The sequence below is a fragment of the Tasmannia lanceolata genome, unplaced genomic scaffold (genome assembly GCF_043159265.1).
Source record: "Tasmannia lanceolata isolate RefF3 unplaced genomic scaffold, GAP_Taslan_0.1 ptg000007l, whole genome shotgun sequence".
NCBI classification, from domain to species: domain Eukaryota; kingdom Viridiplantae; phylum Streptophyta; class Magnoliopsida; order Canellales; family Winteraceae; genus Tasmannia; species Tasmannia lanceolata.
The window spans coordinates 23,530,733-23,602,821 of record NW_027518684.1 but is presented as its reverse complement, the minus strand read 5'-3'; the positions used below and the strand labels follow the sequence as shown (position 1 = coordinate 23,602,821).

The window sequence follows — 72,089 nt, the reverse complement described above, 5'->3', positions numbered from 1 at the left end:
CCAACGTAGTTTGAAAATCGAACTCTCCTAATACGCTATAAAACTCAACGCTTTAGCTGATTTAAGGTTTTTTAATGTTTTTTCAACTGTTTTTGATATTTTTAAAGTTTTCAAATGTTTTTGAGTTTCAAATTTCTAATGTTTTTGGATTTTAAGGCTTTTCCAATGCTCTGGACCTTTAAAATGCTTTCAATCTTAAAGAGAACACGCAAGTACAACCACAAACTAGGGCAAAACCCTAAATCCAAAGGGGAAACCCCGAACAAGCAACTAACGCCTCAAAGAAACGAACCACAACAAGAAAGGTGTCCCAAGAACAATGAAAATGATCTAAGATCCCTAGCAGGTAAAAGCATCTTAAAGGATAAACTCCTATTTAACAGACGAACCAAAAGGCTACGGAGCAAACTCCTAACATATAGGATAAACAACTCTAAATGGGAAGCCAATGAGTCCAAGACTCTCTACTACTCTATAAGGGAGGGCAAATGAGTCAAAGACTTACTAATGACACTAGCAAGTCAAAGACTCGCTCTAAAAGAGGAGGCCACTCTAACATGAGGCTAGGTAAGCCTCCTAAAGGGGAAACTCTCTATACGAGACAAAGCTTGTCTCTGAGACACAAATGACGTAAACAATGGTTCTGATGAGACTGGGCAAGTCTCCTATATACAAAGGAGGGCTCAAAGTATCCCTATCATCGCCCTTGCGATGATGGAAGGATTAAGCGACTAATAGACTGAGCTGGTCTTCAACTAGTAGGAGGTGCAACTTGAGAGACTCAGATTATCTTTTAATGCGACTCTCTAATGAGACCACAATGGTCTCCTAAATGGAAAACTCTTCTATTGAGACAGAGCATGTTTCCTAAAAAGGAAAACATCCTAATGAGGCAAAGTGTGTCCCCTAAAATGAGACTCATGGAATTTGAAAGGTCTAGACATGATTTAACAATTACAGCTTGCCTAATTTCACCACCTCCATTAGTTACGATTGTTGCAATTTCTGGAGTGAATTTAAGTAAAAGAAACAGATAGCATTCGAAGAAGCAAATTGAGTAGGTATGAAGACAAACATGATGGCACCCATGTCAGAAGACCAACATCGGCATCACCCTGTTCAAACAATTATATTTTACCTCATCTCATCTCTCTTGACAGAGTAGAAACATTCCTAAAAGAAGTCAGAAAAAACAATCCAGGCAGCAAAGACAAGGCAAATTCATGCAATTATTAAGAATCAGATGATCTCACAAGACTAAAATGGTAAACAATAGACCCTTGATTAGCATGGTAAACTTGATTTTCATCCGGATAAAAATTGAAAGAGAGGTAGGGAGGTTACCAAAACTGATAGCGATAATAACACAGGGTCATCGCGACGTTGATGTATTGGGGGGCTGATATTCCTTGGCCAGAGTTGGGATGCGGCTTTGGTGGGCGAAAGCCGGAGTCCAAGATCCAGCCCCTATTCCTTGCTCATCTCTTGTTATTGCATGTTGATCTGCACACAGTTCAGCACATGAACCCCTGGCATAATCATTATAAACATCCCAAAGTCCATCCTTGAGCATCCCATCAATTATAGTATCATGTCCAAATCGAGATCCCTTCCTTGCCTCTGCCAAATACTTAGGAGCATTTGACATGCTTTCCATACCACCAGCCACCACAACATCATTAATACCCAACTGGACACTCTGTGTAGCAAGCATTGCTACCTTCATTCCTGAGGCACAGACCTTATTAATGGTGGTGCAAACCACTGTATTTGGTATCCCTGCACCTAATGCAGCCTGTCTAGCAGGAGCCTGCCCCAAATTTGTGCTTAAAACATTTCCAAAGAAAACCTCTTGTACAAGATTAGGATCAACATTCGCCCTTTTGAGAGCACACTCAATAGCAATAGACCCTAGTTTTGTAGCAGATAAAGATGAAAGGGAACCAAGAAATCCCCCCATTGGTGTATGGGCAACACCAACAACACAGACATCTCGATGATTTAATTTATCTGCTGCTGCTGCTGCTGGGGCCATGTCTTAAACAGATCTTTTCTTCGGGTTTTTCCACAGAGAGAGAGAGAGAGAGAGAGAGATGAGATTATGGTGGATGGTTTGTGGGTTTGAGAGTGGCTGCTAATGGGAGAAAATGCAAGTGGGTTTGATGGGAAAAAAATGGGGAGATGACAAACAGGGTCTGTTGGGCAAATGGGTTTTGGAGAGTGGCAGTGGGCAAAAATGGAGGAAAGGGTTAATGGCCGGAGCTCCGACGAGCTAGCCTGAGAAGACGAAGGAGTGGTGGTGAGTTGAAAATGGATTTTGGTCAAGAAAAATGAAATGGGTTTCTATGGAGGAGGGTTTAAGCGAAATTACAGAGGTGGATGGCTTGGAGGTGGAGATGGAAGATGAAATGAAGCAGGTTTGGGTCGGATTTTTGCAGAGATGGTGGCATGGTAGATGAAGGATTGAGAGAGGGGTTTTAATGGAGGTGGCCGGCCGGAGTTGCATAGAAATGGGAGATGGGTTTGGGAGTGTGGCTGAGAAGGATATAAATGGAGATGGGTTTGAGGATGGGGATGGGGTTAATGAAATGGGTGGAAATGGCTGTGAGGGAGGTTGTGAAGGTTGAAAATGGTGGTGAGGGATTTTAATGGAGAAGGGTTCAGCCGGAGATGGTCGAAGTGGGTTTCAAGGTTTTTTGGTAGATGAAATGGTGGAGAAGAATGAAATGGGTTGTGAGAGTGGTTTAATGGAGGTGGGGTGGTAGAGATCGTGGCTTGACCGGATTTAATGCCGACCGGCCGGAGATGGTGGTGGTGGTTGAGAGGCTTGGGTGGTCGGAAATGGCCGGAGGATTGGTGGGAGATGGAGATGAAGATGATGCAATGGTGGTGGTAGAGATGAAGGTGGGGTACCGGTTCCTCCTCTACCTCTCTCTCTTTTTCTCAATCCCTCCTCGATTTTTTCTCCTCTCCGCCCCATCTCTTGCGGCTGCCCCTCCCCCTTTTTTCAGAAAATGGGGTCTCCTCCTGCAAACCCTAATTCGTTGTCTTTTTTATAAGGGGAATGATAAATTCGACCCCCCCCCCCTTTTGCATTTTGGACAACCCTATGCTCATTTGCATTTTGACTACTCTTTTACTCTTAACAGCCCCTTCTAGTGTATAATGAATGCTCTTTTCAACTCTGCAAGGGGGACCAAGTAGAAAACAGGGCACACTTTCTCTTCTTTAATTCACTTACAGGGCACTCCTATGCATCTGATCCACCCCACTTTGCATTTCTTTAGATTAAGCTCGGATTAAACCCAAGACCATGGGTTGGGGTGCGACTTGGGTCGATTCATAGGTTCGGGTTTCGAAAATTTATTTAATTTTGGGAAGTTAGGGTCCGGTCAAAATGGAGTGTCTACAGTGACGGATCCATAGCTCGGTATAAAGCACGTTTAGTAGCTAAGGGCTATACTCAAGTAAGTGGGATAAACTGCTTTAATGTTTACTCGCCGGTCTGTCATTTGGCAACGATAAGAATTCTTCTTGCTTTGGCTTCTATTGAGAAGTATGTTGTGTATCAAATGGATGTAAAAACGGCTTTCCTTAATGGAGACCTCACAGAGGAAATCTACATGAACCAACCTGCAGGGTTTGTCATGGAAGGTTTCGAGGATAAAGTTTGTAAGTTACACAAATATTTGTATGGTCTTAAACAAGCACCTAAATTGTGGTATAAAAAATTTGACGAGGTAGTAAAGAGCTTTGGTTTTCAGACCAGTTACTCAGATAAATGCCTTTACTTTCGTTCTGTGTCGAATAAGGTTGCGATTATTTGCCTGTATGTAGACGATATGTTGATTCTTGGTTCCGATCTCTCTGTAGTGAGTGATTGAAATCCACTTTGGCTAAAGAATTTGTCATGAAGATCTTGGTGTGGTTGACACCATTCTTGGTATGAAAGTAAGTTTTGAAAGGAAAGTGATTACTCTTAGCCAAGCCCATTATATTGAAAACTACTTTTTACATGGAGATACAGTGAGTGTAAACCGATTGAGACACCATTTGATTATACCAAGAAGCTGATCTCTAATGAAGGAGACAGTGTGAATCAGTTAGATTATTCTAAACTGATTGGTAGTCTCATGTATGCTATGAGTTGCACTAGGCCAGACATAGCCTTTACAGTTGGCATGCTGAGTCGTTTCACTAGTAATCCTGGCCATGAGCACTGGGATGCCCTTATGAGGCTGATGAAATACCTTAAGGGTACTCAAAGATATGCTCTATGTTATAATGGCCATCCTCCTATCCTAGAAGGATATTCTGATGCATCATGGGGCTCAGAATTAGGAGACAGTAAATCTATCAGTGGTTATGTTTTTACACTAGGCGGAGCCGCTGTTGTATGGAAGTCAAAGAGACAGACTTGTATTGCTCTGTCATCAATGAAATCAGAACTTTATGCTTTAGCTTCTGTAGGAGATGAAGCAGAGTGGATAAGAGAACTGATCATGGACATTCCATTGACCCATTTAAAGATTAACTCTTTAAGTTTGTTATGTGATAATCAAGCTACAATTACGGTTGTGAATAACTCACTCTTTAATGGTAAGAGGAGACATGTCAGGCTGAAACATGCCACGCATTATCTTATAGAAGAAGGTATTATCACTTTGGTTGATGTGAGATCGAAGGATAATGTGGTCGATGCTCTTACGAAGGGACTGAATAAAGATCGAATATTCAAAACTGTGGGGGAGATGGGGTTAAAGACTGTGTAGACGTGTCTTAACCTACATCCATGTTATTTTGAATTTTTCAAATCTCCCTATCTTGGCCAAGATAAGCACTTGATATGTTTCAATGATGTTTACAGTTGTCTTTATGTCATTCCACATTTGATAACATGTCCTTCTTGGGAAAGGTTGTTTCATTCCAAACTTGATGATACAACTTAACTCAATTTGGATATGATGCCTGTAACATTCCAAATGGAAACATAGAATGGTTCTTTGTAAAAGAAACTGTTTAGGTCTTGTTCTTGATTGAAACTTGACATTGATGCTTATTGATATTGATATTTGTGTTTCAGCCATTATGAAATTGTACTAAGTTCTTCTGGTAAAACTAGATACTTTTAGTAAAATACACAAATGATTGGATTCATTTTTTAATGAAATTCATATTTTGTAATTTACAGGAATTGGCAAAAATGGAGATTTCCTCAATTTGGATCTTGATGAGGATGACTTACTTGATGAGTGAATCCTTATAGAGCAGTGGGAACTATTGTTTTCTTTTCAGTTGATTAAATAGTTCACCTACATGTGAAACTGCTTATGTTTGAGTTTAGATTATTTCTAAAACTCTTGGTTATTCTTTAAAGTATTTTTGTTTTCAGTTGGATTACAGATCTTTATTGATATGATGATATGGATGATTCACTAGTTTTGTTTGGACATCACATTAACTATCTATTGGATTGTGCTATATGTAGAACATAGGATGAGATTGTTGGGTATATAATATAACCCTATTATGTTCTAATATAAGCCCAATAAGATAATGGACCGGTGTAGTAGGCCTATTTGGGCTAGAGCCCATTAACCTATTAAAACCCTAATGTATCTCTATATATAGGGGTTGGAGGTAACAAACTTGGTATTCCAAACTAGATACCTTGGGTGTAATGCTTCAAGCAACCTCTTGCTTGACTGAATTCCTCTAACATTTACTATACTTGGCCAGAGTGCCATGAGCAAGTTGATAAATTTAGCAGAGCATGCTACAGCTCATATGGGACGTTGGCGGAGGCTCAATCACAGCTAGACACATATTTGGAGAGAGCCAAATATCGGAGCAGCGAAAGGTTTGAGGAAGCGCAAAGGGTACAAGAGATGCCAAATGAAAAGGGCAGAGGCAGTGCCACAGGCGGCGACATCGATGTTACCATGGGTTTCCCTCTTTGTTGTTGGTTCCATTATATTGCCTTTAAAATATGCTTCTTAAGTTTTTTTGAGTATTTATTTGTGTCAGTGGACTATTTGGTAGGGCTTAGGGGGCGTAACTTGCTTTATATGTGGTAAAGAACATATTCTATGCCGTTTCTTTGCCGTTTCCTGGCAACTAAATGCACATTCCTACTGTTTCTTTACTGTTTCTTTTTCGTTTCTTTGCAACTGAATGCACACTCAGACTGATTTCTTAACAGTTTCTTTTCCTTTCCATTTCCTTCTGCCACGTCATTTCCTTTTCCTTTTCGTTTCCTGTGTGCAACTGAACAGACCCTTTGGGAATTTAGGACCAATGGGGGCTCTCTTTCATCCCCCCCTTTTGCAATAGCGCCCTTCATTTTAGAACTCCTTTGAAAAATATCTTCTAAGAATGTACACTCTTATATCTTATATCACTAGATTTTTCTTTTTTCTTCTTTATTAAGTATTAGAAGTAAGAGATTATAAATTACCATGGTAGGAACAATGTCAGTAAGAGCCCCAACACTAGACCTGGCAAAAGTGACCCGTGCCCGCGGGTTGACCCGGCCCACCCGCAAATTTGCGGGCACGGGTCTAAGTTTTCGTGACCCGTGAAAAATCAACCCGCGGGTGACCCAACCCGCAAAAACACGGGTCGGGTCGGGTCAACCCGCGGGCACCCGCATTTTTACAGTATGTTTAAATTTTTGTGAGAATGTTATCGTCACTCACGCTGTTTGTTTTTTTATGAGGGAACTCCTCACTTTATAAAAAGTACGGTATGTCCGGCACCCTAGGATTATCCAAACCGTCCATTAGATGGGCCGTACCCTAAATAGTTTATGCTCCAAAATTATTTCCATCGGTTGATTCTAACCCTCAGATCTATAGAGGGTTAGGATCAACCCTCTAACATCAAGATTAGAGGGATAGGATCATCCTATGGAAATGATTTTTGGAGCATAACCTATTTAGGCTATGGCCCATCTAATGGACGGTTTGGATCATCCTATGGTGTGGGCCATACCATACTTTTAATAAAGTGAGAGTGCCCAGTAGTGTTGTTAACATTTCAATGTGATTTTTATTTTATTATAATTTGCTATCAAGCTTCTCTTTTGGTAATTTCTCGGCAAGTGGGCATTGTGGGTGCACATATACGCTCATCGAAAATGTTGGTAGCAAATGTAAAAAGGTAAAAAAAAGTAATCATTACACCAGAAAAAAGTAAAATAGCGAAACTATAAAGTGTTAAATGAAAAATTACGTAGAAATGGTGATAGATTGTAAAATTACCAAAAATATACAAATAACCTGTAGAATGTTATGACAATTACAGGAAAATTATATGCTGTCAAATCAAAATAGTGATTACAATCCCATATTTGCGGGTGCCCGCGGGCCGCGCGGGTCACGAGAATTTTGACCCGCAAAAATGCGGGTCATTTGATAACCCGACCCGTATGACCCGCACCCGCATCACCCGCGGGTTGACCCGGCCCGGCCCACCCGTTTGCCAGGTCTACCCAACACCATATCATTTCTCCTCTATATAAAGGGAAGTGAGAGCCCCAACTGTATAAGGGAAGTGATATATCCACCCTTTTCTTTTACTTAGGACAACATGTATCTATTACCTGGAGGGGTTGATGTACTTGCCCCTATTTTTACCGAGAAAAGTACGGAATGCGGATAATGATTGCAACATAATACGAATCGCGGATACCTTTCATCTTATCTACAAAACACGCACAATTCTTCAAAAAGTGGTCCACAAAAGACCCTAATGCCCTTCCTAACATAATCGGTACTTGTCATGATTCTCTTTGTAGCCACATTTTTTCTATTTTAGTATTGTCTTCGAGAGAAACTAGGGTTGCATTTAATGAATTTCACGTCCCCCATTAATGCAGGGGATGCTGGCGTGCTGCACAAGGCCACCTTGGTTGTCATCCTTTGAATCATTTGAACATGTTTGAAACCAAAAAACCTTGGGTTCGTTTTAATCTTGGCCGTCAGCAATAAGCAGAGACGGGTGGATCTTTAACACATGGACAGATTTTGATGGAACGGTGGCGTCTTTCTTTACTGTTGGCTTTGGTTTGGTTTGAACATGTGTTTCAACCCAGAAAACATCCGGTTCATTTAAATCTTGGTTGTCACCCATAAGCAGAGACTATTGGATCCTTAACAAGTGGACATATTTTGATGTACTCGAGATTCCGGCGGCGTACTCTATATTCCGGTGGCGTACTCAAGATTCCGACGGCGTACTTGAGATTTCGACGGCGTACTTGATATGTTTGAACATGTGTTTGAGCCCAGAAATTCTGGCGGTGTACTCGAGATTCCAGTGGCGTACCCGATGGCTTGACCTGAAGGAGTTAATACACAAACCGAATACCGGCAATGTTTAAGACAATCTTTAAAATTCGTGCGCGCTTTACATAAGGGAAACAACATTTATACGTGATAACGACATCATCTATTTGAAAACGCCAGCGCTATCTTCTTTATTTAATGTGTATAGAGATAAGCGTGGAGAAGAAGCGAGGATTACTTGTACAATTCCGTCAGCATCCCATGCATTAACAGGGACCAAGAAATGCATTAAATGCAGCCCCATTTTCTTATTGAGAAATACTAAAATAATGAAAAGGAAGCTGTAAATAGAATGATTGAGGTGTACCGCCTTGCACCAAATACGAGGAGGCTACTTGGGCTCTGATTATGTCAAGAAGGGAATTGAGGTCTTTTTCCCACTCATTTTTTAAGAGTCGTGCGTGTTTTGTCTATAAGTACTTTTCTATGAAACAGGAAATGATAAATGCACCCCTTTTCATCACTTGGGACACCGAGCTGCATTGTACGTGGCAATCATGTCACTTCATTCTTTCAAATGTGAAGTACATTAGCCCCTTTCAGTAACAGATACATTGTAGCTAGGTGTCCGAAGTAATGAAAAAGGGGTGCATTTATCATTTCCCAATAAAATGGGGGCAGTGATAAATCGACTCCCAAATATCTTAAATCGACCCCCCATGTGTCTTTCTCTCTCCTCTTTCTCTCTCTAACCCAAAGGAGAGAGAAAGACACATGTGCTACGTTTGGTTGCTTGGAGTGGCTCGGAGGGTAGTGGAATAGGAAGTCAAAGGGAGGAGACAAGCATTTTGATTTGCCTAGAATTACCTCGGAAAATTGTGAAGTAGAGTTTGGTTGTGCGGCAAATACTCGGAGAGTAGGATAAAAAGTAGGGGGTGTCATTACCAATATAGGGAGAGAGAGAGGAGAGAGATGGTAGAGAGAGAGCATCATTCCCTAGAAAATTCAACAATAATTCTTTGCTTTTGGAAGAAGGGGATAAGAAAGAGACAAGCAATTATTACATGAGAGAAATCCAAGCGAATCAATGGGAGTCCAATGCATTTTGGCAACCAAACATGGAATGGCATGCCAAATCCAGGACAAATCCCGACGGCTGCCGAGCTTTTGTGCAACCAAACGAAGCGAGAGTCAATTTAAGATATATGGGGGTCGATTTATCAGTCCCCTAAAAAGGTAGCTTGCAACTAGGGGTGTAACGAGCCGAGCCGAGCTGAGCTTGGCCCAGCTCGGCTTGGCTCGTTAAGCTCAACACCTGAGCTTGGGCTCGGCTCAGTCAGGCTCGCGAGCGGCTCACGAGCCTTACCGAGATCGTTAATTGGCCAATTGGGCCCCGAACTCCTACATAATTTGGGCTTTTTTGGACCTGTCTTGTAGAATCAAATGATTCAAATTAAATAATTACATAACCTGTAAGGTATTTAGCGTTATAACTTATAAAATTATATATAATATATATGGGAAAATGTTTTCTGCACGATACTTCAAATAAGTTATTTGAGCAAGAGCTCAAAAAAACATATGGGCCCACATTGTTTGGATGATCCAAAGCATTCATTTGTATAATCCAAAGATAGATAGAGTGTGCACAAAAAATCTAGTCCCCAGGATTATCCTAACCCTTCGATTTATAGAGGTTAAAGTGGATGGGTATAAACCTCCACAAATCTGTCTATTTTTAACCTAAAAAATCGAAGGGTTAAGATGATCCTATGGAGCTGATTTTTTGGGCACACCCTATCTATGTAGGAGCCTATCAAATGAATGCTTTGGATCATCCAAACAATGTGGGCCCACGTGATATTTTGAGCTCTTGCTCAGATAACTTATCTGAGGTATCGCTCAGAAAATGTTTCCCCAATATATATATATATATATATATATATATATATATATATATATAGAGAGAGAGAGAGAGAGAGAGAGAGAGAAAACGGTTCCTACACATGTGTAGAGAGTTCTCTACACACTAGCTTAAAATACAGTGGAGGCCCACATTGTTTGGGTGATCCAAACCATTCATTTTAAAGGCCCTCACATAGATAGGGTGTCCATAAAAAATTAGATCCATAGGATCATCCTAACCATTCGAACTGTTGAGGCAAAAAATGGACTAATTTGTGAAGGTTTAAAGACATCCATTTTACCTCCACAAATCGTAAGGTTGGGATGATCCTATGGATCTGATTTTTTGTAGACACCCTATCTATGTGAGGGCCTTTAAAATGGATGGCTTGGATCACCCAAACAATGTGGGCCCCCGCTGAATTTTAAGCTAGTGTGTAGAGAACTCTCTACACATATGTGTAGGAACCGGAACGGTTGGGGAGTGATCCAAACCATTCATTTGCAAGGCCTTATCATAGATAGGTGGTGTACCAAAAATCAGCTCCATAGGATCATCCTAACCCCTCCATTTGTGGAGGACAAAAATGGGGCAAATTTGTGTCTGTCCATTTTTGTCCTCCACAAATGGAGGGGTTAGGATGATCCTATGGAGCTGATTTTTGGTACACCCCCCATCTATGTAAGGGACTTTCAAATGAATGGTTTGGATCATCCTAACAAAGTGGGCCCCCATGTGATTGAGCAAGCTAGCTCACCATAAGTTTGGTGAGCTCTCACCAACAGTTTCCTCATATATATATATATATATATATATATATATATATATATATATATATATATATATATATATATAACGCTCGAGTGCCAATCACATGTGGGCCCACAATTTTAGGATGATCCAAAGCATTCATTTGAAAGGCCCATATATAGATGGAGTGTGTACCAAAAATCAGCTCCATAGGATCATCCTAACCTATCCATCTGTGGAGGTCAAAATGGACAGACACTGTTTGTTCACAAATCTGCCTATTTTTTCTCTCCACTTTGGAGGGGTTAGGATGATTCAATGGAGCTGATTTTTTGTACACACCCTATCTATGATAAGGCCTTGCAAATGAATGCTTTGGATTACCACAAAAAATGTGGGACCCATGTGATTGGGCACTTGAGCTTACAATCATTTTCCTCATATATATGTTAAATATATTAAATTCTTAACAAGCCGAGCCGAGACGAGCTGAGCTTGGCCTAGCTGGGGCTCGGCTCATTAAGGATTCGAGCGGAGCCCTTACTGAGCCGAGCTCGAGCCCAAACTACACCGCTACTTGCAGCCACCACGGGCCCTTCTTCCACAAAGTTCTCACTCTCTGCGAAAACTTTATATATAACCAAGAACAAAGCCTTGACCATTCAGCTTAGTGGCTAGTGGCTCAATCCCTATCGACAATCTCACATCAGAGAGAGAGAGAGAGAGTTGATCATTGAGCTAGAGGCTCAATCCCTATATACGATCTTAAATAAGTGTGTGTGTGTGTGTGTGAGAGAGAGAGAGAGAGAGAGGAGAGGCGCATGTAGGGCTAACGTGCGCAGGTGGTGGCTAACATGGAGGCGGCGCTGCTGATGGACAGTGGTGGCATGGTGGAGGCGTCCGGAGATTACCGGGCGGTGAGAGGATATTGGGAGGCGATGGGAGTGTTCAGGAAGGAATCTCGGAAGCTGTGGGATATAGCCACCCCCATCATGTTCAACATGCTCTGCCTCTACGGCATTAATTCCACGACTCAAATCTTCGTTGGCCATATCGGAAATCTCGACCTCTCTGCGGTCGCCATCGCCCTCTCCGTTATCAACATCTTGTCCTTCGGATTCCTGGTCAGACTCCTTTCCTCCTCTTTTTTTTTTTAAAAGACTCTGTTTTTTATGTTGTTTTAACTTTGTTCATCTCTCTCTCTCTCTCTCTCTCTCTCGCTCGCTCTGATGCATTCAATGTCAATTTTTTGTAAATCAACTATTTTCCCCTGTTGTTTGTTTGTAGCAATGATCTTTTAGATCTCTCTTATTTCCCCTAAATCTCATCCCCTCTTTGATTCGTACTTTTCGAACAGTGTGAAGTTCTCCGTCAGTACTTTTTCTCCATTTCGCTTTTTTGCTGGATTTCTTTTCTCTGTTTGTGTGAATCCTTCAGAACCTGGTTCCTTTCCGATCCCAACCTTTTCGACTGGATTTTTCTCTCTCCTCTTTCTCATGGCCGTACTCTGGTAAAGTTTTCGACTCAATGAACTGTACGGCTCACACCATAGGATGATCCAAACCGTCCTTTTGAAGGCCACAACATAAATAGGTTGCGCCTCAAAATATCATTTCCTTTGTTGATCATAGCCCTCCTATCTAAAGAGAAACTTCATATTATTTAAACCTCTCTATATATTGGAGGGTTGCAATCATCTTATAGAAATGATTATGGGGCACAACTTATTTACGATGTGGCCCATAAAATGGACGGGTTGGATCATCCTATGGTATGAGTCGTACAGTAATATTAAGGCCCAATTGTAGGCCCGCCCATATTTTTCAAAATGGTGTAACAAGTTACTTATTGAGAAAAAGGAGGGAAATCACTTTGATCTCTTGTCTTGGAGAAGTAAGTGCCTCACTTTGATTTCTTTTCTCTGTTTGTGTGAATCCTTCAGAATCTTTCCTTTCCAATCCCAACCTTTTCGACTGGATTTTTCTCTCTCCTCTTTCTCATGGCTGGTAAAGTTTTCCGACTCAATGAACAGTACGGCTCACACCATAGGATGATCCAAACCGTCCTTTTGATGGGCCACAACATAAATAGGTTGCGCCTCCAAATATCATTTCCTTGGTTGATCATAACCCTCCTATCTAAAGAGAAACTTCATATTATTTAAACCTCTATAGATTGGAGGGTTGCGATCATCCTATAGAAATGAGTCTGGGGCATAACTTATTTACGTTGTGGCCCATAAAATGGACGGGTTGGATCATCCTATGGTATGGGTTGTACAGTAATATTAAAGCCCAATTGTAGGCCCGTCCATATTTTTCAAAATGGTGTAACAAGTTACTTATTGGGAAAAAGGAGGGAAATCACTTTGATCTCTTGTTTCAGAGAAGTAAGTGCCTCACGATTAGGGGTGTCAATTTTAGCTCGGGCTCGGAAGCTCGCTCGAGCTCGGCTCGAAAAAAGCTCGGCTCGAGCTCGGCTCGAATCCTTAACGAGCCGAGCCGAGCCGGCTTGCTAGGCTCGTTAAGCTTAACGAGCCGAGCCTGAATTAGGCTAGGCTCGGCTCGGCTCGTTAAGGCTCGTTAAGAAAAACAGTCATATATATATATAATATATATAAAAATATAATACAGTATATATATATATATAAATAAATATAATACAGTAGCAGCCGGCGAGGCGTAATCATGACTTTTTTTCCAGCGTAATCATGACTTTTTTGAGTAATTGTCATAACTTTGTACCCTTTGATTGTATTTTTCGGTAAATGTCATAATTTCCTACTCTTTTTTGGTAATTTTTCATCTAAAACTATATAGCATTCAGATATTTTACTTTTTCGTAATGATGACTTCTTTTTTATTATTTTCTTTTTCGCTAGCAACCTTTGCGACCCACTTGGCATGTGCGAATCTCGCACATATATTTTAATTTTTCGTATTGATGACTTCTTTTTTATTATTTCCTTTTGCTAGCAACCTTTGCTACCCACATTAGCATGTGCGTATCTCGCACATTGATAATCCAAACCGTGATAATCCACTGTGATAACCCAAACCGTCCATTTGATACGGATATTCCAGAATATAACCCAAGCTCGATAGGCTCGCGAGCGGCTCGCGAGCCTAGCCGAGCCTGACCGAGCCGAGCCGAGCCGAGCCTGGTTCGAGCCCGAGCCGAGCCCGAGCCTAGCCTTTGAGCTTAACGAGCCGAGCCGAGCCTGGCCAAGCTCGGCTCGGCTCGGCTCGGCTCGTTTACACCCCTACTCACGATTGACCTTTCTAACGCATATTATGTCTTACATCCAAACACTCGCAAATGCCTATAGTACTGCCCCACCAGTAAGAAGTTTGTGAGGCAGAGGATTAATAGGTCAACGCCTTAGATTATCAAATCAAGGTGTTCCCAACATTATTTGGCCAGACATCAATGGATCTGATAACACCCGAGGCCGAAGTTGCGCCTGATAAGGGGCTTTTAGGAAGGAGCATAAAACTCCTTTCTCTTTTAGTATTTTCTAAAAGAGAATTTATATGGTCCTGTTCAAAAAAAAAAAACAAAACAAAAAAAATAAAAATAAAATAAACAAGAAGAGAATTTATATGGTGTGTGCCCATGAAGTTCAAGTATTTTTCAAAAAGTACAGTGGGTCCCACTTCATAGGACGATCCAAACTGTTCATTTGTTGTGCCACAACGTAAATAGGATGTACTCCATAGGTTGAAGGGTTAGGATCATCCTCTGGAGATAATTCACGAGCTACAGTCTATTTACTTCGTGGGATAACAAACGCACGGTTTGGAACACCTTGATTTGATAATCTAAGCCGTTGATCTATTAATCCTGTGGAAATGATTTTTTTAGGGCGCAAACTATTTACGATGTGACCCATTAAATGGACAGTTTGGATCATCGGGGCCTAAAGGTTAATATCTCTTGAAAAAATGGGTGGGGCGCTCAAACATTTAAACAAATTAATTGGCCCCAACAACTATTATTGTTGCGGGGAGAGAGAGACTGGTAAGGGGGATTTTATGCGGGGAAAAATATCACTGCCCTTGTTTTTGTTTTATCTGAATTTGTCTTTTTGACTTCTATATCTAACTGCTTCATTGATTTTGTTCAGATACCTAGGAAATGACATGCCCACTTGTTCTGATAATAAGACTTTCAAACTTTACCACTCACCCATTTAGTGGATCTTAGCAACTAGTTAGGAATATAAAGTTTGAAATAACTTTTAATATCCAGTTCATTATTGTAAAACTAGTCGGTCAATGACACTGTTACAAGATTCACTCAATGGTTTTCAATTCCCATTTATTCTTGGTTCTTTATTTTGCCTTCTTTGATACCCACTTGGATATTGATATCCGCACTCCCTTGTTTCGTTAGCCATCGTTTGAACTTTCAACAAGGGTTGTGCTGATATCATTTCCTTATGTAATGGGAAACTTTTGCAACAGTGACTGTTCAAAGTAATTTCGACGTGCAGATCCATTGTCACGTGTACGGGTGTAGGAAGCAATTGTGTCCGTTGATCTCGTGGGGTACCATGAGTCTAGTCCATTGAAGCTGGTCACGCCATGATTAGATGATCTAGCCCTTCGTCCAAAGGCATCCTTAGATCTAACGGAGGGGACTATATATCCCTAGTGTTGTTCCACATTTACGATGAAGCCGTGCTCAAATGAATTTCGATGGTGCTTGTCCAGGTAGTCATATTTTGGCCCTAGCATTGGGAATACCTTGATCAGATGATCCTAGCCCTTTATCCCTAAACGTCCATCGATCTTTGTAGTCTTTTATCTCAAGACAACCCATGATGCCACATGGTGCTCTACGAGATCAGCGGTCTTGACTGACATGATTGCATGCCCGATCACCTAAGTTATGAATTTTGTTTCATTCGCCATTTCATTTTGGTCACTGGAACGGAATGCCTCGGTGTTTCCGGTCGTTTCATTTCGGTGCACTACGGCGGCCAAAAATTTTTACTAGTTTAAAATATTAAAAAATTTAAAAAAAATCAGAAATTTTTAAAAAGTGGAACAACAAGGTCATCATTTGCAATCCAATCCATCATAACATCAAGGTTGTAAAGATCTAACTTTTACTTAAAGGAAAATCACTATAAATGAAAAAAATTTAGAGACTAAATTATGAGATTTTTTACTGGACTTTTGGGATTTAATAATGTTTGGACATGATAGAAATTGTGAATTTTTAAAATTGGAAGAATACCACATCTTTTAGAAGTTAAGCTTTTGACCTGCTCGATATTTTTGAATTTTGTACTAGAACTGGAAAATTTACTTTTTATCCTTATAGAATTGGGTCTTGAAACGACGGTTTTAAATTTCAGCCGAAATTTTGGATTTTGGTTGAAACTGAAACCGAAATTTCACAAAATCTGAAATTTCGGGTGAAAATTTCAGTCTAAATTCCGGGTTCAGCAAATTTTGACTGAAATTTCGGATAGAATAAAATAGTACTTTTTTCTATTTTTGGGTTTCAGCTAAAATTTCAAGATATCAGTCGAAATTTCGACTGATATCTAAGCTACCACTCCTAAATTTTTGGCTCTGCACTCCTGCTCATGCTGACTTGAGTGACGAAGGGCCCGTCCGGAGCAACGACTCTGGGTTGGTCTTCTGACCTCGTATGCTCTTGTGCAGGACTCAGCTCCTTTACTTCGGCTCCTCGGGTCCTCCAGCTCAGCTCTTACGTCACTGCCGTATCTGTTACCGATTTTAGGCCTAACATTCTCTTCTCTGCATTTGGATTTACAAAAGCTCGTATGGAGAAGGGTGTTATTCTTTATTAAACCAAATTAATTGCAGAACTTACCTCCGGCCATGGCGATTAGAATCAAAGATTACGACTCCCTCAAGCTTTGGCGAATCACAAACACGAACCATGATCTCCGCTGCGCACGAACAAGAGAGATATTCTACTCTTAAGAAGACCTTAAGGCTCGATCGATTGAATCGCATGCACACTTTCCTCTCATATTAGGGATCCTCTCTTTAGATGGAACTTTTGCTATACGTATGTGTGTTGTTCCCATCAAACACAACACACACACGTGCGCGCGCACACATACATATATTTCGGATCACAAAAGTTTGTGTCATTCCACACTTCTAACACGAATGTGTTTAAGAGTTCTTAAAGACTTGGGATTTATCCCTAGGACTCCTTTTGTAAATAGAACACAAAGTGGGTAGGAAAGGCAACGTTTTATCTTAAAGTGGGCTCCACCAATGTCAGCCACACTAAAACGCCAACAATGGGGACTTAGCCAAGGAGCCCACATGCAGTTGTCGTCCATACTTCCAGCTCCCATGACATTTTCTTTTTTTTCCAAAGAGAGAGAGAGAGCTTTCCATTCCATCCGGTGATGAGAATGGGAACCGGCTGAGAGAGAGAGAGAGAGAGAGAGAGAGAGAGAGAGAGAGAGAGAGAGAGAGAGAGAGAGAGAGAGAGAGCATTCCATCCGGTGATAGAATGGGATATGTAAGGATTCCAACAATTAATAAGGATGAGAAACGACTAGTGGAAAAACTTAGACATTTTGCACGTGACTAAGAGAGCATTCCATCCGGTGATAGAATGGGATATGTAAGGATTCCAGACGGTAATAAGGATGAGAACCGACTCGTGGAAACACTTAGACATTTTGCAGGTGACTGCATATTCGAAGGGGGTGAGTTTATCAGAGCCCTTTTATAAAACAGTCTAGTAGATAAAATCCTTCTCTTTTGTTTTTTGCATGAAATATAGAAACTCAGAAACTTTTTCCAAAATTTATGCAGTAGACTGAATTCTAGTAACATTTTTCAAAACTAACTAGATAGCTCTCAACCACCACACGCCCTTCCTCAACAATGATCTCCCTCTCAATAAAAAACTTTATATATAAAATATCTTTCTCTTTGATAGGCAAGCTGGGATCGAACCAGATAGGAAGTTTTGTCGAAAACCATTTTGTGGCCTCACTTTTGCAGGAGAGAACAGCCGCCATAGATGCATTAAATAACTAGGACAAGATCTCCTAAAAATGAGCCTTTTTAAAGTTGGGCATGACACCCATGTATGTGAGAAAGTAATTAGCGCAAGCAAAATAAGATAAACCGAAATGGGGAAACAAGCCTTAACTCCATTAGTTTCAATACCACCTTCGTCACATCTAATCTTCTTTGCAGTTTTATATTTACAACCGGGATAAATATTTTATGTTATTCGATGGCATCTTTTTTTTTATAAAGGAATTTGCTAGGTTCCATCACAAAAGGCATTTCACAGCTAGTCTATGCATGTTAGTGAATGGAGACAAGGCTTCTGTCTCTATTCACGAGGTGGGTGGTATGACATGTGACAGACCAGCCGCAAAATGCCTTGTGCGATGGACACTAGCAATTCCCTTTTATAAAATATTAGAACATATTATGGGTTGGGAAAGTTGCCTTATTTCCCTCCCACACAGATTGCTTGGGTGGGAAGGCAAGTAACCGGTTAGGAAACAATAGCTTTTAGGTTTTCTTTAAAACATAAGGGATAGCAAGTTTCTCGTGTGGAAACGGCAAGAGGAGATTGGGGGTGTGTCGGCTGCCCTAAGGAGAGTGAGAAAAAGAGAGAGAAAGGGAGAAAGAGAAAGGGAAAAGAGGTTTTTTCTTCTCGGGTTTTTCTCTTGGGTTCTTTTTCGGATTTATCTCTCAGGTTATCTCGTGTATACGGTCTTGGGTTTGTGAAGCAAGGAAAGGGTTGCGGGTTTGAGATTAATCCATTGTAATCCTTGTATATTGTTTTCTCATAGTGGAAGATCGTGTTTCTCGCCCGTGGAGTAGGCTTTGCCGAACCACGTAAAATCTCTGTGGTCATCTTGTGGCTTGTTTGTTACTTTTACCTTTCCGTTTAATTTGTGCATGATCGGATCGGATTGCCCGGCGGATTTTCTCAACATTATGTATTAGAAAATAAGTCTATCACCCGGTTTTTCTTGTAATCTCACCATCCCATAAATTTCATTTCTTTGTTAGCATCTGATAATGAGAGAGAGAGAGAGAGAGAGAGAGAGAGAGAGAGAGAATTGGAAGAGAGAGGTCAACGGTTTTATTCTTCTTGTCATTTGAGAGAGATGAGCTACAGTCTTGCCCTCTTTTAGTTAGAAACTTATTGTAAATACACACCCTCCAATCTTTTCAGAATGCTAGTGATATGAAATGTGATTAGGATTTGTTAATTTTGACTGCTGTTTTCCTTTCTATTTTATTTTTTTCTCTTCCTTTTCCTATGTTGTACCTATATTTAGTATTGTAAAGCGAGGAGTTCTAAAATGAAGGGCGCCCTTGCAAAAAAAGGGATTGAAGGGCACCCCCATTGGTTGTAAATCACTGAAGTGAATTGAATGTTCTTTGACTTTTCATCTCATTAAATGCACTTTGGGTCTATTCAGTTGCGGCCTAGAAACAGAAACGGAAAGGAAAAGAGGGTTATTTTCCCTGGAATGGCACTAAAATGGTTGTTTTGTAGTTGGGAAACGGAAAGCGCTCTGATTTCGTGAGTCTTACGTGGAGTCCGTCAAATCCAACGTGTCGGCCCACTTTCCTTGACAAAAAATCTGTCACTTTGACTCGGAAAGGAACTACTTTCCTTGATTACAGCCTTTGTTGGGGAAAAAACCCCACATGCGACGCGAGAAAGAACGAAGTAGGGTTTTTGCAGCGTCTCTCTTCTCGCCCGAGGCCTTCGACCTCCATCGCTCAATTGGTCTTCCCTCCACTCGTCCTCCTTCCCCAATCAGGTAGGCCTCTTCCCTTTCTCCTCTTCTCCTATTTTTTGTATTTTTTTTATTTCCATTGTAGAAGATGACTTTTTTGGGTTGGATCTTTGTTTTTCTTTTCCCTAGTGCTTGGATGTACGTAATGGTGTGGCTTGGTTGTCTGTTTGTGTTGGATCTTTGTAATATTTTGGGTTTTCATTCTTCTCTTTTTTTCAGATTTTTTAATATGTGCTTTAAGGATAAATATAATAGGGTTTGTAAGAATCAGATTTTCTTTCTCTTTGTGTTGCTTTGATTTTTCGTTTATTTCAATGGATCTGTTTTCAATGGATCCCAAAAGTAGAACAAGCCACCAAAAACCCCCAAAAATTTTAAGTTCAGAGATTGGGGTCTTTTGGTGTCTTGATCTGTCTTGGGACAATGGTGGAGTGCTTCTTATTTAACTTTTTTCGATTTGAAAAATGGTTCTTTGTTGCTTGATTGGTACTTTGTTGTTGACCTTGGCAAATTTTGGTGGGTTGGCTTTGATGGTGTTAATGGTGGTTTAATTGGGTTGGATTTGATGGTGTGGAGGGTGGGGTTATTGTTGGTTATGGTGTGGTGGACTATTGACATGAGGGTTTTAATGTTGGTTTGTTGGAGATTTTGGTGGTGTTGTTTGGGTTCATAGTGTTTTTCATTTAAATTTTTGGAAGGTTTTTTACGTGGGTTTAATTGGAGATTTTGATGGTGTTGATGGTGGTATATAATTTTGGGTTTGGATCTGTCAATATTTTGTGGGTGTGGATCCATAAACCACCCTCTTTTTCATTTTATTCCTTTCATTTATTCTTGCTCTTCTTTGTCTTGCAGGCTGTTGGTGGCCTCATCTGAGCTTCCTTTTCAAGAACTTTTCCATTTTTTGCATAGTTATCAATACTCACACTTAATTTTTCCCTTCCATTTATGTTAGATAAATGTATTTAGGTAGATGTGCCTGTATGTGTTTGGATGGATGTGTGGTTTATGGAGGGATTGTTTATGGAGGATGGTTATGGAGGGTTATGGATGGATTGATGGTTTTGAAGGGATGTGTTGTAGATGGATGGATGGATTGTTTATGGAGCGAGGGTTTATTGATGGATGGATTGTTTCTGATTGTCTTGTTTGTGTTTGTGTTTAAGGTGCCTTATTTGTGATTGTGTTGTATTTTCAATTGAGTTATTGACTTCTTATTTAGAGTAAGATGCCTCGTCGTCCTACAAGAAGGAGGAAGAAACAGTTGATGCGAAGAGCTGAGTTGAGGCGTAGGAATGAGCTAGTTGGGGAAGCAGTCACACTACTAATGGCTGGTGCTGCTGCTATGTTAGTACTTTGTAAAGAATACTACGAACAATATCTTGTCAGAGCTCCCTATGAAAGCAATTACTTCACGCGTCGTACGTTCATTTCTTTTGTCATCGATTCAGATGAACATTGTCATAACTTGCTATGGATGAACGTCACATGTTTTTGTCAATTTGTCGAAATATTTAAACGAGCGGGAACCCCAGAAGATACAATCTATTGTAAAGTGGAGGAGCAAGTTGCCATCTTCTTGCATATTGTAGCACATAATCAGAGGGTTCGGACTATTAGAACATGTGCTAGATGTTCAGGGGCAACTGTTTCGACGTATTTCAACAAAGTACTAAAGGCAATTTTGGGTATACAAGATTTCTTCATCAAACCGCAGACAGGTGAGACACCATCACAGATTGAGGGGAATCCAAAGTGGATGCCATATTTCAAGGATTGCATCGGTGCAATAGATGGGACATACATACGTGCTACAGTCCCAATTGAAGAAAAACTTAGCTACTTTTGTCGTAAGCATTTTATAGCTTAAAATATTTTGGCGGCCTGTGACTTTGACCTAAAATTCACGTATGTCCTAGCCGGATGGGAGGGTTCGGCTTCCGACTCGAGAGTATTAGCGGATGCATTAACAAGGGTTGACAAGATTCCACTTATTCCAGGTACATTGTATATGGCGTAGTTCCATTGTAGTAAATAAGTTTCCACATATTACTAGTTACTGATATAGAATCTATTTTTATTTGTAGGAAAGTTTTACCTCATCGATGACGGCTACTCTCTCTTGCGACATTTCATTACGCCACATCGTAAGACAGCATACCACCTAAATGAATGGAGAGGGCGGCGTCCAAGGACTAGTAATGAGTTGTTCAATCATAGACACTCGTCGTGTAAAATATCATTGAGTGCACACTTGGTGTCTTGAAAAAGCATTTCAATATTCTTAATGAAGAACCGATGTACACTTTCGATAAGCAGATTGACATCTTCTTAGCATGTTGCTGCATCCATAACCATATTCAGCGTTTCATGCCTAATGATTCAATAGTAGAAGTTGTGGACAACTTTCTAGCTACACAACTCTTGGTAGAAGCTGTGGAAGATGAGGACATACCACGAGATCCTCCTCAATCAAGGGATGATTACAAACGAACAGGAGAGGAAATTAGAAACACAATTACCACACAAATGTGGAATGATTTCAGTAGACGTCATTGACATTAGGGGATTATACTTTCATGTTTGTTGTCATCGGCGTCATTTGTAGGTTATATGGTTGTATGACTCTTTTACTCTTTCACTCCATATATGGTTGGAGTAACTTTGTTATGTTTTGATCTTTGTTTATGTTGGTTGTTATATGGTTGTATGACTCTTTTACTCTTTTACTCCATATATGATTGTATAACTTTGTTATGTTTTGATCTTTGGTTATGTTGGTTATTATATGGATGTATGACTCCTAACAAACATATATGTGCTTTACATCAGAATGACAACTGCTCCACAAAACTCGGAGAAGAAGGGGAAGAATGTTATTTGGAATGACCAAATGGATAAGGTGCTAATAGATATCCTCATAATTCAAATCGCGGAGAGGTACAAAATTTCAAACGGTTTTAAGGAACCCGCTTACGTAGCTGTGGCCATTGCAATGAATAACTTTTTCAGCCTCAGTCTCAACAAGGAGCCCATAAAGAACAGCATAAAGACAATGAAATAAACATACAAGAATGTCTGCATCATCCTCACTAGAAGCGGTTTTGGTTGGGACGATGACTCGAAAATGGTCATCTGCGAGAAAGAGGTCTATGATGACTACGTCGCTGTAAGAAACACTTCCTTTCAAGATAAAATGTTCTTATAGTAATACCATATTCAATATCTTCTCATTTTTTATGCTCCTTGTCACATAAGAAATACTTCACTACCCATCATGTTTTGCATGACGACATGTCCAAAATCTTTGGAGATAAATTCGCGAAAGGGGTCAAGTCTAGGACGCATGAGGATCCAACCATAGAAAGTTCGCATCCAGTCAATCTTGATGACATTGGGGAGAACTTCGCAGATGACTATACCCCCACGTCTCAACGACCACCATCTCCGACAGCAGATCCCATTAATGGTGGTAGTGAGACATCTCCACCAAGGCGGGTTGGTAGCAGACGATAAAGGACTCGCCATGGTGGGGTATGGTTTGGACAGCATGTCGCGTCTTTAATCAAGCATGGACAAGATTGCCGATGCCCTCACGGGTTCAAGTGCCCCTGCTTACCTTGCACAGCTTCGCGAAGCTGTTAGAGAGGTTGGTAGTTTTTCGCAGGAGATTTTGTTGAGGACCACGAAGTATCTCACAATAAATCCATCTCAAGCGCATCTTTTCATCATGTACGAGGAGGACGAGAGGAGATCGTACATCCGAAGGAAGATGACTCATTTCATCAGGCAGGAGATGGATAATTGAGGGAGGAGATGGCGATGGGCCACGTATCTTCTATCTTTTCATTTCATTGAACAATACTTTTATAGCACTTTTTTATGGTAGTTATGGTGGTAGTTATGGTTATATGAACTTTACAGTCTTTGTTTTATTTTATTTGTAATGATGCTTTGACTTTTGGATGGTGGTTAACTACGTGATGGTGGTAGTTAACTTGTTATGCGGTAGTATTAAGGTAAGTGATGGTGGTAGTTAACTTATCTGTAATGATGTTCATTACTTTTGATGGGTGTAGTAAACTTTTGGTGGTGGAATTTCATGCCTACTGTCATATTCTTATCTTATATATTTGGATGTGATATGTTGTCTTTTTGTTAGGTGAGTATGGGGAAGCAAAAGTACTATATTATTGTCTTTAATGGCAGAGACCTGGGAATTACTGTTGGGTATATAATATAACCCTATTATGTTCTAATATAAGCCCAATAAGATAATGGACCGGTGTAGTGGGCCTATTTGGGCTAGAGCCCATTAATCTATTAAAACCCTAGTGTATCTCTATATATAGGGGCTGGAGGCAACAAACTTGGTATTCCAAACTAGATACCTTGGGTGTAATGCTTCAAGCAACCTCTTGCTTGACCGAATTCCTCTAACAATCTTGCAGCATTATAATCAAAACCCTAATTTTTGAACGTCTCTTCCTAATTTCTGAAATTGATTTGGGCGTAAGATTTCTTATTCCTTGAATTGATTTGGGCTTAGGATCGTCTCTGACTCTCGCCAAAAGCAGACGTCTGTCTCTTAAAAAAAAAACAAAAAGAGGACGTCTGTCTTTCCATCTGTTTGTGTTAAAGAAAAGCATATGTTCTTCTTCACTTCAGAATTGGGGTTACTCTCTCTAGGGAGCTTCTAATAAAACATTGAGGATGGTGGGATCTTTTTTCTTCGTTGTTCTATAGACGAACGGTGGGATCTTTCTCTTCATGGTTCGGTGCTCACTACTTCTCCCATCTCTCTTGTCTTGTTGATCACAACCCCCTTCTTCCACAGATAAGAGTTTTTTCTGGGTCTAATTTTCTTTAAACAGAAGTAATTTGGCCACAAAACTTGTTTGGGCATGGGTTTTCTATCCCACATAACTTGTTTAGACGATGGATTGACTCCACATAAATTGATTTTTGGTAGTGGGTTTATTCTCCCACGGTATCCGTTTGGTAGTGGGTTTTCACCGTTTTATCGTTGCCAGAAATATTGACCGCGATCTTGAATTTCTCTTTTGGTGAGAATTTTCAATTGGTTTGGGGGGTTCTCTCGGCAGTGGTAAACCCAAGTGGAGGAGAAGAAGTTGTTTTGTTGGGGTGGGCTTTCGGTGAACAAATTATTGGATCAAAGCTACTGTTTGATCTGACCTTGCTATGCTGGAGACCGAAACTATTTTGTGTTGGGATCACACTTGGTAGTCGGATTCTTCACTATCTTGTGTTTTGCTCACGGTGGCCGAAGCTACTTTTGCCCCCGGTTTCTCTCTTGCAACCGGTCCACTCGGATCGGTTCTTGCGAACGGTTCACACGGGTCGATTCTTGCCGTCGGTTCTTGGATTTGGTACTGTGTTTCGCCAATCAGGTGCACTCTTTCCAACTTTTTAATTTCATCTGAAATATACCATGGATAAGACCACTATTCCGTTTGAGATGGTCAAACTCTTATATCTTATATCACTAGATTTTTCTTTTTTCTTCTTTACTAAGTATTAGAAATAAGAGATTATAAATTACCATGGTAGGAACAATGTCAGTAAGAGTCCCAACACCATATCATTTCTCCTCTATAAAAAGGGAAGTGAGAGCCCCAACTCTATAAGGGAAGTGATATATCCACCCTTTTCTTTTACTTAGGACAACATGTATCTATTACCTGGAAGGGTTGATGTACTTGCCCCTTTTTTTATAGAGAAAAGTACGGAATGCGGATAATGATTACAACATAATACGAATCGCGGATACCTTTCATCTTATCTACAAAACACGCACGATTCTTCAAAAAGTGGTCCACAAAAGACCCTAATGCCCTTCCTAACATAATCGGTACTTGTCATGATTCTCTTTGTAGCCACATTTTTTCTATTTTAGTATTGTCTTCGAGAGAAACTAGGGTTGCATTTAATGCATTTTACGTCCCCCATTAATGTAGGGGATGCTGGCGTGCTGTACAAGGCCACCTTGGTTGTCATCCTTTGAATCATTTGAACATGTTTGAAACCAAAAAACCTTGGGTTCGTTTTAATCTTGGCCGTCAGCAATAAGCAGAGACGGGTGGATCTTTGACACATGGACAAATTTTGACGGAACGGTGGCGTCTTTCTTTATTGTTGGCTTTGGTTTGGTTTGAACATGTGTTTGAACCCAGAAAACATCCAGTTCATTTAAATCTTGGTTGTCACCCATAAGCAGAGACTATTGGATCCTTGACAAGTGGATATATTTTGATGTACTCGAGATTCCGGCGGCGTACTCTATATTCTGGTGGCATACTCAAGATTCCGACGGCGTACTCGAGATTTCGACGGCGTACTTGATATGTTTGAACATGTGTTTGAACCCAGAAATTCTGGAAGTGTACTCGAGATTCCAGTGGCGTACCCGATGGCTTGACCTGAAGGAGTTAATACACAAACCGAATAACGGCAATGTTTCAGACAATCTTTAAAATTCGTGTGCGCTTTACATAAGGGAAACAACATTTATACGTGATAACGGCATCATATATTTGAAAACGCCAGCGCTATCTTCTTTATTTAATGTGTATAGAGATAAGCATGGAGAAGAAGTAAGGATTACTTGTGCAATTCCGTCAGCGTCCCATGTATTAACAGGGAACAAGAAATGCATTAAATGCAGCCCCATTTTCTCATTGAGAAATACTAAAATAATAAAAAGGAGGTTGTAAATAGAATGATTGAGGTGTACCGCCTTGCACCAAATACGAGGAGGCTACTTGGGCTCTGATTATGTCAAATAGGGAATTGGGGTCTTTTTCCCACTCATTTTTGAAGAATCGTCCGTGTTTTGTCTATAAGTACTTTTCTATGAAACAGGAAATGATAAATGCACCCCTTTTCATCACTTGGGACACACAACTGCATTGTACGTGGCAATCATGTCACTTCATTCTTTCAAATGTGAAGTACATTAGCCCTTTTCAGTCACAGATACATTGTAGCTGGGTGTCCGAAGTAATGAAAAAGGGGTGCATTTATCATTTCCCAATAAAATGGGGGCAGTGATAAATCGACCCCCCATGTGTCTTTCTCTCTCCTCTTTCTCTCTCTAACCCAAAGGAGAGAGAAAGACACATGTGCTACGTTTGGTTGCTTGGAGTGGCTCGGAGGGTAGTGGAATAGGAAGTCAAAGGGAGGAGACAAGCATTTTGATTTGCCTAGAATTACCTCGGAAAATTGTGAAGTATAGTTTGGTTGTGCGGCAAATACTCGGAGAGTAGGATAAAAAGTAAGGGGTGTCATTACCAATATAGGGAGAGAGAGGAGAGAGATGGTAGAGAGAGAGAGAGCATCATTCCCTAGAAAATTCAACAATAATTCTTTGCTTTTGGAAGAAGGGGATAGGAAAGAGACAAGCAATTATTACATGAGAGAAATCCAAGCGAATCAATGGGAGTCCAATGCATTTTGGCAACCAAACATGGAATGGCATGCCAAATCCAAACCAAATTCCGACGGCTGCCGAGCTTTTGTGCAACCAAACGAAGCGAGAGTCAATTTAAGATATATGGGGGTCGATTTATCAGTCCCCTAAAATGGTTTTGTAAATAAAATCCTCTCTTTTGTTTTTTGCATGACATATAGAACTCTGAGACATAGGCGTCTCCTCTTAGTAATATTTTATAAGGTAGACTGAATTCTAGTAATATTTTAACACTACGATCTAACAGTGCATAGTTACATTTTTCAAACGAACTAGGTAGCTTGCAACTAGGGGTGTAAACGAGCCGAGCCGAGCTGAGCTTGGCCCAGCTCGGCTTGGCTCATTAAGCTCAACACCTGAGCTTGGGCTCTGCTTGGTCAGGCTCGCGAGCGGCTCACGAGCCTTACCGAGCTCGTTAATTGGCCAATTAGGCCCCGAACTCCTACATATTTTGGGCTTTTTTGGACCTGTCTTGTAGAATCAAATGATTCAAATTAAATAATTACATAACCTGTAAGGGATTTAGCGTTATAATTTATAAAATTATATATAATATTTATGGGGAAATGTTTTCTGCATGATACCTCAAATAAGTTATTTGAGCAAGAGCTCAAAAAAACATATGGGCCCACATTGTTTGGATGATCCAAAGCATTCCTTTGGATAGTCCAAAGATCATATAGAGTGTGCACAAAACATCTGGTCCGCAGGATTATCCTAACCCTTCGATTTATAGAGGTTAAAGTGGATGGGTATAAACCTCCACAAATCTATCTATTTTTAACCTAAAGAATTGAAGGGTTAGGATGATCCTATGGAGCTGATTGTTTGGGCACACCCTATCTATGTAAGGGCCTATCAAATGAATGCTTTGGATCATCCGAACAATATGGGCCCACGTGATTTTTTGAGCTCTTGCTCAGATAACTTATTTGAGATATCGCTCAGAAAACATTTCCCCAATATATATATATATATATATATATATATATATATATATATATATATATATATATATATATAGGGTAAGGATTGCACGCTCGAGTGCCCAATCACATGTGGGCCCACATTTTTAGGATGATCCAAAGCATTCATTTGAAAGGCCCTTATATAGATGGGGTGTGTACCAAAAATCAGCTCCATAGGATCATCCTAACCCATCCATCTGTGGAGGTCAAAATGGACAGACACTGTTTGTCCACAAATCTGCCCATTTTTTCCCTCCACTTTGGAGGGGTTAGGATGATTCAATGGAGCTGATTTTTTGTACACACCCTATCTATGATAAGGCCTTGCAAATGAATGCTTTGGATCACCACAAAAAATGTGGGACCCATGTGATTGGGCACTCGAGCGTACCATAAGGATGGTACGCTCGAGCTTAAAATCCTTTTCCTTTATATATATATATATATATATATATATATATATATATATATATATATATATATATATATATATATATATAGGAAAGTGAAGCTACACCGCCGGCTTAAAATACAATGGGCCCACATTGTTTTGGTGATCCAAACCATTCATTTGATTGGCCCTCACATAGATAGGGTGCCCACCAAAAATCAGCTCCATAGGATCATCCCAACCCTTCAAACTGTGGAGGCAAAAATGGACAAATTTGTGAAGGTTTTTACACGTTCATTTTTGCCTCCACAAATCGTAGGGTTGGGATGATCCTATGGAGCTGATTTTTGGTGGACACCCTATCTATGTGAGGGCCAATCAAATGAATTCTTTGGATCACCAAAACAATGTGGGCCCATTGTATTTTAAGCCGGCGGTGTAGCTTCACTTTCCTTATATATATATATATATATATATAGAGAGAGAGAGAGAGAGAGAGAGAGAAAAGTGTCTCTAGTCGGCCGACTAGAGAACCTTCTCTAGTCCGCCGACCCAAAACACAGTGGGCCCACAATGTTTGGATGATCCAAAGCATTCATTTGATAGGCCCTGACATAGATAGGGTGTGCCCAAAAAATCAGTTCCATAGGACCATCTTAACCCTTCGATTTGTGGAGCTAAAAATTGGGCAAATTAGTGAAGTTTTATACCCATCCATTTTAACCTCCACAAATCGTAGGGTTGGGATGATCCTATGGAGCTGATTTTTTGGGCACACCCTATCCATGTCAGAGCCTATTAAATGAATGCTTCGGATCACACAAAAACTGTGGGCCCACACTGATTTTTTGGCGGACGGACTAGAAAACTTTTCTAGTCGGCCGACTAAAAACATCAACCCCATATATATATATATATATATATATATATATATATATATATATATATGAGAGAACATTTGTAGGTAAGTTACCTACACACTACCTTAAAATACAGTGGGGGCCCACATTGTTTGGGTGATCCAAACAATTCATTTGAATGGTCCTCACATAGATAGGATGTCCACAAAAAATCAGATCCATAGGATCATCCCAACCCTACGATTTGTGGAGGTAAAATGGACGTGTATAAACCTTCACAAATTAGTCCATTTTTTGCCTCCATAGTTTGAATGGTTAGGATGATCCTATGGATCTGATTTTTTGTGGACACCCTATCTATGTGAGGACCATTTAAATGAATGGTTTGGATCACCCAAACAATGTGGGCCCCCACTGTATTTTAAGGTAGTGTGTAGGTAACTTACCTACACAAGTGTGTAGGAAATGTTCTCTCTCATATATATATATATATATATATATATATATATATATATATATATATATATATGAGAGAACGGTTCCTACACATATGTGTAGATAATTTATCTACACACTAGCTTAAAATACAGTGGGGGCCACATTATTTGGGTGATCCAAACCATTCATTTTTAAGGCCCTCACATAGCTAGGGTGTCCACAAAAAATCAGATCCATAGGATCATCCTAACCATTCGAATTGTGGAGGCAAAAAATGGACTAATTTGTAAAGGTTTAAAGACATCCATTTTACCTCCACAAATTGTAGGGTTGGGATGATCCTATGAATCTGATTTTTTGTAGACACTCTATCTATGTGAGGGCCTTTAAAATGGATGGCTTGGATCACCCAAACAATGTGGGCCCCCACTGTATTTTAAGCTAGTGTGTAGAGAACTCTCTACACATATGTGTAGAAACCGTTTTCTCTCTCTCTCTCTCTATATATATATATATAGAGGAAACTGTTGGTGAGCTTAAGCTCACCAAACTTATGGTGAGCTAGCTTGCCCAATCACATGGGTCCCACATTTTGGGGAGTGATCCAAACCATTCATTTGCAAGGCCTTATCATAGATAGGGTGTGTACCAAAAATCAGCTCCATAGGATCATCCTAACCCCTCCATTTTTGGAGGACAAAAATGGACAAACTTGTGTCTGTCCATTTTTGTCCTCCACAGATGGAGGGGTTAGGATGATCCTATGGAGCTGATTTTTGGTACACCCCCCATCTATATAAGGGACTTTCAAATGAATGGTTTGGATCATCCTAACAAAGTGGGCCCCCATGTGATTGGGCAAGCTAGCTCACCATAAGTTTGGTGAGCTTAAGCTCACCAACAGTTTCCTCATATGTACATATATATATATATATATATATATATATATATATATATGAGAAAACGGTTCCTACACATATGTGTAGATAAGTTATCTACACACTAGCTTAAAATACAGTGGGGGCCACATTATTTGGGTGATCCAAACCATTCATTTTTAAGGCTCTCACATAGGTAGGGTGTCCACAAAAAATCAGATCCATAGGATCATCCTAACCATTCGAACTATGGAGGCAAAAAATGGATTAATTTGTGAAGGTTTAAAGACATACATTTTACCTCCACAAATCGTAGGGTTGAGATGATCCTATGGATCTGATTTTTTGTAGACACCCTATCTATGTGAGGGCCTTTAAAATGGATGGCTTGGATCACCCAAACAATGTGGGCCCCCACTGTATTTTAAGCTAATGTGTAGAGAACTCTCTACACATATGTTTAGGAACCGTTTTCTCTCTCTCTCTCTCTCTCTATATATATATATATATATATATATATATATATATATATATATATATATATATAAGGAAAAGGATTTTAAGCTCGAGTGTACCATCCTTATGGTACGCTCTATATATATATATATTAAATTCTTAACGAGCCGAGCCGAACTTGGCCTAGCTCGGGCTCGGCTCATTAAGGATTCGAGCGGAGACCTTACTGAGCCGAGCTCGAGCCCAAACTGACACCCCTACTTGCAGCCACCACGGGCCCTTCCTCTACAAAGTTCTCACTCTCTGCGAAAACTTTATATATAACCAAGAACAAAGCCTTGACCATTCAGCTTAGTGGCCAGTGGCTCAATCCCTATCGACAATCTCACAGCAGAGAGAGAGAGAGAGAGAGAGAGAGAGAGAGAGAGAGAGAGAGTTGACCATAGAGAGAGAGAGAGAGAGAGAGAGTTAGTTGACCATTGAGCTAGAGGCTCAATCCCTATATACGATCTTAAATAAGTGTGTGGTGTGTGTGTGAGAGAGAGAGAGAGGGGGAGGGGGGGAGAGGAGAGGCGCATGTAGGGCTAACGTGCGCAGGTGGGGGCTAACATGGAGGCGGCACCGCTGATGGACAGTGGTAGCATGGTGGAGGTGTCCGGAGATTACCGGGCGGTGAGAGGATATTGGGAGGCGATGGGAGTGTTCCGGAAGGAATCTCGGAAGCTGTGGGATATAGCCACTCCCATCATGTTCAACATGCTCTGCCTCTACGGCATTAATTCCACGACTCAAATCTTCGTTGGCCATATCGGAAATCTCGACCTCTCTGCGGTCGCCATCGCCCTCTCCGTTATCAACAACTTCTCCTTCGGATTCCTGGTCAGACTCCTTTCCTCCTCTCTTTTTTTTTTTTTTTTTTTAAGTTTTTTATGTTGTTTTAACTTTGTTCATCGTGAAATCTCTCTCTCTCTCTCTCTCTCTCTCTCGCTCTCTCTCTCGCTCTGATGCATTCAATGTCAATTTTTTGTAAATCAACTATTTTCCCCTGTTGTTTGTTTGTAGCAATGATCTTTTAGATCTCTCTTATTTCCCCTAAATCTCATCCCCTCTTTGATTCGTACTTTTCGATCAGTGTGAAGTTCTCCGTCAGTACTTTTTCTCCATTTCGCTTTTTTGCTGGATTTCTTTTCTCTGTTTGTGTGAATCCTTCAGAACCTGGTTCCTTTCCAATCCCAACCTTTTCGACTGGATTTTTCTCTCTCCTCTTTCTCATGGCCGTACTCTGGTAAAGTTTTCGACTTAATGAACTGTACGGCTCACACCATAGGATGATCCAAACCGTCCTTTTGAGGCCACAACATAAATAGGTTGTGCCTCAAAATATCATTTCCTTGGTTGATCATGACCCTCCTATCTAAAGAGCAACTTCATATTATTTAAACCGCTATAGATTGGAGGGTTGCGATCATCCTATAGAAATGAGTCTGGGGCACAACTTATTTACGTTGTGGCCCATAAAATGGACGGGTTGGATCATCCTATGGTATGGGTCGTACAGTAATGACATGCCCACTTGTTCTGATAATAAGACTTTCAAACTTTACCAATCACCCATTTAGTGGATCTTAGCAACTAGTTAGGAATATAAAGTTTGAAATAAGTAAAATAACTTTTAATATGCAGTTCATTATTGTAAAACTAGTCAGTCAATGACACTGTTACAAGATTCACTGAATGGCTTTCAATTCCCATTTATTCTTGGTTCTTTATTCTGCCTTCTTTGATACCCACTTGGATATTGATATCCGCACTCCCTTGTTTCGTTAGCCATCGTTTGAACTTTCAACAAGGGTTGTGCTGATATCATTTCCTTATGTAATGGGAAACTTTTGCAACAGTGACTGTTCAAAGTAATTTCGACGTGAAGATCGTGTACGGGTGTAGAAGCAATTGTGTCCGTTGATCTCGTGGGGTACCATGAGTCGAGTCCATTGAAGCTGGTCACGCCATGATTAGATGATCTAGCCCTTCGTCCAAAGGCATCCTTAGATCTAACGGAGGGGACTATATATCCCTAGTGTTGTTCCACATTTACGATGAAGCGGTGCTCAAATGAATTTCGATGGTGCTTGTCCAGGTAGTCATATTTTGGCCCTAGCATTGGGAATACCTTGATCAGTTGATTCTAGCCCTTTATCCCTAAACGTCCATCGATCTTTGTAGTCTTTTATCTCAAGACAACCCATGATGCCACATGGTGCTCTACGAGATCAGCGGTCTTGACTGACATGATTGCATGCCCGATCACCTAAGTTATGAATTCTGTTTCGTTCGCCATTTCATTTTGGTCACAGGAACGGAATGCCTCGGTGTTTCCGGTCGTTTTATTTCGGTGCACTGCGGCGGCCAAAAATTTTTAATAGTTTAAAATATTAAAAAATTTTAAAAAAAATTAGAAATTTTTAACAAGTGGAACAACCAGGTCATCCTTTGCAATCCAATCCATCATAACATCAAGGTTGTAAAGATCTAACTTTTACTTAAAGGAAAATCACTATAAATGAAAAAATTTTAGAGACTAAATTATGAGATTTTTTACTGCACTTTTGGGATTTAATAATGTTTGGACATGATAGAATTTGTGAATTTTTAAAATTGGAAGAATACCACATCTTTTAGAAGTTAAGCTTTTGACCTGCTCGATATTTTTGAACTTTGTACTAGAACTGGAAAATTTACTTTTTATCCTTCTAGAATTGGGTCTTGAAACGGCGGTTTTAAATTTCAGCCGAAATTTTGGATTTTGGTTGAAACTGAAACCGAAATTTCACAAAATCTGAAATTTCGGGTGAAAATTTCAGTCTAAATTCCGGGTTTAGCAAATTTTGACTGAAATTTCGGATAGAATAAAATAGTACTTTTTTCTATTTTTGGGTTTCGGCTAAAATTTCAAGATATCAGTCGAAATTTCAATTCGGCCCAAGGCTGAACGAAACCGAAATTTAAAACCATGCTTGAAACTATTTTTAATAAATCAAAATGGAGGAGTATTCCCTTATTTACATGAAAATCTTAAGTACATGGACATTTACTTAAATGACTTTACATGTAAATACTGAGAAGAGGAAAGAAGAAGAGAAAAGAACTATGAAGAGGCAAGAAGAAGAGAAGAAAAAAGCCTAAAATGGGGTGTTTAGTACGAAATAGGGTATTTCGCCCGGTTTCGGTTGAAACACCATGTTTTGTGCGGATTTCGTATGAAACGGACGAAACGGGACGAAATCCGGAACGAAACGGTAAATATACCGATTATGTTTCGGATTTCGATCCAGAACGAATTGCTTCGTCCATTTCAGACCCCATACCGAGAGTGACTTGGCCTACCCTCCAACGGTAAATCTATCTATAGAGTGTCACTAGCTAAGCTATGACTTCCTAATTTATCTATAGATGTCATTTCTTTTACGGCAAAATGAAACGGAATTCATAACTTAGCTAGTGACACTCTATAGATTATAACTTTTTGGATAGTTTTCCATTCTTCTTTAAGGGAATCCTTCAGGAGCATTGCATCCCATTCTCCCTCGGAGTATAGTTCATCAAGTGATTGTCTAGACGTTACTCTTTTTATGAATTTTTCTTTCATCCAATCTGTCCAGAGGGTTCTTCAATTGCTGATAATCTGACAGAATTGCTTTAATTGGCAGTTTTATTTATATCTTCTTGCTCTTGATGCCCATGTCCAGTCCTCCCTCTGATCTTGGTTTGCATGTCTTTTGTTGGGAAAGTTGCCTTATTTCCCAAGACATGTGGGAAGGCAAGTTAGCAAAAAAGAAACTTGGGTTTAAGGAAAACAACGTGGGTTTCTTATGTGGGCAGCGAGAGGCTTGGGGTGTGTTTGGTTACCTCAAGGGGAGAATGGAGAGAAAAAAGAGAGGAGAGAGAAAGAGAGAGGAGAAAGTGGGTTTCTTCATTGGTTCTTCTTGGGTTTTCTCTCGGGGTTGTTCTCTTGGGTTATCTCTCGTACGGTCTTAGGTTTGAGAAGCAAGGATAGGGTTGCGGGTTTGTGGGTTTGGGTTAAATCCATTGTAATCCTTGTCTATTGTTTTTCTCATAGTGGAACATCGTGTTTGTTGCCCTTGGATGTTGGCTTGGCCGAATGATGCGGGGGCGGGATAACGGATTGACGCTCTGATACCAAATGACGCAGGGGCGGATTGCGAAAGCAAAACTCTGATGAGGAATGCATAGCGATGCAGAAGATGGTTCTAAAGGAAAGCCTAAAGGTACGCTAATGTATGTGGGTTCAAGGCAATAGGTCTATTCAAGAATAAAATTAGTACTTTGGGGGTTCAAAGATTGGAAAAAGGATGGCAATCTATTAATGAAAGGGTTGTTGGGTGGTTGGTTCAAGATGTTGTAGATTTAGGGAATAATACGGCATATCAGATTTCTGTTGAGGAATAGAAACAACAAACAAACAGTGTTAGTAAAACCTTTTCCGATGCGGCGAGATGAGGCACGGACTATGTTGCTCTCTTTAAGGTGAATTTGCGCCTCTGCAGAAACTAATTCCGATGCAGCAGATTACTCGCCGCAATCACCCCCAGGATACAACAGCCCGACACACCGTCGATCTCCGAGAACTGCACGATCAAGGAGATTCGAACCACCCAAACACTCCAGTAGCCCAACAAAATACGTAAAATAAAAGAAGGAAAAATCTCTGTTTACAGAAGACAGTAAAAGCTAGAAGAAAACAGTAGCTTTTTTCGTTCTGTTATTGTGTATCAAAACCACAGAGAACATCCTCTTTTATAAACCAAAACATGTCCATTCAACACACCCTTTAATGGAGTAAAGACGCCCTTTAAGAAAAGAGCAGTTCAAAAGACATTACAGATGCCAAAGGTCGCATCCCAACAGTCACAACGTTCAAGAACGCCGGCGTTATTCAGGTATGCCAGCGTTATTAAGGTACGCCGGCTTACTCAAGAACTGCGCCGTTATTTACCCAGTTAATGACGTTCCAGTAAGCCGGCTTACTCAGGTACGCCTGCTTACCTGATCAATAACGCTTAGACAGACAGAAACAAAAATTTAAAATGTAGGGGAAGGAAAACACCTTGACTCACACACGCGGCTGGCCAGCGCGCGTGTGGTATAGCCAAAAGCCCATCGGGTCCATTTGGTGGTTCATGCGCAAAGGCCCCCTTTCTCCTCTTCTCATTCACGAAGCTAAGGAAGTGAAAAGCTATATAACCACATGAAGCTTTTCTCCACTTTCCAATACGGGACTATTCGCTTTAGTGAAGGAAGTGAGCAAACTCATTTTACAAACCAAAGTGGCTTCTTTTTGTAAACAAAAGAACTTTATAAAATTCCAACAAGGGCTATTTTGTATTAAAATACCAACAATCCCCCACTTATTTTAATAGAAAACATTTTAAAACAAAATATAACTTGTGTTGGGCAACCGGCGAAGCAACACGCATAATAAAGGTGACTATGCCTTGAACCTTTACTTAGTGTAAGTGTATTCCAACTGCCAGGAGTTGAAGTGGCTATGTCTTGAACTACAATCATTGGGGGCTAGAAAGAAATACACCACATGTATAAAGCTAAAGTGTTCTATTGGTTCTTCCAAGCTTGCACATTACGGCCCTGTGCACATCCCATTGTCCATGTAAGCAGAAGAGAATTAAGCCCACATTCTCTTTGGAAGAGGCCCACTTCCTAGCAAACACTTAGGTGAGTCTATCAAGGATGCTCCTGTAGCCTAGACATCCCACTCATATGAGTTATAGATCTCATTAAGAGTAAAATACTCAACCTCACAAAGCTTCAGGATATCATACTGGGTTACACATAGGGATGGACTTCGAGATAAACTCATATTTAGCATGATCGTGGCATCGTCCACCAATCACACTATGAGTCGTTTTTCCCATTGAAAATCTGGTTCTTGGGATCTCCAGTCCCTAGATTGGGTATCCATCATAGGTAATTACTCATTAATGGGCTTAAGTCCCATCCCCCTCGATGTAATGCAGATTTTCTCCCTTGATAAGGCCTTAGCTAAGGGATCTGCTAAGTTATCACCTGATCTCATAAAATCAACGTTGACTGCGCCATTGGATATCAACTCTCTCACAGTATTGTGCTTTCTTCGGATCTGTCGCGACTTTCCATTATAGCACTTGTTCTGTACTCTTCCAATTGCTGTCATGCTGTCACAATGAATCAAAACTGCAGACACAGGTCTATACCACACAGGTATGTCGGATAAAAAATTCTTTAACCAAGTAGCTCTTCACAAGCAGAGGTTAGTGCAATTAGTTCTGATTCCATAGTAGATTGAGCGATTATAGTTTGTTTCTTGGATCTCCAAGAGACAGCACCACCACCAATAGTAAATACATAACCTATGGTAGCTTTGGAATCTTCTGACAAAGTATTCCAATCCGCATCGCTGAATCCTTCCAAGACAGTAGGAAATCTCTGAAAATGAATCTCATTAGTAATAGTACGTTTAAGATATCTCATGACACGTGATATAGCATTCCAATGTTCTATACTACGACAACTAGTATATCTACATAGCAAACCAACATCATATGCAATATCATGTTTAGTGCAATATGTAGCATATCTTAAACTACCAATGATACTAGCATACTCTTTTTGATTCACACTGTCACTATCATTAGAATACAATCTAATACTTGGATCAAAAGGAGTACAAACAGGTTTACAATCAAAATACTTATACTTTTTAAGTATTTTCTCAATATAATGGGATTGACCAAGTGAAATACCACTTCCAGATCTAGTTATTTTGATTCCCAAAATTACATTTGCTTCACCAAGATCTTTCATATCAAAGTTTTGTATAAGCAAGCTTTTGGTCTTATTAACTATTTCTAAGTTAGAACAAAAAATCAAAAGATCATCAACATACAAGCAAATGATAATACAACATGAATCAAAATACTTATAGTAAATGCATTTATCACTTTCATTTATCTTAAACCCATTTGATATAATAACATTATCAAATTTCTCATGCCATTGTTTAGGTGCTTGTTTAAGACCATAAAGTGATCTCAACAATTTACACAGTTTATTTTCTTGACCAAAGGCAACAAAACCATCAGGTTGATCTATATATATCTCCTCTTCTAAACTACCATTCAGAAATGCAGTCTTTACATCCATTTGATGGATAATAAGGTTATAGATGGCTGCCACTGCAATTAAGACTCTGATAGATGTGATTCTAGTAACTGGAGAGTAAGTGTCAAAGAAATCTATGTTCTCTTTCTGTTTAAAGCCTTTGGCCACAAGCTTTGCTTTAAACTTATCTATGGTTCCATCTGGTTTTAGTTTTCTTCTAAGAACCCATTTACAAACAATAGTTTTACATCTTGGAGGCAAGTCTACCAATTTCCAAGTTTAGTTAGACATCAAAGATTCCATCTCATCATTGATGGCTTCTCTCTAAAAATCAGCATTCGAAGAGGATAAAGCTTCCTCTAAGGAAGATGGATCTCCCTCTAAGGTAAAGGCATATAAGTCAGGGTCAAAATCTTTGGCTATTCTAGCCCTCTTACTTCGTTTTGGTTCAATTTCAGTTTCAGTGTGTTCATCTAAACCATGTTTAGTACCCCCCACTATTTACAATAGTTCCGGTACCTCCACTCTGTTCTCAAAAAATTCAGCATCTACTGATTCAACAATTACAATATTTTTGAGGTCAAGAAACCTATATGTTTTACTTTCTAAAGAGTAACCTATAAAAACACATTCTATGGCTCTACTTCTTAGTTTTGGTCTTTTAAGATCAGGAAGTCTCACATAGGCTAAACAGCCCCATACTCTAAAGTAACTTACTTTAGGTATCCTGTTTTTCCATAACTCAAGTGGTGATACTTTAGTTTTATTGTTTGGGATTCTATTAAGAACATAGTTTGAAGGTAGAATTGCTTCACCCCATACGTTAATAGGAGCACCTGAACTTAGGAGCAAAGCATTTGTAAGTTCAACTAATGTTCTATTCTTCCTTTCTGCAACCCCATTTGACGCAGGGGAGTAAGGAGCAGTGGTTTCATGTATAATCCCTAGAGATTTCACAAAATCAGTAAACTCTAGTGATTCATACTCACCACCTCTATCACTTCTAAGTCTCTTGATTTTCATGTGAAACCGGTTTTTAACTTCTAACAAATATTCTTTAAACATTTTTAAGGCTTCACTCTTTTGTCTTATCAAATAAATGATTGAATATTTAGAAAAATCATCTATGAAAGTTATGAAGTATCTTTTACCACTACGGGTTAGGATACTATCTAACTCACAGATGTCAGTATGGACTAATTCTATTAACTCTGAATTCCTTTTAATACTTTTGAAAGGTTTTCTAGTTATTTTTGCCATACTACATGTTTCACACTTTGAAAATCTTCTAAATTCATTTTTGGGATTAAACCAAGTATACTCATACTATGCACGTACCTTTTATTTATGTGACATAATCTAGCATGGCAAGAGTTCACACAATCAAGCATATAAGCAGAAGAAGAAATTTCATTCATTTCAATATTGAGTTTAAACATCCCATCACAAGTATATCCTTTCCCAATAAAGGATCCATTCTTAGTTACAATGTACTGATCAGATTCATTGGTTTGTTTAAATCCAGCCTTATTTAACAAAAAATCAGAAACTAAGTTCTTCCTCATTTAAGGAGTGTGAAGAACATCCTTCGCAGCACTTTCTGCCCAGAAGTGAATCAGAGTTCAACATCCCCAGTTCTGAGTACCTTAGTGGTGTGAGAGTCTCCCAACAACACCTTCTTATCACTTTCACCCAACAACACCTTCTTATCACTTTCAACAGGTACGTAAGTCTTGAACCAACTTCTGTCATAACACACATGACGAGAAGCCCCTGTGTCAGCCCACCACCCATCAGACCCGCCAACGGCATTTACCTCAGTGATCATAGCCACAATTGGCTCTTCAGTCACATTGGCCTGAGGGACTTGTGTACCTTTCTTTTGCCAACACATTCGGGAAATATGCCCTTTCAACCCATAGTTGTAGCAAACAACCTTAGAATAATCACTATTCTTTTTGGGGTTTTGGTTCTGACTCTTATTGGTACCTTGGTTTTGGTTTTGTTTTCTCTTCATCGACTTCTTCTTAAGCTTCAGATTCACTTGCGGTTTCTGGCTTGGGCTTTGGAAAACAGAAATAGCATTTACATTACTAACATTTTCCTCTTTCTTATCCTGGTTACAATTCTCTTCTTCAATCCGAAGACGGACAAGAAGACTTTCCATTGAAAATTCTTTAGATTTATGTAAAAGAGAGTTTCTAAAGTCTTTCCACTAAGGAGGCAACTTGTCAATCACAGCAGCCACTTGAATTGTTCACTTATAATCATTCCTTCTGCAAGAATGTCATGGACCAATTTCTTTAGTTCATGGGTCTGTGATATAACAATCCTCTCATCAACCATGTAAAATCTAAAGTATTTGCTAACATCATACTTCTTTGAACCCGCTTCTTCCATATCATACTTTTTCTGTAATGCTTCCCAAAGTGACTTAGAATCTTGAGAGTCACTATAGAAATCATACAGTTTATCGGAAAGGCTATTCAAAATAAAATTTTGACACAAGAAATCAGATTCTTTCCACTATTTTTCAATACAGAACGAGTAGGTTCAAGTTCTGATCTCCATGTCTTTACTTCAGTTAATACATGGGCTACCTTTTTCGTGGACAGATAAAAGAACATCTTCTTCTTCCATCTCTTAAAGTTTGCCTGGTTAAAACGAAAAGGTTTATTCGGATTGGAGGAATCCAATAAAACTTCATCGTGTGATGCCATATTATAAAGAGACAAATTTACCTTAAAATTGTTGTAGATTTAGGGAATAATACGGCTTACCAGATTTCTGTTGAGGAACAGAAACAACAAACAAACAGCGTTAGTAAAACCTTTTCCGATGCGGCGAGATGAGGCACAGACTATGTCGCTCTCTTTAAGGTGAATTTGTGCCTCTGCGGAAACTAATTCCGATGCAGCAGATTACTAGCCGCAATCACCTCCAGGATACAACAGCCCGACTCACCGTCGATCTCCAAGAACTGCACGATCAAGGAGATTCGAACCACCTAAACACTCCAGTAGCCCAACAAAATACGTAAAATAAAAGAAGGAAGAAATCTCTGTTTACAGAAGACAGTAAAAACTAGAAGAAAACAGTAGTTTTTTTCGTTCTGTTGTTGTGTATCAAAACCACAGAGAACATCCTCTTTTATAAACCAAAACATGTCTGTTCAATACACCATTTAATGGAGTAAAGACGCCCTTTAAGAAAAGAGCCGTTCAAAAGACGTTACAGATGCCAAATGTCGCATCCCAACAGTCACAACGTTCAGGAACGCCGGCGCTATTCAGGTACCCCAGCGTTATTAAGATACGCCGGCTTACTCAAGAACTGCGCTGTTATTTACCCAGCTAATGACGTTCCAATAAGCCGGCTTACCTGATCAATAACGCCGAAGGTAAAGAGAAGTTAAACGGACAGAGAGCCGGGCCGGGCGGCGCGTGTGTGGTATAGCCAAAAGCCCACCGGGTCCATTTGGTGGTTCATGCGCGAAGGCCCCATTTCTCCTCTTCTCATTCACAAAGCTAAGGATGTGAAAAGCTCTATAACCACATGAAGCTTCTCTCCACTTTCCAATACGGGACTATTCGCTTTAGTGAAAGAAGTGAGCAAACTCATTTTACAAACTAAAGTGGCTTCTTTTTGTAAACAAAAGAACTTTGTAAAATACCAACAAGGGCTATTTGTGTATTAAAATACCAACACGAGATGAAAACTAATAGTATGGCTGGCTTTAGAAAGGTTTGGGATAATAGTTCTTTGGCTGATATATATATATATATGCTGAAGGAAGGTGATACGATCAACAAAAACAAGGACCGGTGGGCTGCAAATTAATGAAGGTTGGGGTTGATAGTTCAAGATGCATATAGAGGTGGCTGTTGGGGATTCATGGGGTAAATTCAAGCAGCAGATGGCTTGAATCAAGAGATAAAACAAGAGCAGCAGATGGCTCTTCTGTGTGTGGCTTCCGAAAGCAACAACGGCAATAAGGCAACAACAAAGGCAACGACTAAAATTTTATTCCAAAAGATGTAAAATTCTTTTAGAAGGAAGTCTATTTATAGACTTTTGGTATAGAAATCCTAAATCAACCAAAATAATGATAAAAATGTCTACTGCTACTAAAACTCAATTAACTCCTAAAAATTCTCTAACCCAATCCTTAAAGATCTCAAAAAAACGTCTAGCTATATCTTTTAAAATCCTAAAACTCTATCAAAGTCCTAAACAAAATCAATCTCCTAAAATCTCTAGATATGGATGGCCAACTCTAAATAGAAATAAGATAAAACAAAACAACCCAAAAAGGACTCTTCAAACGTAGTAATCAAAGTGGACCATAGATGTGGGCGCTATCTAATATCTTTCAATATGACTGTTGATCTTCTTAATCTTGCGAGATGCACCTGAATCACCGAACCACGTAAAATCTTGGTCTTCAACTTGTGGCTTGTTTATTGTTTTATCTTTTCCGTTTAACTTGTGCACGATCAAATTGATTAACCCGACGGATTTTCTCAACAAGTGATTTTAGACCTGTGGTTAGAGTGATCATCGAGGCAGGGTGGGGTGATCGTGGGTGTTGGGGTTGGATCTCGATTAGAGCAATCTTTGGGAAAGATTCTTCTTTGAGGTAGAGCACTACACCATAAAGTGCAAAGTAATCTGAGATTGCGGTAAAATCGAGTTTTGCCCACTTCAACATCGACAAGTTTGACGGAAAGGGCAGTTTCACCTTATGGCAGATGTGGGTGAAGGACATCCTAGTTCAACAAGGATTGACTAAGGCGTTGAAGGGAAATGGTGGGAAGATGGAGAAGATGAGGGATACCGAGCGGGAAGACATGGAGTCGAGGGGTAGTCAACACGATTCGACTATGTCTGGCAGATAACACTATGTTTAATGTTATGGAAGAAGAAAATGCGCCTAAATTGTGCGACAAGTTGGAAAAGCTTTACATGTTTAAAAGCTTGGCCAACCAGTTGTATTTGGAACGATAATTGTACGGGCTAAAGATGCCGGAAGGCGGGAATCTTCTGGAACACATGACGGTGTTAAATGGGCTTGTGAATCAGCTCCACAAGGTTGATGAAAAGTTGAAGGAAGAAGACAAGGCCCTATTACTTCTTACTTCACTTCTTGATTCATATGACAACCTAGTGATGGCTTTATTGTATGGTAATGATACGATAAAGTTGGAGGAAGTCAGGGCGTCGCTCTTGTCGAATGAGATGTGGAAGAAACCTGTTATTGATGGAAGTGAAGACCATGAGTTGGTTGTCCATGGAAGGAATTAAAGATGAAGCTCTTCTGACAGGGGATCAGGAAAATGCAAGTCAAGATCCAGGGTCAGCGGAAAGGGCGTGCAATGCTATCGTTGTAAGGAATATGGTCACATCAAGCAACATTGTCTGAAACGAGCTGACCAGGGGGACAATGGTGCTACAAATACGGTGCCGGCGGTAACGGATGAGCATGGTGAAGAGGTTGGAGACATTCTTACAATCTGATTAGCGAATCACACTTCTCATGATGAGTGGATTCTAGATTTAGGGTGCTCTGTTTATGTATGCTTCATGGGGGAATATTTTGATACGTTCTAGGAGACAAGGGCAGGTGTAGTGTCCTTGGGTGACAGGTATACTTGTGACGTCATTGGAGTTGGAACAGTGAAGATCACGATGTTCGATGGAGTGGTTCGTACTTTGGGTGGTGTGGCATATGTCCCAAAGATGCCAAAGAATCTAGTGTCTCTTGGCCGGTTGGATTCCAAGGTTGCAGGTATTAAGCTGAAGGTAAAGCCATGATAATCACATATGGTTGTACGGTTCTAATGAAAGGAGAGAAGTATGGTGGATTATATCTTCTAGTTGAGGACATGGTGACTAATGTTCCCAAGATCTCGATGGCTAGGTAGAAACAAGGTAATGGCGCGCGCGCATAGGGTCTCTTTCACATTTGGTGCAGAGGCAGGTTTTCAGATTGCAGACGATGGTGAGAAGGTGACAGTACCTGTGTTGGGGAGGATGGATCGAGATCTCTCCAGGGTTGACTAAGTGAGTCAACGGGTTGGCAACCATTGGCCGTGTTAATCAAATCGGGAGGAATCAGGACTAGGATGATTCGAGGGTGTGTAACTGGTACTTCGGAAGGCTAATGGTGGTTTGCGGTGATAGCCGACCGGTGGAGACATCAATATAAAATCTTTAGGTGGCTGTGAAATAAGCCAAGGTCGAGATTGTTGGGAAAGTTTCCTTATTTCCCAAGACATGTGGTAAAGCAAGTAGGCAAAACTTGGGTTTTAGGAAAACCAAACCGGTATAAATAAGAGAGCTTGGGCATGGGTTTCTTGTGTGGGCAGCGAGAGGCTTGGGGTGTGCTCGGCTACCTCAATTCGAGAAGGGAGAGAAAAAGAGAGAGGAGAGAGAAAGAGAGATGAGAAAGTGGTTCTTCTTGGGTTTTCTCTTGGTTTTTTCTCGGGTTATCTCGTGTACCGTCTTGGGTTTGAGAAGCAAGGAGAGGGTTGTGGGTTTGGGTTAAATCCATTGTAATCCTGTATGTTGTTTTTCTCATAGTGAAAGATCGTGTTTTTCACCCTTGGATGCAGGCTTGGCTGAACCATGTAAAATCTTGGTGTTCATGTTTTGGCTTGTTTGTTGTTTTAGCTTTTCCGTTTAATTTGTGCACGAACGGATTGATTTTCCCAACGGATTTTCTCAACATCTTTCCATGCAATTATGTGGAGCTTTTTCTTGCCTGTTGACCGCGCCCAAACGAAGTCCCTAATCACCTTTTCAAGGCTTGCAATTACCCCTTTGGCCATATTGAATGCGTGTGATCAGTAAATCTGGTATGAACTAAGGACCAATCTTACCAGCTCCACTCTCCCTGCTTTTAACAGGTATAAGTTACTCCATCCCTCTATTCTTCTCTAGACTTTAGCAATAAGAGGTAGGCAGTCTTTCATGGTGAGTCTTGGATTGTACAAGGGTTGCCTTAGGTATGTGACTGGAAGGTTCCCCTCCTTCATACCAAATTTGTCGATGATCTCCCTTCTCTGCCTTGTGCTGGTTGCCGAGAAAAATATTTCACTTTTTTGAATATTTGGGGCCAAACCTACACAATCTGAGATTTGTTTTCAAACAATCTAGAAGGCCGTTATTAGAATTAAGGGCAGCCGAGTCAAAGAGCATAAGGTCATCAGCAAAAAGGAGATGAGTGATGTATAAATTACCTTTGGAGAATGGAGTTGTTACCTTTCCTTCTCGACGCGCATCATCCAGGAGGATAGACAACATTTCCATGACAAGGCAGAAGAGGAAATGCATAAAAAATTATGATGGGGCTCATGTTTGATTTGCTTGACTATTTCAGATTTTGTTGATCCCAATCGATGTTAGTAATGATAGAATGAAGGGCGCCCTTGCAAAAATCAGCTCCAAGGGCACCCCTATTGGTGGATTTTTGCAAAGTGAAGCCCCGAAAAATTAGAATGAGCCTAAAAAAGTGGAAATGCACCTAAAAAGGTGGAAAACATGTTGACTTTGCGAAAATCAACCAATAGGGGTGCCCTTGGAACTGATTTTTTCAAGGGCGCCCTTCATTCTATCATTCCTCTAATAATTAATTAAGCATTTTAGAAGATTTATTAATAGGTAGGTTTCTATGAATTTACATTTATTATGCAAATTTTAACAGATTGGATAGTTACTTGTAGCTGTGTGTAGTTATTAACAGCAATTAATTGATACAGATAAACTATATATGAATATATTTTTGTAATGTTTTGAATAACGCGGGGGCGTGTGCATGGCAATCTATAGTTTTTCATTATATATAATAAATGACATAGATTAAATATCTTAGAATGTAAATTACTCTGTAGCTATTAAATAAAGGGAAATGATATCAGCACAACCATGTTTTGATAATTGCACTAACTTATCTTGTCTTTTATTATTTAAAGTGATGTCAAGGGTGGTTACAGCTCCCAACAGGCTCTTACAAACCAATTGAAAAGGAAAAGACAAGCTGCTCTTGTGTAATTATTAAAGCTTGGTTGTGCTGATATCATTTCCTTAAATAAATTATAAATATTTGTGTAATAAATGATAATTCCCATTAAATAAATTATAAATATAATTTTTTAAGCTATGAGATTCCTTATTTAACAAACAACTATTTTAAGGAACCTATATACAATAGAGAATTGTGTTTCTGAGCTCGAGCATCAAAAACTCCTGTGGGCCCATTTTTTGAGGGTGATCCAAAGTATTCATTTGAAAGGCCCTATCATGGATAGGGTGTGTACCAAAAATCAGGTCCACAGGATCATCCTAACCCTTCAATTTGTGGAGGGAAAAATGGACAGATACTGTTTCTCTACAAATCTGCCCATTTTTTCCCTCCACAAATGGAAGGGTTAGGATGTCCAATGGAGCTGATTTTTTGTGGACACCCTATCCATGATAGTGGCTTCCAAATGAAAGCTTTGGATCCCCCCAACAATGTGGGTCCACACCTATTTCTGAGCACAAGCTCAGATAAGCTTATCTGAGCTCGAGCTCAGGAACAGTATTCTCAATAGAGAATAATATAATATGGTATAAATATATGAAAATATTGTACCCAACATAATCCCTTAAAAAGAAGAAAACTTAGCTATATAAAAGGAAAAAATGAAAAGCACATGATCAAATCCATTGGACTGGTAGGTAAACCACATTCTAACTCAGTGCAGCTGGTCCCATCATTATCAGATTCTCCTAGTAGAACCTTGATCAAATAAGGCCTCTTTAGTAGACCAAATAAACAAGCTACACCCGTTGATTTTTGTTGGTTTTAACCTTACAGATGAGTGTACATATGGGTGAGATCAGGATCATGTAGGTGCCTCATTGGGATCCACCAAAGCAATTGTCTTGATCACCCCATGTATGCTATATGGGACTCAAGGTTGATCATTAAGATCATATGTTAACAATGATCGTTTGGGTGGTGATCCAATCAGTTTATCTCTCTATTCATACCCTCTCTATATTTACCTCATGAAACATCAGTAATGAAAGCAAATTTTTTTTGGTATGAATCAGATGCAATAGAGCATGCTATTTTCTCGTGTGTATGCATGTATGGATAGTCTGTAGTCTCTATTTGTAAGGATATCAATCACCATAAAGTTTTATCTCATTTAAATTCGTTATTGCAGTATTATTTTGCAACTTGGATACATTAATTGATCAGTTCTTTAATATCAGTTCGTATCTTCATCCGCTTGAAATGGGCAATTGACGAATGCATTTTTAGAATATTATTTGAAGTTGTTTCACAAATTTGGTTATATTTTTTCCATTTCAAATTGATTGTAGCTTGGCATGGGGAGTGCACTTGAGACACTGTGTGGACAGGCTTTTGGTGCCGGGCAGGTCCACATGCTCGGTATCTACATGCAGCGTTCGTGGATAATCCTTTTCGTCTCTTGCATTATCATAAGCCCAATCTACATCTTTGCCACCCCTATCCTAGAGCTTATAGGGCAAGAGACTGCGATCGCTAATCTTGCAGGGAAATTTTCTTTGTACATCCTCCCCCAGTTGTTCTCTCTCCCCTTCGTCTTCCCTACCCAAAAGTTTCTACAGGCCCAAAGCAAGGTCTGGGTATTATCATGTATTGGGTTCGTTTCTCTACTAATCCAGGCATTCTTGCTTTGGATCTTCATCTATGTCTTTGGGTGGGGTTTGGTTGGTGCTGCTGCTGCGTACGACATCACAGGCTGGGTGCTGGCACTGGCTCAAGTAATTTACGTCATGGGTTGGTGTAAAGATGGGTGGAAGGGATTTTCTTGGTTGGCCTTCCAAGAAATATGGGCCTTTGTTAGGCTCTCTCTTGCCTCTGCTGTCATGCTCTGCTTGGAGATTTGGTATATGATGACTCTGGTCGTCCTCACAGGCCACCTAGGTAATGCTGAGATCGCCGTCGGTTCAATTTCGATCTGGTAAGCTCATAGTCCTTCTCCTACTCCTCCATAAGATCAACACTAGTAGTTTTTTTTTAAATGAAGATAACAATTTTATTAAATAATAATGGATTACATGTGCACTTCAAGGGGTAAGGATTGCCCCATATAAAATGATTCGGTAGAAGCTCCTAATTTGGCTAAGCGACCAGCCAATTCATTGGCACTTTTATGAATAAGAGAAAAAGAGCGAAACCCAAACAAACACATATCTTTTATTTCATCCATAAGATTAGAGCGCCTCCACGGACCATCGCTAGTTCCTTTCGCCCACAAGACTGTGTTAGAGGAGTCACTTTCCACTTCCAATCTGCCTTCCATCCGTCTGTAGAAAATTATCAATCCTTGATGAAGTGTGCGAACCTATTCTTCTGTAGTCTGTAACGCGGATAGGGCCCGCAAAGGAAGATGTTATCCGAGAAATCCCTAAAAACACCTCAAATGCCTACCTTGTCGGGGTTGCCAAGAGAGCAACCATCTACATTATGCTTGATGAAGTTTCTAGAAAGAGGTTTCCATTTCACTACCTCTTTATTTTAACCCTCCCAATATTGTTGTTGAAGAGCCCAAGATATTCAAAGCGTCCTATTAAGTGTGGATCTTCTACCTTCAAGGATGCGCGAATTTCTTTCCTTCCATTGATCAATACTAGTAGTTTTCACTCCGGATGAGGAGCATTCTCTGCCCCATTAGTTGGTACAAGCAAATGGATCCATACATCAGATTGGATCAAGCTGCGGGACCTTTACCTGACATGTTAGAGTTGTTGGTGGGTGTCAAGTATATATGGGTCTCACTGCTTGTAAACCATGTAGGTGTATGATACTTCTCCGGCACATGATGATGATGTTAATTGCCTCAAAATTATTTATTCTCCTTCCGCATCCTCTTTGTAATCGGAAACCCATTGATCAAACCTATAATTTCCAAATTTGGGTAAGCAAATGTATAGTAGAACACCCATGATTTGAATCAGTATAAGTTTAGGATACTCACCTGATTTGCACTCTTGATCCATGCTTAGTGATCAAGGGAGATCAGAAAAATATAGCTTAAAATTTCAGGTATTTGCAACATGTGAACATGTAGGAGGTAATTAGTCTTTTTGGTAAAGCTCCAAGAACCATGTTAGTGGGCATTATTGCACCTCAAAACTCAATGAGTACCAGTCTTTTCCTTTTTTTTAGAGCCATTTTTTGCCCAAAATATAAAGGATTAGGATTTGAGCTCAGAGTTCATCTCCTTTCCCTAAAATAGATGTTTCAGTTTATGCTTTCACCATGACTAAGATGCTTGTGTTTCTTGGTAATTCTTGTTTCAGCATGAATATCAATGGGTGGGAAGTGATGGTATTCTTTGGGCTCAATGCTGCTATAAGGTAATGTTGCCAAACTATAAACTACAACATATGCTTTAGGTAATTGGTCATAATATTTAGCATCGGTGGGAGAGACATGCCCATAGTGCATCTGTCTATAGCCTTGCCATCTATGCAGGGCTGAAGTCACGGTTCCCATGGTGCACTATGTTGAAGTATAAATGATTTAATAACACAAACTCTAACAGCTTAAGCTTTTGGAATAATTGGTTGTTTCACATGGTATACGAGCTATTGCTTCACGACAGGTCCTGGGTTCTAAACCCAACAACTCCTTGATATTAAAAATCCACTGGTACGGCCAACTCAAAAGAGGGCCACATGCCACATTACGGTCAACCCAAAAAAAAGGGAGGGGGGGGGGGCAGATGAGGGGGAATGTTGAAGTATAAATGATTAAATAACATCTAACAGCTTGAGCCTTTGGAGTAATTGGTTGTTTCACACACTAGTGTTTATATCTGGGTGTGATGGTCATGGTAGTGTTTTCATGGTGGTGAAAGTGATGGAGGATGGCAGGGGTTGTTGTGGAAGGTTTAGTAAGTAGTGGCATGGTAAATGATTTTTCAAGAAACCTGCACCAAGCTCAGAAACAGTTCTGCTTTCTAAAATTTGACTTGACTAAGCAGTAGAAAACTTTCTGATTTTATAAAGTTTTCTTCATTCGTTCATTCAACTTGGTGAGTAAAGAGTTTATTCAGTCACCATAGCCAAACCAGCCAGATTGACCCAGCAGAGTTCATTGCTGGTCAATGAGTTTCAGAACACTAGGTGTGCTGCATGTTTGTGGCTGCATTGGGATGTTGATAGTTAGTGAATGGCTTTGGTGTGATGGTTTTGCTTTATGTGAGGCAGTGGTGTCATGATGATGAGAAATGGATGTAGGGATTGATTTTTTTGTTATCTTTTTCTTTATATTCTCTATTTCCTCATTTATTTTTCTTTCCTTTTCTTTTCATTTTTCAGCGTTCGTGTCTCGAACGAGCTTGGTTCAGGGCACCCGAGAGCCACCAAGTATGCCGTCATCGTTGTAGTCCTACAATCACTCTTTATTGGGCTCTTTTTCATGGCCCTGATACTGATATTCAGAACCAAGTTTGCCGTAATCTTCACCAGCAGTAAAGATCTGCAAGAAGCTGTCTCTCATCTTGCATTTCTTCTTGGTATTACCATGGTGCTCAATAGCATACAGCCAGTTATATCAGGTACTTATTAAACTCAGTGTGCCAATAAAGAGAACATATAAAAACATTGAAGCTGTTCATATGGCTTTCCACATGAAGATGGTGCTAATTCATAAGCTGATTATTGTTGTTACCAATTTCTACAAATTCTAAGCTTTTTCTGTAAATGATAAATAGAAAGGAAATTGTCTTTTGGGGTAAAAACATAATAACAGGCTCTGTAGGAAGAATTGCTACGGTATCTGTTGTGAAAAACCCCCAAATATCAATATGCGATTTCAATGGCAAAGCAGAACGAAGAAACCAAAACACAAGCAACGCACAAAGGCACAAATATTAACGTGGTTCAGCAAAGCCTATGCCCACGGCAGAGGCAACGAGAAAATCCACTATATAAACATGAGATTATTGTTGGGTTTAAGTCCAGCCCAATAAGGGCGTACTTGGAATTTGTTTGAACTAGAGAGGCACTGTGGTCTTTCTATAATTAAAGCATATCTCCAAGTGTATCCCTAATCTTTGGTAACAGAAGAACAACACAAAATAAAGGAAAAAAGAGGAGAAATTCGCCAGAAATAGGAGTTTCTGCACAGCAGTGATCAAACCAATGATCGGAGGTCGATCCGTGGTCCGATTGAGCTGCTTTTTGGACAGTAGGTTCCTGACTTCCTAATCTACATTCTGAACGGTTGGATTGTGATTTGGAGTTCTCTAAGTCAGATTTCTGGGTCTTTTATGGAGTACAGATTTTGCGTGAGAGCTTCACTATTTTCTTCATTTTTCTTCTTTGTTGGAGTTGATTTTGTTGCTCTATCTTCACTCATATTTGTGGATTTCATTGCTGTTGGAATGGGGGATGTTTATCCCATTGATGATGTTGAGAATTAGGTTTTGTACCTAAAGTATTATAGTGAAGATTTGGGTGGACTCCGAGAAAGGTCCTGTGGTTTTTATCCTTCACGTTGAAGGAGTTTTCCACGTAAAAAATCTCTTGCGTTGCTTGTGGTTGTTTTTTGATACTTTATTTGTGGTTCGTATATTTCCATTGTTTGTGTTCAATCGTTTCCTCACAGGTTAAATCAGAGCAGGAAAGGGTTTTTTTCCCAACATAATGGTATCAGAGCATTCAGGTTTATTGCACACAAAGTGTTTGTAATATTGTTTGAGAAAAGCAAGTGTTGAATAATGTTGTAGGGTAGTTTAGAGATTACTTAGAGTATTAGGGGTAGTATTGTCATTGTACCATTGTTGCCCTAGATGGGCCTATATATACATCATATTCATGAGGAGCTCCGTAGTGGAGACTCTCCAACCTTCACTCATCTTCTTCTTCCTCTCTATCTCTAACCCTAATCTCATTTCTAACATGGTAACAGAGCCAATGGGTTGATCCTCAAGAAGGAAAGAAGAAGAGTCTATCTCCCTCCACGCCATTCACACCTTCACGGCATTTTTTTTGTTTTCTCTCTATCTCTAAGTTAGTGTGTTGTGCAAACCAAATCCCTTGTTTTTCTCCCTCAAATCTCAAATCCCTTAAATATCTCTCTCGTAGTCTCTCTCTTTCCTAAATCTCCCAAAAATCTCACTCTTTCTCTCATTTCATCAAACCCATTTCCTGTTTAACCCATTTTCTCTCTATCGTTTTATCTCAAAATAAAAAAAATGTCTGTTACTTGTGTAAACCCATTTTGGGTTCTCCTCCACTCCAAAACTCTTTATTTTCTCTTCTCTATTACTTTTTTGGCCTATGGCCTTTGTCTTTCTCATCTCATCTTCAAGGTGCACCTCAAGTGTTTGATGAAATGTCTCAAAGGGGTTTTTGTGCCTTGAAAGTATTCTTTTTGTTTCAAGTTGAAGGCCTTGGCCTCAACTTGAGGGGGAGTGTTGTCTTGTATTGTTTCTTGTGTGGTTCTCTTATTTTTTGTTGTTGTATTGATGTCATCTCTTTCTTTACAATGTCTACTATGTATTGTTTTCTATGTCTTTTATGTAGTTCCTCAAGGCGCACACCAAGTGTTTACTCAAATGTTTAAGAGAGATGTAGTGCCTTGTTGTCTTCGTTTCTTTATCTTCTCCAAGGCGCACACTACGTGTTCGCTGAAATGTCTGAGAGAGGTATGGTGCCTTAGAAATCTTCTTTTGTGGTTGTTAGTGTTATCTTACTCTTGTCTTCTTGAGAGAGTGTTCTCTTGTTTTCATGTCTTCTTGAGAGTGTTGTCTTATTTTCATGTCTTGTTTTTCATGTCTCTTCGTGTTGTCCGGCTTTATGCCTTATCCCTCCATGTTGTCTTCTCCTTCATGTCTTCTCTTGGCATAGTTTTACGCATTCATCTTTCTTTCTGGCTTATGCCTTATCCCCCCCTTTTTCGGGCGATGGCTTACATATCCATTGTCGGTCGGCTCTCTTACAGGCGACAGTCTTTTCCTGTCGACCTCTCTTTTCCGGACGATGGTTTCTCATCGTTGGTCGGCTCTTTTCAGGCGACGATGTTCATGTCGTCGGTCTAGTCTCCAAACGATGGTGTCCCCATCAATGGTTCATTTATCTTTACCCTCATTTCTTCTTGTCTTTAGGCGACGATGTTCATGCCGTCGACCTTGTCACCAGACGATAGTTTCCCCATCGTTGGTTGGTTATCCTCTTCATATGTTCTTCTTATCTTTTGGCGACGTTCATGCCGTCGACCTTGTCACCAGACGGTGGTTTCCCCATCGTTGTTTGGTTATCTTCTCTATCTCTTTTTCTCTCCAAGCGACGGTTTCCCCGTCGACCTTGTCTTCGATGGTTTCCCATCAGTAGTTATCTTCTTCTCTTGGTGTTGACTACTTAGCTGATGTTCTCGCTCGTGGTGCTTCGTCATTGTTGGTGTGCCCCCTTTTTGCTCGATGGATCATTGTTATTCCCCTACCGAGGTGCCTCAGTTCGATCCTTCGTGGTTCCAGACTTATTGCCGGGTTCTCATTCAGGGGGAGACCCGGTTGTGACTGCTCTCGTCGTAGTGCTACTTCAAGGGGAGTTCCGTTTTGGTGGCCGCTGATCTCGACAACCGTACTCTCATGGTGGCCGTTATCTCTTGTTATGTTTTCCTTATGTATTCATCACACCAGCTTGAGGAGTGTTATACTAAGTTGGACGTGTGTGAGATTTTGTACTTCTTGTTATGTTTATACATCATGTTCATGAGGAGCTCCCTAGTGGAGACTCTCCAACCTTCACTCATCTTCTTCTTCCTCTCTATCTCTAACCCTAATCCCATTTCTAACAGCAAGGTTGTTATTGACTTTGATTGAACGATGGAACCGAATTTGAATAGAATGATCAGCTTGAATGGAAGGAATTATCATGTTTGGAGGGGTAAAATAGAAGACCTATTATATGTGAAGCGTTGGCATCTGCCAGTGTTAGGCGATACAAAACCTGGCAACATGACCAATGCCGATTGGACTCTTGAGCATAAAATTGTGTGCGGGTTCATTCGACAATTTGTGGATGATAATGTTTTGAATCAAATCTATAAAGAATCACATGCCAGGACTCTATGGAACAAGTTTGAATCGTTGTATGTGCGAAAGACCGGCAACGACAAAAGGTACTTGATAAAACAATTTATGGGGTTGAAATATAGAGATGGCCAATCTATAGCCGATCACTTGAATGATTTTCAAGGAGTGATAGACCAACTCTCAGCCATGAATATTAAATTTGAAGATGAGGTACAAGGGCTTTGGTTGCTTGGTACTCTATCGGACTCGTGGGAGACATTTCGTATGTCATTGAGTAATTCTACTCCTGATGGTATTGTCACCATGGACTTTGTTAAGAGTGGCATTTTGAATGAGGAAATGAGAAGAAAAACTCAAGGTTCTTCGTCCCACTCTGAAGCTTTGGTTGCCGAAAGTGGGAGGAGAAGTCAAAGTAAAGGTCCAAAAGGTAAACACAAGAGCCGAAGTAAGTCACGGTCATGGAAAAACAATGTAGAGTGCTATGAGTGGCAAGAAGGGCCATATTAAGAAAAATTGCTTCCAGCTGAAAAGAGAGAAGAAAAATGGTAATGACAACAATGAGAAGAAGGATCATAATGATGATGATTGGGTCGCCACTGCCATTGAGGAACTTGTCATTGTGTTATGATAATAATGTGAATTTTGCATGCAATGAGACGAGTTGGGTCATTGATAGTGGAGCTTCGCTTCATATCACATCAAAGGAGTTCTTTAGTTCCTACACGTCAGGAAACTTTGGCACATTGAAGATGGGCAATGATGGCTTGGCCAAAGTTGTAGGTGTGGGAGATGTGTGTTAGGAGGCAAATAATGGAACAAAGCTGGTTCTCAGAGATGTCAGACATGTACAAGATATTCGTTTGAATTTGATTTCAACTGGGAAACTCGATGATGAGGGATTTTGCAATACCTTTGATAATGGACAGTGGAAACTCACCAAATGCTCATTTGTTGTGGCTAGAGAAAAGAAGGAGTCTTCTTTATATTTGTTGCAGGCCAAAGATTTCCAAGGGTAGCTGTAATGTCGTGGAAGATGGGAATGCAACTGAGTTGTGGCACAAGCGACTGAGTCACATGAGTGAGAATGGTATGGGCTTATTGGCGTAGAAGAATTTAGTCAAAGTCACCCTCCTTCGAGAAAAATAGATTTATTAGAATGGGTACATTCAGATGTTTGTTGTCCAATAAAACTTGTAACACTTGGTGGTGTTTCTTACTTTCTTACCTTCGTTGATGACCATTCTAGGAAATTTTGGGTTTATGCCTTAAAGACGAAGGACCAAGTGTTGGATGTATTCAAGTAGTTTCAGACTTCAGTAGAGAGACAGACAGGAAAGAAGTTGAAATTGCATTTGGTCAGACAATGGTGGTGAGTACATCGGACCATTTGATGAGTACTACAGACAACAGGGTATTCGACATCAGAAGACACCTCCTAAAACACCTCAGTTGAACGGTATAGCAGAAAGAATGAACATAACATTGGTTGAGAGAGTCAGATGCCTGATTTCAGATGCCAAATTGCCAAAAACCTTTTGGGGTGAGGCTTTAAGTACAGTGGCACATGTTATTAATTTATCCCCCATTGTTGCTTTTGATGGTGATGTCCCTAACAGAGTTTGGTTTGGCAAGGATGTCTCCTATAACCATCTAAGAGTATTTGGCTGCAAAGCATTTGTCCATGTTCCGAGGGATGAGAGGTCCAAGTTGGACGTCAAGACGCGAGAATGCATCTTTCTTGGTTATGGTTGTGATGAGTTCGGCTACAGATTTTACGATCTAGTTGAGAAGAAAATTTTAGGAGTCGAGATGTTTTTGTTGAGAATCAGACCATAATGAATATTGAGAAGACAGAGAAGAGAAGACAGTATCCAGAGATTGTAAGATCAGGTTGAAGACGTTACTCAATATGATGTTGATGATCAGATTCCATATCAGATTCAGGATCAGACTCAGAATGACCAACAGAGTACATATGACAGTAATGCTCAGGCAGATGATGTTGTTGATGTTCAGCAGCATGCACCTACAGTTCCACCAGCTACCGCTTTGAGGAGGTTTACCAGAGACCGCCATCCATCCGTTAGATACTCTCTAGAGGAGTATGTGCTACTGACAGATGCAGGTGAGCCTGAAACGTTTGAAGAAGCAATGGAGGATGAGAACAAGAAAGAATGGGTTGATGTGATGCAAGATGAGTTGAAATCGTTGCATGAAAATCCCACCTTTGAGTTGGTGACATTGCCTAAGGGCAAGAGAGCTTTGAAAAATCGATGGATTTATAGGTTGAAGGATGATAGGAATTCTTCACATCCTCGATACAAAGCTATGCTGGTCGTTAAGGGTTTCAGTCAGAAAAAAAGAATTGACTATGATGAGATCTTCTCGCCCGTTGTGGAAATGTCTTCAATCCGAGTTGTCTTGGGTTTGGCAGCTAGTCTTGATCTTAAGGTTGAGCAAATGGATGTGAAGACCGCTTTCCTTCATGGTGATTTGGAGGAAGATATATACAATGGAGCAGCCAGAAGGTTTCAAAGTGAAAAACGAAGAGAACTATGTTTGCAAGCTAAAGAAGTGATTATATGGGTTGAAGCAAGCCCCAAGACAATGGTACAAAAAGTTTGAGTCTTTTATGGGTGAGCAAGCCTATAAGAAGACCACTTTCGATCATTGTGTCTTTGTGAAGAAGTTCTCAGAAAAGGACTTCATTATTTTATTGCTCTATGTGGATGACATGCTTATAGTTAGACATAATGCTTCGAGGATTGAAAAGTTGAAGTGAGATTTCAGCAAGTCATTTTCAATGAAAGATTTGGGACCGGCTAAGCAAATTCTTGGTATGAGGATCAGTTGTGACAGAAAGGCCAAGGGGTTATGGTTGTCTCAAGAGAAGTACATAGAGAAAGTGCTTCAAAGGTTCAAAATGAATAAAGCTAAAATGGTGAGCACGCCTCTTGCTACACACTTCAAGCTTAGTAGGAAACAATGTCCATCGAGTGAGCAAGAGGTGAAAGACATGGAAAGAGTTCCTTATACATTCGTCGTGGCAAGTTTGATGTATGCAATGGTTTGCACAAGGCTAGACATAGCTCATGCGGTTGGAGTAGTTAGTCGGTTTACTTCAAATCCAGGAAGAGAGCATTGGAATGCAGTGAAGTGGATCCTACGATATCTCTGAGGCACTTCTAGTTTGAAACTTTCATTTGGAAGTGAGAAGCCGATTGTTGTTGGGTATACCGATTCAGACATGGCAGGGGATGTTGATACTAGGAAATCTACTTCAGGCTATTTGGTCAATTTTACAGGGGGGCTGTGGCTTGGCAGTCAAGATTGCAGAAATGTGTTGCCTTGTCCACAATAGAGGGAGAACTCATCGCAACAACTGAAGCTTGCAAGGAGTTGCTTTGGATGAAGGGGCTTACGCTGAAACTTGCTCTCACTCAAGAAAGGTATGTGCTACTTTGTGATAGTCAAAGTGCTATCCACCTTGTGAAGAATTCCACTTTTCATGCGAGGTCGAAACATATCGACGTGAGGTATCATTGGATACGAGACATCTTAGAGTCCAAAGATTTGGAACTACAGAAAGTACATACCGAAGACAATGGTTCAGACATGATGACAAAGGCACTTCCGAGAGAGAAGTTTGAGTTTTGCCGGCATCTGGCCGGCATGGATTCCACTTGAGGAGTCAGTGTTGGAATCTCCCTCATTGGTTTGGAGGGGGAGATTTGTTGGGTTTAAGTCTAGCCCAATAAGGGCGTACTTGGATTTTATTTGAACTAGAGGGGCACTATGGTCTTTCTATACTTAAAGCATATCTCCAAGTGTAGCCCTAATCTTTAGTAACAGAAGAACAACACAAAATAAAGGAAAAAAGAGGAGAAATTCGCAGGAAATAGGAGTTTCTGCACAGCAGTGACCAAACCGACGATCGGAGGTCGATCCGTGGTTCGATTGAGCTGAGTTTTAGAAACATTCTGAACAATCCGTGGTTCGTGACTTCCTGATTTACATTCTGAACGGTTAGATTGTGATTTGAAGTTCCCTAAGTCAGGTTTCTGGGTCTTTTACGGAGTCAGATTTTTGGTGAGATCTTCACCATTTTCTTCATTTTTCTTCTTTGTTGGAGTTGATTTTGTTGCTCTATCTTCACTGATATTTGTGGATTCATTGTTGTTGGGATGGGGGATGTTTATCCCATTGATGATGTTAAGAATTAGATTTTGTACCTAAAGTATTATAGTGAAGATTTGGGTGGACTCCGAGAAAGGTCCCGTGGTTTTTATCCTTCACGTTGAAGGAGTTTTCCACGTAAAAATTCTCTTGCGTTGAATGTGGTTGTTTGTTGTTACTTTATTTGCGGTTCGTATATTTCCATTGTTTGTGTTCAATCGTTTCCTCACAGGTTCGATCAAAGCGGGAAAGGGTTTTTTTCCCAACAATTACAAGAGAAGATCAGAATCTCTCACCAAATCCACATGAAACCCTAGCACACCCTTTTTCCCCCTCTTTGAGCTCTCAACCGTCTTCAAAGACAAGACTGCAAAAACAAGCCCTGAAATCCCTTTATATAAAGCAGGCCATGCCTTATTCTTATTGGGCCGAATAACACTAAAAACGGGCCGGGCCAAACGGCCAGGGCTTCTCCTCCGGACCCCAATAAATGTGCCGCATCCTGGCCAACCGGGTTTGATTCAATACACCCAACTCAACATAATCTCATCCTCAACTAAAATGCTGTCCTCTGTATCTTATGATACTTCTGAATTTGTAATGATCAAATTAAACTGTACTTCCAAAAGGGAGATCATATCCACAGTCCCTTGTTTTAAGCACTCATTTGATCCCATTCATTCTATCTGTTGCATACAAATGGATGCTTAAATAAAAACAAGCAGCTGTCCACACTCAAATCCTTGGTTCAGGTAGTAGGTGTTGTTCCTTGAATGTGATTTTAGGATATGACTTCTCCATGTTGGAGCCCATTGGATCAATGGTTTGGATTATGGGGAACTCACATTAGTGGGCCTCATCTCAAGGTGTCTCAGAAAACTTCTCATACAGTTAGAACTGAGAGTATCATTCACCTTTTGGATTTATTTATTCGGACTCAAACCTTTGTTTAGTTGCTTGGAGTAGTGATTGGAATTTTTATTATATGAATCGTTGCTGCAGGTGTTGCTATTGGAGGTGGTTGGCAAAGTGTAGTGGCTTATATTAACTTGGGTTGCTATTACATTTTTGGCCTTCCTTTTGGGTTCCTTATGGGCTACACGCTTAACCTTGGAGTGGAGGTAAATTTTATTTTCTCATTGGTAATACTTCTACTATGGAAATGATTCTAGGAATACACATACACCAAATAATCAGTAAATGCTCTCATCACCATCACTTGTTGGAGGTAGCACTTGGTTAGGTGGTGCACATACACAAATTGTTCTATGTATGTATTGTACAACAGTCTTTTAAAGCTTGGCTGCGGACAAGAACTCGGCCAAGGTCCATGTGAGTCGACTCTGGCAAGTAAATGATCGATGCGATCTATATTTCATTGTCTGGGGTGGGTCAAAGGAGTTTTTGATATACTTGGCAAGACTCAATTTTGGACAAGAACTCCACCCAAGTAAACCCCACTCTACTCGTGTGTGTTGAAGATAAACTTGGAGAGCTTTTGAACAGTTTTGTGCCTGTCAACTTCCCATTTGTGGGAATGATGAGTAGTTGCTCCATTAAAATCACCAATCAGTACACATGTAGGTGGGGGATTTGTTTGCCCTTCGTTAATTTTCCCCGAATATCCACACTCCCTTGTTCCCCACCAGCATTCTTCTCTTTATTTTACACCCCCACCCCCCACACACACACCACCACCACGCGCGCACACACTGATATGAAATATTCTCATGGTGCGTATCACATCAGATGGATGGTAGTCCCCAATTCAACAATTTTAACCATGTCCTCACTGACTTTGTTCTGTTGAATTTGGATCATTTGTATGATTATATCTTGTACTGTTTTTTAACAATCATGACAATTTTTAGGCTTCGAACCATCAAAGAGGAGGTCTACGGTCTACCACGTGAATGAGTTAGATCAATCATTGGTCCCATATGTACAATCTAAACTAGTAAGCATGGAAATAAAATGCTTTCAAGCTCTGTAAAATAATTCCATGTGTTATTTTCCCTAAACAGAGAAGAAGATAGAAAGAAAAGATAGCGTCCCTCGAGTTTCACAAATTTGTGAAACTGTTTTATACTAAGAAGACGCAATTGTATCTTTGTCAATGAAGATACAAGTCAACCACCATACACATGACACATGTATGATTGGATATGGTGGCTGTCACTAGTCTATCCCATTGACAAAGAGAAGCGGTTCTAGAGTTTGGTGGCGTTTTTTCACTTTTTGTAACAAATAAACACTTCCAAAGTGCACCCTGACCACCCACGCACAGACTATTTTTTTGGTTCAATCTCAGATTACCTACCAAGACAGGGCGAGTTTTCACTTTCAAATCTTCTTATGGACCTACTGAGCAAAAGTTTGTTTTTTACTCAAATTGGTTTCATTTCGCATAATGTAACTACAAACTCTTCTGGTGCAATGCACTTTCACCATGTTATAGTGTAATGCCCATTTAACAGACTAGAAAGGTTTGATCATCTATATAGACCGTTGGTCTATCTAGTGCCCAACTATGAATGGGCCACTACTCTAATCTGATCAAATAGCTGAGATAATCTTAACTGTACAATTGGCGGTTGACGGGCCTGGACAGTCTGATGAATCTAGAATCTCGATGATTTGTATCTGCTAGAGTGGGACATAGATATACGATGTGGGTTTGATGGATTGTGACAACTATATTTTAATCGGATCGGACCGAAACATTTATGAAAATGGCCATCGGAGTGTCCCGTATCTGATTATATTTCACTGTTTATGAAAATACTTCATTTTTTTTAAACTTAAAGGCTAAACATTAGGGATATTTTCGGCCTAAAAACATTTACATAACAAAAGGGAAAAATCACATTCAAATGAAAAAATCACTCCTCTTCCTATCTCTCTTGTCTCATCGAACCCCAAAACGCATTCGCTAGCCGCTACTACATTTGCCAGTTCGTCGCTGATCTTCAATTGCTGCTCCTTCAACTTTTCGCTAGTCTTTGTCCAAATCGCCAGTCATCATCTCTACTTGTGATTGTGTTTTCTCAATCACTGATACTTGTTGCCGGTCCCAAGTTGATTTTTTGCATCATCAAATGTTATTTTGTTTATATGTTTATTGATCCCTAATTATATGAGAAAGATTTAGCGCTTGAATTGTTCAAAATCATGACAATTGATATAGTCTCACCATGGGTTACTTTAGAACAATTTTTTTTACATGTTTGAAAAAGATAACTAACATTGGAAAGTATTGGTACATGTTGGGAAAGTTGCCTTATTTCCCATTGTGCAGTTTGGAAGGAAGGAAAAAAAATAGAAAGCTCCTTTTTGTTTTAGTAAAACCTATGTATAAAAGAAAGAGGGAGGCATTCTCTCTTCGGCGTGAGATGCTTGGGGTGTGTCGGCTGCCTCAAGGGGAGAGAGAGAGAGAGAGAGAGAGAGAGAGAGAGAGAGAGAGAGAGAGAGATTTGAGTTCTTTTCTCTAGGGTTCTTCTTGGGTTTGATGTCGGGTTTCTCGAGGTTTACTCTCAGTGTACGATCATGGGTGAGAGAGGCAAGGAAAGGGTTGCGAGATTGTGGGTTTTGGGTTTAATCCATTGTAATCCTTGTATATTGTTTTCCTCATAGTGGAAGATCGTGTTTCTCGCCCGTGAATATAGGCTTGGCCGAACCACGTAAAATCTTGGTGTTCATCTTGAGGCTTCTTTCTTATTTTACTTTTCTGTTAATTTGTGCACGATCGGATCGAACTTGCCTGGAAGATTGTCTCAACAAGTGGTATCAGAGCTGTGGTTGGAGCGATCGTCAAGGTCGGGTGGAGTGATCAGGATCGCGGCTAGAGTGATCTTTGGGAGTAAAAAGATTGTCCAAAAAAGATTCTCGTTCGAGGTGGAGCGCTACACTGAGAAGTGCGGAGCAATATGAGATGGCGGTAAAATTGACTTCTACCCAATTCAACATCGACAAGTTTAACGGAAATGACAGTTTTACCCTATGGCAGGTGAGGGTGAAGGACATCCTAGTTCAATAGGGATTGGCTAAGGAGTTGAAGGGAAATTATGGGAAGCTAGAGAAGATGACAGATGCCTAGTTGGTAGACATTGAGCCGAAGGCGACCGGCACGATTCGGCTCTGTCTGTCAGATAACGTTATCGTTAATGTTATGGAAGAAGAAGATGAGCCTAAGTTATGGGAAAAATTGGAAAAGTTGTACATGTCAAAAAGCTTGGCGAACCAATTGTATCTGAAGTGGCAGTTGTACGGGCTGAAGATACAGGACGTCGGGAATCTTCTGGAGCACATTAGAGTGTTCACGGGCTTGTGGGTCATCTCCACAAGTTGATAAAAAGTTGAAGGGAGAAGACAAAGCCCTATTATTTCTTACTTCACTTTCTGATCCGTATGAGAACCTGGTGACGACTTTATTCTATGGTAATGACACAATAAAGTTAGAGGAAGTAATGACGTCACTCTTATCGGATGAGATGCGGAAGAAACATGTTCTTGGTGAGAGTCAAGAGCATGGGTTGGTTGTTCATGGTGGGAACCAAAGATGAAGGTTGTCTGACAGGAGATCATGAAAAGGTAGGTCATGATCCAAGGTCGGCAGAAAGGACGTGCAATGTTACCATTACAAGGAATATAGTCACATCAAGCGAGATTGTCCGAAGCGAGCTGACCAATTGGACAATGGTGCTATTAATACTGTGGTGGCGATAAAGAATGAGCAGAGCGAAGAGGTTGGAGATATTCTCACAGTCTCCACAGGTAGTCACACCTCTCCTCATGATGAGTGAATTTTAGATTCAGGGTGTTATGTCCATGCAGATGGAATATTTTGATACATTTCAGGAGACAAGGGAGGGTGTAGTGTCATTGGGTGACAGGTCTACTTGTCATGTCACAGGAGTTGGGACGGTGAAGATAAAGATGTTCGATGGAGTGGTTTGTACTTTGGGCGGTGTGGCGTATGCCCCAAAGATGCGAAAGAATTTAGTATCACTTGGCCGGTTGGACTCCAAGGGTTGTAGATATTTAGTTGCAAGTGGGGCCAAGAAAATCAGACACAATTGTATGGTTTTGATGAAAGGAGAGAAGTGTGGCGGATTATATTGTCTGGTCGAGGACACAGTGTCTAGTGTTCCTATGATCTAGATGGTTAGTAGGAAACAGGGTAATGGTGTGCGCTCACGTAGGATCTCTTTCGCAGTTGGTACGGAGACAGGTTTCCAAGTTACAGACAATGGTGTGAAGGTGATAATGCCTACATTGGAGAGGATGGATCGAGACCCCTCTCCAGTGTTGACTAGATAAGTCAACGAGTTGGCAGCTACATATTTGTATTGGCCGTGCTAATCGAATTAGGAGGAGTCAGAACCAGGATGATTCGATGGTGTATAAGGCCAATGGTGGTTTGCGGTGACAAGGGCCGGTGGTGATATGAAACAAAAAATCTTCATGTGGTTGGGAAATAAGCCAAGGTGGACACTGTTGGGAACGTTGGCTTATTTCCCATTGTGCGGTGGGAAGGAAGGGAAAAAAATAGAAAGCTATTTTTGGGTTTTAGCAAAACCTATGTATAAAAGAAAGTGGGAGGCATTTCTCTCTTTGGCGTGAGATGCTTGGGGTGTGTCGGCTGCCTCAAGGGGGAGAGAGAGAGAGAGAGAGAGAGATTTGGGTTCTTCTTGGGTTTGCTCTTGGGTTTCTCTTGGGGTTTTCACTCGGGTTTTCTCTCAGTGTACGATCTTGCGTGAGAGAGGCAATGAAAGGGTTGCGAGTTTGTGCGTTTTGGGCTTAATCCATTGTAATTCGTGTATATTGTTTGTCTCATAGTGGAAGATCATGTTTCCATGGATGTAGGCTTGGCCGAACCACGTAAAATCTTGGCGTTCATCTTGTGGCTTGTTTCTTATTTTACTTTTCTATTAATTTTTGCACGATCGGATCGGATTTGTCCGGCGGATTTTCTCAACGGTACAATGTCTCCAATTGGGATTGGTAGTTTTACTGAAAATTTGGCGGTGAATCAACTTTTTTTTTGGTAGTATCTATTATAATATACTAATGCTATCTAACTTATGATTAAGTCATCTTGTTTTGTATTAGCTTCTCCTACTGTGGTCTTTTTGTAGGGGATTGAATAATACAGACTGATAGTAAAAGCGTACACTATATTCTCTTTGAAAGATATAGCACTTGAATTGTTCGAAATCATGTCAATTGATAGAGTCTGACCATGTGTTATTTCAGAACAAATTTTTTTACATGTTATGTTACAACCATTTGAAAGTATTGGTCGATATGTCTCCAATGGGATTGGTAGTTGTGCTGAAATTAGGTGGTGAATCAACCTTTTTTTATACTATCTATTATCATATTCTACTGATGTTTATTTTATGATTAAGTCATCTTGTTATGTATTGGCTTCTCTTGCTATGGTCTTTTTGTAGGGGATTGAATAATAAAGACTAATAGTAAAAATGAACAATATATACTCTTTATAGGAGATTGAAATTGACTGTGTAAAACAATAGTAGGACCTAGGACACTCAGACATACACTTTGATTCTGAAGGGACCTTGACACATACAGAAGTAGGATCCACGGATCCAAACGAGTTAGAATTTAAATGGATTATGACACAAACATAGGTGGATCTGATCAAATTGGGTCAGTTGACAAACCTAGTTGGCCCGTTAGGATTACTATAACCCAATTAAAGCGATCCCAATGCTGCAGGAAGCACTCGATATGGGTATTAAATGAACGGTCCAGATTGATGATCAGATCATCAACAGTAAAATGATCGAGTTGCACTTTGATTATTTCTTACGCATAAATTCCTTTTCTTCTGTTTCCCTTTCACAAGCTTTTTACACTAGCTGGCTATTATGCTATCAGGGGATTTGGGCTGGAATGATTTGTGGAACTGCACTGCAAACATTGATCCTTTTGGTAATCATATGGAGAACCAACTGGTCTAAAGAGGTAAAATGATATGATGTTTATTAACCACTTTTGAAGAAACCAAAGTATTCTCTCTGGAATGATCTCTTCATTTTAAACTTCTCTGATTAGCTATTGAACTTGTTGAGAATTGTACCAACCAATGAAAATTTATAAAATGAAGAGGGGAGTGCCACTATCAAAACAAGTGAGTGCGGGTATTAGCTCCTTAACCAGATCATTTGGAAAATAATTTAATGTTGGATGGAGCTACTTGCACTCAAGTTGATTGAATATATTGTCATCTCTTAAAGACTGTCCCAAAAATATCCGAAGCAAGATCTTTGGGTGTTTGTAAAGGGAAATTCTTAATAGAAAGAGGGAGATTATATTGGCACTTCCTTGTTTTGATATTAGCACTCTCTATTATAAACTTCTTTCATTGGCTATTGATAGCTTACTAGAAATTCTTCCAGCCAATAAGAAAACGTGCAAAATGTTGTTTAAATATCAAAATAAGTGATGAGGTTATTAGGTCCCTAAAACTATTTTAGAACAAATTTATTAAAAATTTGATATTGCAGGCTGATCAAGCATCTGAACGGGTGCGACTGTGGGGCGGAGACGAACATGAAGCTCCGAAGTTGCAGATATGAGTTGGGTTTTCCGACGAGGTTAACAAATTGCCGGATCACAGCATGTTTTGATATGGACCCAAGGAGGATCCGAGCATGATCAATCTTAGCCGTCCATATGGCCACAATCCAACCGTAGATCTTTTGAATTTGAATAATAGCCAATAATGGTAGGTTGATAAGATTAGCTCTAGTAGTTAATTTGAAGAATCCTTTTGTTAGTTAATTTGAATTTAAATTTGAATTTGAATTAGAATTAGAATAGGAGATTATAAATAATGATGTTTGAGAGAAGAGAGCCATCATGAAAAATTTGTAAAGACCGAAAGGTTATTTGGAGGAACCGTTCCCCTCGAAGAGAACGTTTATCTTATTTTCATCTTATTATATTTGGGATCTTATCATCTGGTATCAGAGCAATTCGATCCACCATGGTTACTAACGCGGAGCTTGCGAAGGAGATCGATCACATGAAGGATCGCTTTGCCGAGTTAGTAGCGACGATTCATGAACGATCGTCAATGCAAGTGATGCAAGAGGAGATTGGGTCGATCAAGAACCGATCACGACAGTCAAGCCCCCAACCTCAATCACGCCCTCCACTGCCAGCCCAACAATACGAAGACACTTTTCACCAACATGGAGCCCCACGCCCACCCAAGGTTGGCCTTCCAAAGTTCGATGGGGATGATCCAACTGGATGGATCTATAGGGCTGAGAATTATTTCTCTTTTTATGAAATAGAAGAAAAGGCTCGAGTACAGATTGCATCTATTCATCTAGAGAAGGAGGCCATCCAATGGTACCAATGGTACGAGAAGATGAAAGGTACATGGTCTTGGCCTGAATTCGTCGAGTCTCAATGTGTTCATTTTGGACCGAATCAATTTGAAGATTTCACCGTATCATTGATTCGACTTTGTCAAACGACCAGCGTTCGAGAATATCAACTTCAGTTTGAAAGCTCGCCAACCGCACCTATGGGCTCATAGAATCCTTCTTTAAGAGTTGCTTTATCAGTGGCCTTAGAGAGGACATTCGTTATGAAGTTCAAGTACTACGTCCGAGTACTTTGATGCACGCCATTGCCCTTGCTTGATCTCAAGAAGAGAAGCTGGCTGCACAGCGCCATCATGCTAAGGCCACGACAACATGGAATAATCTAATTGATGTGCAAACTTCAACTGGATCAAGTAATCATCCTCCTCCATCTATCAAACGCTTAACACCAACCAAGGCTAAAGAACGTTCTGACAAGGGATTATGCTACAATTGCGATGAGAAGTTTGGTCTAGGGCATCGTTGTAAAACACAACAATTATTTCTCATCAAAGGGAACTAGTCGGATGAGGTAGATGAAGGCAGGGATGACGATAACTTCAAAGATGAACCTGGAGGACCGGGTTCCTTCAATGGGGGTGGTATGATACGAACCCAAGGAGGATCCGTGCATGATCAATCTTAGCCGTCCATATGGCCACAATCCAACCATAGATCTTTTGAATTTGAATAATAGCCAATAATGGTAGGTTGATAAGATTAGCTCTACTCTCCCCTAGGGTTCATAATTGTTTACCAAGGAAGTTGATAATATGAGTCGTAATTACGAATCCTGGACAAAACACATGCTCTGAAGGGAAACACATGCTTTTGGAAAAAACCGAGACTGAATGCCCATCGGACTAGGGTAGTCAATTCCCTACGAAGAATTGGCAACCAGGGACACCTTTCTAGACTCAATGGACATGCCTTATATGGGCCAAAAGCTTAGGTGTGTCCTTATAATTTGTAAACCCGACCCTACCTAAGATAGTTTCTCGGGTTAGGTCGGGCCGGCGGTTTTCATTTTTTAGCATAGATAGTTACTAATTTTAAAGATTGTAGAATAAAAAATAAATCTTCACACTAGAAATTTCTAAATTTATGTCATCAAGTGTATATATTTAAGGACACTATATTTTCACATAACAGACATGATCACCTCAATGAAAACAATTCTATCAATATATTAGAAACTAATTTTCCATGTTAATCAAGAGATATTTAAGAAAGTCAAAGTACACCCACATGAGTCGGGTCGGGTTTTTTTTCTTTAACCCCGGCCCTACCCAAGATAGAGTCGAGTTTTTCAATTTAAAACCCAGCCCTACGCAAGACCCATGATTTCTAAACCTGACCCATGTTATTTTCAGGGCGGGTCGATGCGGGTCGAGTAAAACCCAACCCAAGATGCAGCCCTAATCGGGACAATAGTCTTAAAACCAATTTTTGCCAAGTTTTCTTAAATCCTCCAATTCAAGTGATTTCAGAGTTATATCCTTGGGTGTATCCTCAGTAGAGTTGCTAGTTTGTGAATCCTACGATCAGGTGAGCCAGGTCACGAGACCCCCTCTCGGACCACCCCACGTGGGATTCGTGTGGTGTCTGTCTGTCACTCTTGGTTTGCGATATTCGCGGGTGTGTGTACAAATGAAATCTGGACTCAGTAGAATTCACTTTCAACTCGTTGGGCCGACAAGCAAATTGTACCCGTTTCCTCCACCCGAATGACGAGTGGGATTGCGCTTGCATTTCCTGTGAACTTTGGATAAAAATCTGAATTCCACAGGAAAACAATCGTTAGAGTCGCCACCTAGGTTAGGGCCTACGACCCATAATTAACTTTGTTTAAGCATGGTCTCAGCAGAAATCTAAGTAAGGGATATGGTTACACTTGGGAAGGGTGTTAGGCACCCCTCACGCCCGAGTAAACCTAGTATCTTGACTTGACTTGGCGGATAGAGGAAAACTTTAGCAAGATTGGTTTTAAAATACTTGTTACGGTTGAGCTTGTTCCTAGGTGGGGATTCGAAACAAAAAGTGAAAGAGAGTGAAGTGTAAGGAAAATGGTTTTTTGCTGGAAAGGGGAAAAGGATTTTCTTTACATGCCCCGGGGTATTGGATCCCTGAACCTTATAGCTACAATTAGCCGAATATAAATGTAATGTGGAAAGCGATAAAGAAAGCAGTAAATAAAGGAAATACCTAGAAATTGGGAGCTTTGCTATATGACCTAGGGCTACAGGATCCCCAAATCGTATAGCTGCCCTCAATCTAGGCGAGACGGAATGTAAATGACAAAATTTAAATTACAGAAAGTAAAGAAATGGGTTCATTTCTCTCCATTTTCCCATCACCGTAGGAGTCTAAACTCACTTCTCTAGCTCTCACGACCTATGGTGGGGCACAAGATAGAGTAGTGGGATAAGGAGAGAGAAAAGGACCATTTTTTTAAAAAAAATGAGGGGATTTAGGCTATATGGCTTGGGGCAAAAATGACCCCCCAATCCCGTAGCAACCCACTAGCGGTTTTCTAATTGAAATACAGAAAGCTGTAGATGACAGAAATGTAAAGAAATGGGTTCTGTTCTCTCCACTTTTCCATCACTGTAGGAGTGTAAAGCTCACTTCTCTAGCTCTCACGACCTATGGTGAGGCCTGAGATAGAGTGGCGGGAGAAGTAGAGAGAAAATAACCATGTTTGTGAAAAAAGAGGGGATTTATGCTATAGGGCTTGGGGCAAAAAGGATCCCCAAACCCCGTAGCAACCCACTACCGGTTTAGTATTTGAAATATAGAAAGCTGTAAATGAAAGAAATGTAAAGAAATGGGTTCCGTTCTCTCCACTTTTCCATCGCAGTAGGAGCACAAAGCTCACTTATCTAGCTCTCATGACCTATGGTGGGGCCTGAGATAGAGTGGCGGGACAAGTAGAGAGAAAAGAACCATGTTTGTGAAAAAGGAGGAGATTTAGGCTACAAGGCTTGGGGCTGAAAGGATCCTCAAACCCCGTAGCAACCCACTACCGGTTTGTAATTGAAATACAAAAAGCTATAAGGAAAGCGGTAAATCTAACCTAGTGCTTCCCGATTTGTAATTGGGTGCCGCTCCGATTCCTCAGAATCTAACCTTTGAAGGGATTCCGACAAAAATCGGGTAGTCGAGTGTGACTATTCCTGGTTTCGGTAGAACCTTGACTAGCGTCTTTAGTTTCTCTCTCTAACTTCTCTCTTTCTCTCTCTAGGGGAAAAGAATAAAGAAGGAGGGCGTATGTATCAAAACAAGGGGGTGAAATCTAGAGAGGGAAATGTCAATGAAGAGGACCCAAGTCCCCATATTTATAGATTTTGGGGCCACCCAAAATTGTAGGGGTAGGTGGGGAAATCGCAGGGAGGGTTCAGGGTCCTCGTTTTGGGGTCCTAGGTTCCCGGAAAATGGTTTTTTGGGTCCCGGAAGTGGTTCTGGGTTCCTGATTGTGGTTCTCAGTTACCGACTGTGGTTACCGGTTCCCAATTGTGGTTTTCGGTTCCCAAAAAGTGATTCTTGGTATCCAAAAGTGGTTTCTTCGTTCCCAAAAAATGGTTTTTGGTAGCCAAAAGAGGTTTTCAGTGGGGTTTTTTTCAGTTTGGGGTTGAATCTTCGGGATTTGGAGTTGCCGTAAGAGGCAAGGTGCCGTGTGGTAACATGCTTAGGGGTTAGATCTCCGGAATCTCGGTTTGGCCAACTCAGGACTCGGTCAAAAGGTTTTGGTGAATTCGAGTGGTTTTGGATTCAAAATTGGTTGCTGGGGTTATTGGTTTTCTGGTAGTTTTGTAAACCTGGAGAAATATTAAGAGAAATATCGAGAGACCAGAGAAGCTTTGGGACTCATCATATGAGTCATCCTCGCGGCAACCTATCCTTAGTCCGGTCTTGACAAAATGGTGTGTCTACAAACGGCTACAAGACCTGACCTTATGTTTGTTGTGGGTATGATTAATAGATCCATGGAATTACAAAAAAAAAGTCATTGGAAAGCCGGTAAAATAATCTTAAGGTATGTATGTGGAAACATTGACCATGAGATTCATTATGGAAGAGTTGAAGAATTCACGCTTAGTTGAATATTATGATAATGATTGCGGTGGGAGTGTTGAGGATAGCAAAACGCATATCCAACTATGTTTTTAATACTGGTTCAGGTGAAGTTCATGGGCATCAAAGAAGTAAATAATTGTTGCTCTCTCAGTGGCTGTAGACACCCCATTTTGACCTGACCCAACTTTCCCAAATCGAATAAATTCCCGAGATCGAATAAAATTCCGATTCCCAAATATCCCGAAACTCGAGTCTTAAAGTCAACCTCAGAATCTCCCGGAAGCCAAGTTTCAAATTCCGAAATCCGCAAAGAATCAAACCCAAATGCGAAGGAACCCCAAAATTTTATTGACCCACAGTGTTCACTAATTGATACAAATTTTCCCAGGGTGGTTAACCTCTCCAAGAGTGTCCCCACAAATTTTACAAGAAATGGAAGAAAGGACAAACAGGTTAGTACAATTATCAAAACATAATTGTGCTAATATCATTTCAAAAGATAAGAAGGGTAGTATATTTTTCCCCATTTCTTACTTATGCCACCCACTTCACGAGAAAGCAATGCTAAATGCATTGAAATAGTTTGTCCGGGGAAGAAAAGAGGGCCTAAATATAATATTCCAAGTAGAGATGGGGGTGATTTAAGCAACATGAGAGTGCCAATATTAATTCCCTATATAAACAAGAGATGATATATTTGCCCATTCTCTTACCCAGCCACCCCTTCATGGTAAAAGAGTAATGATAAAATACACTAGCAGGGGGTGGCAAGGTAGGAAAACGGGGTGGAAAATATATCATTTGCTTACAAAAACCCAACGAACTAGGGTTTTGGAAGAGGGAGTTTTCTTCGTGAGCAAGAAAAGGACGAGAGGAGGAGAGGCTCTGGATTTTTTTGGGGGAAGAACTTGCAGAGAGAATAAGAAAGAGAGAGGAGGCTCGGCCTCAACCGATCTTCTTC

General features: G+C 40.2%; 1 protein-coding gene and 1 long non-coding RNA gene across 5 annotated transcripts; both read left to right on the top strand.

Moving 5' to 3' along the window:
• Nucleotides 1-19,013: 19,013 nt before the first annotated feature.
• LOC143881160 (uncharacterized) lies at nucleotides 19,014-22,440 on the top strand. Its single transcript, XR_013251886.1, has 3 exons — nucleotides 19,014-19,750; nucleotides 20,949-21,726; nucleotides 21,814-22,440. It is a non-coding gene; the product is annotated as an uncharacterized LOC143881160 (long non-coding RNA).
• Nucleotides 22,441-31,752: 9,312 nt separating this feature from the next.
• On the top strand, nucleotides 31,753-66,605 carry LOC143882315 (protein DETOXIFICATION 35-like). 4 transcript variants are annotated; one of them, XM_077385843.1, is made up of 7 exons: nucleotides 31,753-32,085; nucleotides 47,758-48,383; nucleotides 49,726-49,782; nucleotides 50,749-50,987; nucleotides 59,649-59,767; nucleotides 65,553-65,639; nucleotides 66,182-66,605. In XM_077385843.1, exons 1-7 carry the CDS (start codon nucleotides 31,816-31,818, stop codon nucleotides 66,251-66,253), a joined length of 1,470 nt encoding a protein of 489 aa, XP_077241958.1. In that variant the 5' UTR covers nucleotides 31,753-31,815; the 3' UTR covers nucleotides 66,254-66,605. The 4 variants fall into 4 exon arrangements, with proteins under 4 accessions (XP_077241958.1, XP_077241960.1, XP_077241959.1 ...); XM_077385845.1 differs by lacking the exon at nucleotides 59,649-59,767; XM_077385844.1 differs by lacking the exon at nucleotides 65,553-65,639.
• Nucleotides 66,606-72,089: the final 5,484 nt, after the last annotated feature.

Excerpts from the sequence above, each read along its gene's own strand:
- LOC143882315 (XM_077385843.1), top strand. The coding sequence starts at position 31,816 with ATGGAGGCGGCACCGCTGATGGACAGTGGTAGCATGGTGGAGGTGTCC. Across the intron at positions 32,086-47,757 it reads ACTTCTCCTTCGGATTCCTG|CTTGGCATGGGGAGTGCACT; the intron begins GTCAGACTCCTT and ends AATTGATTGTAG. Across the intron at positions 59,768-65,552 it reads CGCTTAACCTTGGAGTGGAG|GGGATTTGGGCTGGAATGAT; the intron begins GTAAATTTTATT and ends TTATGCTATCAG.